The following is a 72089-nucleotide window of genomic DNA, read 5'->3' on the forward strand; positions in this document are numbered from 1 at the left end:
TCCTGGTAAAGATGCCATTTGGCTTGGCATTTCTATTTTGGATGGTTTGCATTTACCATTAAGCTTCATGATTCCTTCATGATTGAGCTGGCACATTTTATACGTCACGGCCAAACGCTAGCAATTTGGTATTGTAATCTAATTCTTTGAAACTTGAAGTTCACACCTCTATTAGACAATCATTTCTCAGTAGCCCAGGGTCTAGACCCGGTGTATGAAGCAAAGCGTAAATCAAGGAGCTGGGTTTTTCCAGGCTAGTGGGACACAACAGATAGAAAATTGATCTTAAGTATGTGTGCATAGATGCGTCTTTGTCAGTGACCCTCAGGACAACCTGTGAACAACAAAAACATTCAGCAACCATGGTAACTGCGGCCGTCAGACAGTAGAAACCGATGTCAGAGAACGCTGGTGTGGTTTGTTTTGAGTTTTAGCTGAAATTGTGATTTGTGGAATTTCTAACCGTATCAGAAAAACATTTGTTCTGCTTCTGGTGTGACGTATAAAAGAAAAAAAGACAAGCAACACAAAGCTTACTTCAAGATATTTATTGTTGTATCACTGTCATCACTGATTTACATAAAATGTAAATTAAGACAGAGATCATCTCAAAGCAGAAAGGGGAACAGTATACAACACGTCAAACAGGTCCTGTGCAAAAACAAGGCAACAGAAGTTTTCCTGACTACATGACTAATAAAATGTAAATTTTTCACACATATATATTTATGTTTATATATACTCATTTATTTGGTCTCATTAATCACAGCTTCATGGAAAACACCAATTAAAACTTGAATTTTGTAGCCCAATATCAGTTTTTGATGATAAAACAGTCAATAAATGATCAGCGTTTTGGAGATTTGCAGCGTATTTAGGATTTAATTAGGAAGTTTACTTAGTTTAAAGAATCATCTTATGAATATAACATTTGTCCTCAGATGTAATAAGATGCACCAACAGATGCAAAAAAACCCAGACAGTTTATGCAGGATCATTGGCTCAAAAGGCATCGTGTCACAGTGTGAATCTCTGTCCTCTAATCAAGCTCACTGTGTCCTGTCGGCTCTGGCTGAACGCAGAAGGAAGAGGAGACTGATACTTTCACAATATATCAGCTACTACAATGGACAGAGGAACTAACAAGTTCATATCATCATCTGGGAAGAGGGTACTGGTTTCTCAGTCACAAGCTGGTTGCAAACCTGAGGCCAGCAGGTGTCAGTCAGTTATGGTAGATCTGAAATTTGGTTTGATGACCTCAATATGAGAAGCTACAGACTGATAGGAGCAGTGGCGGAGCTAGACTTTTTTCAAGGGGTGGCCAAAGGGTGAGCAAGGCTTTATCAGAGGGGTCCATATACAAATGATGAACGAAAGGAAACAAATATTTTCTCACACACACTCAAATTAAAATGGTTTATTTAACAAAGATTTGCCATGACCAAACAAGACGTTAAACGGCACTATGGAACAGTGAACATGTAAATGTAAACTCAGAGCCCAGAATATGACCAAAAACAAATTCTCAAAAATAAATAAATAAAACTGGCTCCAAATAGTAAACTGCAAGACAATACCACCAGAGCTGACCAGCATTACCCTGGTGGTATTTATAAAGGTTTGAGAAACACTGCTATGGTCAAATAAGCTTTGAATGGGAACAACATACTGCAAACTCAAAGCCAGGATACACTCAGGAGAGCATAATTCTCCGATTTTGGTGGGAAGAAGCAAAATGTTTTACAAAGTCATCCATGTTGAGGGTATGTGCCCTCCTTGACTCAACACTGAGAATGCCAAGATGACTTAACCTGTCATCAGCCATAGTTGTTCTAAGGTGGTTTTTGATCAGTTTTAGAGCAGAAAAACTTCGCTCACAGGACGCAGTACTGACTGGGATAACAACTGAAATCTTACAAAGTCTAAACAGCTCATGAAAAACCTCTTTATAAGGTTCCAGGAACACAACAAAGTCAAGTAAAGTAGAGGGTCTCTCTAACCCACCTTTTTCTCTCCTCAGAAGAAGCCGTCTGGTTTGGTGAACCTCATGTTTAAGATCTTCTAGATCTGACTCAAATGTCTGTCCAAAAGCATACAGTGTTTCCTCTTTCAAGAATAATGGGCTTTTTGGGACTAGAGACTGAACCCCTAGCATTATCTCACAATTCTTCTGTGAAAAACGCCTCTCAAGCTCAGCTGTGAGACAGTCAAGTATCTGATAAAAGACACCTCTGTTAAAATCCTCATTACTTTGGTCACTGTGCCTCTGTCCTACAGTAGTCATTACCAGTGAGTCCAAAAACCTGGAACTGGCCTTAGGCTGTCTCTTGCTGAGTGGCAGGGTGCTAATTTTGCAGCGTTCTACTAGTTCTTGAGTGTCCCTCAGTAGTTCACCAAAGCAAGCTTTACTTCTGTAGCTTTTCAATGTGTCTGTCAGGGAGCCGACTAAATCTACGGCTTTTGATAAATCAAGATTGCTAGATTGAAGCATGTCAGACAGGATTTTGATATCCCTGAGCACTTTACAAAAAGTAACTAAAAGTGCTATAAACTGAAAATCAATCTGAGCCAAAAGACCCTTTGCTTCCACTTTTCTATCCCCACTGTTATTTTCAAGGGAAATATCTTGCAGAAGCCTCAAAACCGCTGGAAGCCTGTCTCTCACATTGCGACATGCCAGGTATCTACATGCCCACTGTGCTGGATGCTCCTCCCACCACCACATCGTGTTAGTATTTTTTCTTTATATTATATTACAGTTTATACGTTTAAGTTAGTTATTTCATTTAGACATATATTTTCTAATGGGTGCACACTTTATTTAATGTCTGTCTGAATGGTTTATTTACATTTGTCTTTTGTTTGAGGTGCTGCTGAGACAAACCAGCTGGAGGAGGAAACCTGGAGCATACCATTTGTTTTTGAAAGACTGAAGGGGGAAGACTTGTTTCAAGTTGTTTTTAATTAGTTAATTTTGTCACTTAAATATTCACCTATTGTTTCTGCTAAGTAAGAGTTAGTTTTGCTTTATTTCATATAATGCTTTAGTTAATTTTGTATTTATTTGTTCTTTTGTTATGTCGTGCCTCCCTCATGTGGTAGATTTAGGTTACTCCACCACTATTTAAGCAGCCTTTTGTTCTTTGTTGGGAGGTCAGTTTTGTTTGTGTTCAGTTAGAATTCAGTTGACCTCAGTTAAATTGGGCCCAAAATTGTTATTTATTCTTTGACTTATTTTTGCATTAAATTGTTGTTTTGTTTGCTATTTTGGAATAATTAAATTGAATTTTTGCTACTTTGAACATTTTTTGTCCTCGTTTGAGTCTGGTCCCTCACAGTTGGTGTCAGAAGTGTCTCTTTTTCCAAAATGCCTGGAAAGGGAAGAGGACGAACAAGAGGAGAACCCGGTTCTGAGCTGGATGAAAGAGTGCCTGTTGAGGAAGGTGGAGCTGTTGGTGGAGTGTTTGACATGGAAGAGGAGAGGAGTGAACCAACACTAGCAGACTTGGCCAACCTTCTTAGAGCCCACATGGGACATCAGAAGGCCAAAGAGGATCACTGGACCAGAGAAACTGCTAAGCAACAACAGAAATTTGAGGAACTACAACAACAGTTCAGATTGTTTAAAAGGGAGAGCCGACCTGAGACCACTCCCACTGCTCCACAGACATCACCAGTGCGGCCTACACAACCACCAGATCCTGGAGTGGCAGCTTCACCTCAACATAGTCAATCAGGTGACCTATATTCACAGGCGTATGTTTCTCATGCACCTAAATTACAAAAATTGAGTGAAGAAGATGACATTGAACATTTTCTCATTACTTTTGAAAGAATAGCTTCTGCCTGCAGGTGGCCAAGAACTGACTGGGCTTTCCATTTAATACCTCTGCTAATAGGCAAAGCTAGAAGTGCCTTTGTGCACATGGATGTTGATTTGTCTATGAACTATGATCAAGTTAAATTAGCTGTTTTGCAGAAGTATGACATTAACAGTGAAACCTACAGGCAAAGATTCTGCTCGCTTCAGGTGGAGCCAGAAGAAACTCCAAAGGAGCTCTACATAAGGCTGAAGGAGTTGTATATCAAATGGGTGCAACCTAACGGTAAGACAGTTGAACAGATCAATGAAATAATGATTCTTGAACAATATCTAAGAATGTTGTCACCAGAACTTCAGGTTTGGATAAAAGAACATAATCCAAAGACTGCAAAGGAGGCTGCTGAACTGGCTGATGTGTTTGTGGCTGTGAGGAGGAGGAACTCTTGGGCTTTTCAAAGCTGGAAAAAGGATGGCCGCCATCAATCTCCAGCCCAACCAGTTTCAGCGGTGGGTAAGCTACCTGAAAAAGAGAGATTTGGCTCAAAAGTTCAATGGAAAAAACCCACTTGTTACTTATGTGGACAGGCGGGTCATACTAAACCAATGTGTCCTCAAAATGCTGTCAAGTTGTCCCAGATGTGTTTTGTGCCCAGGAAAGAGACTCAGAATGTTGGAGCAATGAATCAATTAATGGAGACCTTTGTGGAGCTCAACGGTCAGGCACTGAGGGCCCTGATTGATACAGGGAGTACACGGACTTTGGTCCAGCGCAGGTACATCTCACCCAGGTTTGTTTGCACCAGTGAGACCGTTCCAATCTGCTGCGTCCATGGTGACAAAAAACAATATCCAACAGCAGATGTTTATGTGACTATAAAAAGACAAACTTACCTGCTTAATGTTGGGGTAGTAGATAACTTGCCATTTCCAGTAATTCTTGGCAATGACCTGCCAGTGCTGATTGACCTGTTGAATTCTCCTCAGTGTAATGTTGCTCTAACTCGAGCCCAAGCAAAGCAATCTGAGGAAATTGTTTTCGACCTCAGTACCTTACCATTTCACAATGTGGAGTTTTTCACAGAGGACACTAAAGACAGGAAATCCAAAAGACTACGGAGAAGGGAAAAGTTTCAAGGGACGGTGGTTGTTCCTTCTGATGCACCAGAGCCTGAGGTACAGCAAGACTTCAAAATCCCTGGTAATATATTGGAGCTGCAGCACAAGGATTCAAGTCTTGTGAGAGGCTTCAAAGAAGCCAAAGTCAATAAAAATTATTTTGTCATTCAAAATGACATTCTTTGTAGACAAAATGGCCAATTAAACAGCTTGTGGTTCCCAAAGCAGTTAGAGAAACTGTTTTGAAGTTGGGCCATTCAATTCCCTGGGCTGGCCACCTGGGGAAGCATAAGACCTTAGCCCGTATAAAGCGCTGTTTTTTTTGGCCTGGCTTGCGTAAAGATGTTGTGCAGTTTTGCAGGAGCTGTCCAGAATGCCAAATGACATCGGCTAGACTCCCTGGCAAAGCTCCTCTCCAACTGCTTCCAGTTCTGAGTACACCATTTCAACGCTTGGGTATGGACATAGTGGGCCCGGTTGAAAGGAGTAAAGCAGGTAACCGGTTTATGCTGGTCATTGTGGATTACACAACTAAATATCCAGAGGTTTTTCCCTTGAAAGTTGTCAAAGCAAAGAATGTTGCATTCTGTTTGGTGCAATTTTTTTCCAGAGTTGGCTTTCCTCAGGAAATACTGACTGACCAGGGCACCAATTTCATGTCTAAGCTGCTTAAAGATGTGTATCAGTTGCTGGGAATTAAAGGACTGAGAACAACACCTTATCATCCACAAACAGATGGCCTCACTGAACGGTTTAATCAAACACTTAAACAAATGCTACGGAAATTTGTGAGTGAAACAGGCTCTGACTGGGACCAATGGCTCCCATACATTCTGTTTGCATACAGAGAAGTTCCCCAGGCCTCCACTGGGTTTTCTCCCTTTGAGTTATTATTTGGCCATGAAGTGAGGGGACCCCTGACTGTTCTAAAGGAACTATGGGAGGGGGGACAAACTAACAAGGAACCTTTACATGTTGTATCTTATGTGCTCCAGATGAGGGAGAAGCTAGAGAGGATGACAATCCTGGCCCAGGAGCACATGAAGACTTCTCAACGCAAACAGAAGGCCTGGTATGACTCTTCAGCCCAGGAGAGAGGGTTCGAGCCAGGCCAGAAAGTGCTTGTTATGCTGCCTTCAGAGGACAGTAAGCTACTGGCCAAGTGGCAAGGACCTTATGAGGTACTGGAGAAACTGGGACCAACAACATACAAAGTCTCTGTTCCAGGTTAAAGTCGCTCTACTCGCATTCTCCATGTAAACCTGCTGAAACAGTGGGTGTCTCGGGGCCAAGAAAAACCTGCCTCCTTTTACATCCGAAGTGCAGATGATGAAGAACCGGAGGAGCAATATTTTCCTGTTCAATCAGCCTCCAAGCCCAGTTTGGATCATCTATCAGAAGATAAACAGTCAGAGGTGAGGGCTGTCTGGCCATTGAGTGTGTTCCAGGAGAATCCAGGTTACACTGATATGATAACACATGACATTACATTAAAAGAGGATGCTGCTCCAAAACGACTGAGCTATCGCATACCTGAGAGACTTCTTGAACCACTTAAAAGGGAAGTTGAGTTAATGCTTTCCCTTGGGATTATTGAGGCATCACAGAGCGAGTGGTGCAATCCAATTGTTCTTGTCCCTAAAAAGGATGGAACACTAAGGTTTTGCATTGACTTTCGCTATCTAAATTCAGTCTCAAAATTTGATTCTTATCCAACACCACGAATTGATGATCTTATTGAAAGACTAGGCAAAGCAAAATATCTCACCACCATTGACCTTTCCAAAGGATATTGGCAAGTGCCACTCTCCCCCAGGTCCAAAGAGCTGACGACTATCAGAACATCATGGGGCCTTTACCACTTCAGAGTGATGCCATTTGGACTGCATGGGGAGCCTGCCACATTCCAACGTCTAATGGATAAGGTACTCAATGGCCTCTCACATTTTGCCTCTGCATATCTGGATGACATCACTGTTTACAGCAGCTACTGGGATGAACACCTGCAACATCTACAAGTAATCTTTGAGCGTCTCCAGAAAGCAGGATTGACGGTAAATCCAGCCAAGTGTGCCATAGCAAAGAAGGAAACAGAGTACCTGGGCTTTGTCATCGGAGGAGGATTGGTGAAGCCACAAATTAAAAAGATTGAAACCATCCAGTCCTGCCCCCTTCCCCAGACAAGAAAACAACTTAAATCCTTCTTGGGTATGTCTGGTTGGTATCATAGATTTATCCCTAATTACTCTGCTAGAGCTGCTCTTCTTACAGACATGACCAGTCTTCGGGGCCCAAACATTCTACAGTGGTCTGAAAAAGCTAGGCAAGCATTCAGAGATATTCAGCAGGCCTTAAGTAGAGATCCTGTGCTTCATTGCCCTGACTTCCAGCAGGAGTTTATCTTACAAACTGATGCATCAGACAAAGGTCTTGGTGCTGTGCTCCTTCAGGGTTCTCCAAATGATCGTCATCCAATCGCCTTCATCAGCCGTAAACTTTTCCCTAGAGAAACCCATTATTCCACAATAGAGAAGGAATGTCTGGCTATAAAGTGGGCGTTGGACTCACTTCACTACTATCTCTTGGGGAAGACAGTTTGTATTGGAAATTGACCACAAAGCTTTGAAATGGCTGGAGAAAATGAAGGACACCAATAGTCGAATAACCCGCTGGTACCTTGCCATGCAGCCCTACAAGTTTGAGGTGCATCACATCCCTGGCAGACAAAACATTACTGCTGACTACTTGTCCCGCTGTGCCAGCGAGCATTCAGAGGAGGGGGAGTGTGTGGTGGATGCTCCTCCCACCACCACATCGTGTTAGTATTTTTTCTTTATATTATATTACAGTTTATACGTTTAAGTTAGTTATCTCATTTAGACATATATTTTCTAATGGGTGCACACTTTATTTAATGTCTGTCTGAATGGTTTATTTACACTTGTCTTTTGTTTGAGGTGCTGCTGAGACAAACCAGCTGGAGGAGGAAACCTGGAGCATACCATTTGTTTTTGAAAGACTGAAGGGGGAAGACTTGTTTCAAGTTGTTTTTATTTAGTTAATTTTGTCACTTAAATATTCACCTATTGTTTCTGCTAAGTAAGAGTTAGTTTTGCTTTATTTATTTCATAGAATGCTTTAGTTAATTTTGTATTTATTTGTTCTTTTGTTATGTCGTGCCTCCCTCATGTGGTAGATTTAGGTTACTCCACCCCTATTTAAGCAGCCTTTTGTTCTTTGTTGGGAGGTCAGTTTTGTTTGTGTTCAGTTAGAATTCAGTTGACCTCAGTTAAATTGGGCCCAAAATTGTTATTTATTCTTTGACTTATTTTTGCATTAAATTGTTGTTTTGTTTGCTATTTTGGAATAATTCAATTGAATTTTTGCTACTTTGAACATTTTTTTGTCCTAGTTCGAGTCTGGTCCCTCACAACAACATTGTACTTTATTAATTTTAATGAACGAAAGGACAATTTCCCATACTCCAGGGTATATTTGTTTCATTTCTCGTTGTAAGTTGGCATCTGCTTCTGCAAAGTTTTTACAGTTACTATTCCATCACAGACCATAATTGCAAATAACTAAGCAGGTATCTGTTGGGATACACTGAATAGAATTGTCACAGGGAAAGAGATTTATTTCTAATATAAATCTGATATAAAAACCATATATATACAATTTCAAATGGAATTGTATGATTAAAACAAGTCCAAAAAAACCCCCCTATTACATGGAAAGGGATACTGAATGAAGTCCTTCCAATAAGTGTATTTGAAAGTCATAGGTATAATCTTCTACTTAACACCACTAGAATGTATTAAGGAATACAAACCACCTTTACTATGAGAAAAAAAAAACACTGTGTGGATAAAGTTCAATCTGAAGACATACCATTTGCAGTTATCACCTCTCCAGTGTCAGATGTTACAACTGATTCTTCAACAGTCTTTTCATCTGAAGAGAAAATTGAAATTAGTAGTGTGAATGCTGCATGCATTTTGTTTGTATAAAAATAATTATTGCACTGTTAATACATTAATTATAATACATGTTCTTTGTTGTCAGAGGAACACAATAACGCCTTCGTCAGCTCAGAAGTTCGAAAGCAAAAAGAAAAAACAAAAAAAACGAGGATGGATGATCTTTCTGCTAAAGTATTACTTCCCATCATCCGTGTTCTTTCAGCAAACATTTGAGACAGAGATGGTTTTTGTTTGTTTTCCACTTTACCTGCCATAGAAAGTATTCGTAAGCGTTTGTCTGTTATCCTTCAACTCATGTGACCATACTAGCCGAGGAGATGAAACGTTAAAAACAATAAACATTGTCTTGTACAAAACAATGGAGCAACTATAAATAAAGACTTTTTTGTCCGTTTATTTCTAAAAGGACAAAAAGTGTGTCTGTAAGAAGCTATTACAGACACGCCATTATAGTACGCAAGTATAGTTATTTAGAAGTTTGACTACATTATACTAGATGAGTATGACAAAATGTTAAGGTGATTATGACAGTAGTGCTAAACAATAAACTTAAGTGAATAGCACAATTCATGGGGCGCAGCAGTTTGAGCGAGTGTATAAAGACAGACTACAGAACTCATGCTGTCATGATGGGTTCAATATTTCCAGCCCACATGCAGAACACAACACAGGAGACACGTATATAATGAAGTGAGTTTATTGAGAACACAAACTAGAAAAAAATAGTGAAGCGACGGGTCTCGTCCAGGGGAGAAGCGGGCTCACAGAAACGCTCGGCTCACTGGCAAAGGCAGAGTGGGGGGAGATGATGAGTTCAATGCCGTCGGAGACGGAAGTAACAACTGTTAATAGGAGCGGTCTTACTTGTTAGACGGAGGTTCGGAGTTTAGGAGGGGTTTGCTGAAGTGTCCGGGGACTTGGTCACTTTGTGGGTCCAGATAGTCCAGAGCTCAGCCACAGAAGTCCAGAAGGCAACGAGGAAGTGGAACAGAGGACGGACAGGTAGGCTCAGATGCAGTGGTGACGGAGGGACGGCGTGACTGCCAACCAGGAAATCCAGGAGGACCTGAAGATAGAGGAAGGCAACGAGGAAATTACTAGACGATCAAACTCACGAGGAACATAGAGAGAAGCTCTAGGGGGCTCAGAGGTACCGTTACTGGCTAACACTCAGGCATCGAAGTACTGGCAGTCAGCTCCTCTTGTACACCTCGCCTGACGAGCAGATTGATCTCAGGTGCGCAGGATGACGACACACCACTCCGGAGAGAGGTGAGTCTGGCGCTATCTGGTGGCTAGATGGTGAGAAGCAGCAAACAGACTCCCACAAGGAAAACAAAGAACCCCGGAACACAACACATGCGGCCTTCCAGACTTTGACTCTGATCCTTGGATCCTTTACCAAATGCTTTTCCCAAAACATATGCTACTTTTGGATTCTGCTCTTTAAATACTTCAAATTAAAGTCTAGCAGTGCAAAAGGAATGACTAAATATAAGAACATAAAATTATGAAAATGACCTCTCAACAACAGACCACCCCATTGCATGATTACAAAGTACGTTTTTACCGGATGACTAAATATAATCTATCAACATTTATGCGCAAACACTTACTAATTTTAAAGGAAATGTTCGCCGCATTATTTAAAATGACTTCTAACTGTTTACGTCCATAGTGGCATGGTTTTTTGAGAGTGATGCCATCAGGTAGACCAAAAGCGTTGATAATTATGCTTTCATTTTGAATGGAGATGTACGGGAGCCTTCCTCTGCCTCCCGCTTCATCTAAAAAAGATAAGAAATTTTTTTTAAAAGTTGTACATATTTGCAGTCAAGCTGAAGATAAAAAAGTGGATTAGTAATACAGAGCTCCAAATTGACTACTTAGAAAAGTGCAACGCACCAAAAAATTCTAATTTATACAGCCGTGCACATGCAAAGACCTGTGCACCTTGCCTTTATAAATCCCAATTACTGGGAAATATAATGCAGCTGCTGATCCGTTCTGTTGCCACCCATTAATACATATTGAAATTAGTGTGAAGCTTACAAAAACTGTCACACAAAGCTCATTTTTATACATATCAACTTGTGCATCAAATATGGCATATTTTGGTGCGTACGCACAATCATACATGTGGCCCGTGGTTAATTGACAAGGTGTTACAGACCATTATGTCGACATATACGCAGATACCAACTTTATTACTGCAATGAAGTTAAATTATGAATCCATTACATTGACCATGACTAGAAAATTACTAGAGTATGATAATGTATTCTTACTGTATTTCCTGTTGAAGAGCTCCTGCACTTTCTTAACCATTGGATCAACCGGTTCTTTTGCAGCAGAAGTAGATGATGATTTTCCTTAAAACACAGTGCAAACAAGAGAGAAAAGATCATGTAAATATTAAGTCCACTAAGCTGTTATTTGAGTTTGAGGTATCCCTGTCAGTTTGTGAAAACCTTTGAAATGCAGTGCAAAGTTGTCCAGTACGTCGGTACTGTCGAAGAACGAAGAAGCACCTTTGCTGCTCACTTCTAGGACTTCTAAGAAAGGCTTTTGATGGTCATACATCATTACACCAGTCTCTACACCAAGCTTCTCAAGACTGGCAACCTTCAACAAAGATCAAAAGAAGAGTCATTCAAAACAGCAGATATACATAACATTACAAAGGATAGGAATAAAGTTATTGAGCTAGAAAATTTTCATTATTTTAAGTCAGTAAGAAATAAAACAGTAAAAAATAAAACATAGAAATATGGCATGTAATATAAACATTCAATATTTCTATTACACATTTCAATCTGGAGAGACTCAGACGGAGATGAAAAGACAATTAGAAGAGTTTATTGACAAACAGAATTTAAAGTCTTTGGCGCTCGGGCCCCGGCTGGGGATAACGGTTATCGCAGCGTTAGCGATAGGCTTCAGATGAGCATCCCCGATGCTGTTAGGAACGTCATCCCCCGGGGCCCGGCACTGGTGGTGGAGGTTGAAGAAGGGTGCGGGCCTCAGGACCGGGCGAATGGAGGAGAAGGGGTGGTGGTGGGTTGAGCTCGGCTGGAGAGCGAAGGACACCATGGATGAAGGTCCTTATCAGCTGGGACTTGGTCGGTGATTGGACGTGACGTGGCTTGGTCCGGCGTTGATAGGTCGACGATTGTGGGCAGGTCGCTTCAATTAACGGGTCCCGGTGGGGATAAAAGAGTCTTCCAGTTTGAATTTGCGCCTAGGCTTCATTTCAATCTGGAGAGACTCAGACGGAGATGAAAAGACAATTAGAAGAGTTTATTGACAAACAGAATTTAAAGTCTTTGGCGCTCGGGCCCCGGCTGGGGATAACGGTTATCGCAGCGTTAGCGATAGGCTTCAGATGAGCATCCCCGATGCTGTTAGGAACGTCATCCCCCAAAAAGAGGCCGAGGCCGGGGCCGAGGCCGTGAATATAAGGCAGAAAGTAAAAGGGGGAAAGAAGTTGCGCTGACTTTGGCTACCGAGTTAATAACGTAAAGGACGTGACATGACAGTTAAAGGAGAGGGAGAGTAGGACGGGAAGTGAAGACCAGCTGGGAATGCTGCAGGGCAAGAGGCGGTAGAATACACAAAACACAGGGCATAGGGACGTGGAGTGAGAGCCGGCTGGGGATACGGCAGGACAAGGGAGGAAGGGATGTTGGGAGGTGACGGCCGGCTGAGGACACAACGGGGCATGGGGTAGCAGAACGCAGGGCATAGGGATGCTGGAGGATGAGCCGGCTGGAAATGCTGCGGGACTAGTGGGATGGACGTGGGCTGGCGATAGTTGGCAGAGGACACGGCAGGGCATGATGATAGGAAAGCCGGCGGGGAATGCGTGGGGTGAGAATGAAGGGATAGAAGAGGGGATGCTGGTTTAAAAAACGTCAGCATTAACTAAAGAGGGTTGTAGGATGAGGGGAGCAGGGCATAAGACAGGGGATGCTGGTTGAAAAACGCCAGCATTAACTAAAGAGGGGTGTAGGATGAGGGGAGCAGGGCATAAGACAGGGGATGCTGGTTGAAAAATGCCAGCATTAACTAAAGGAGGGTGTAGGATGAGGGGAGCAGGGCATAAGACAGGGGATGCTGGTTGAAAAACGCCAGCATTAACTAAAGAGGGGTGTAGGATGAGGGGAGCAGGGCGTAAGACAGGGGATGCTGGTTGAAAAACGCCAGCATTAACTAAAGAGGGGTGTAGGATAGAGGGAGCAGGGCATATGATGGGGGGATGCTGGTTAAAAAACGCCAGCATTAACTAAAGCAGGGTATAGGATAGAGGGAGCAGGGCTTAAGATAAAGGGACGCATTGAATAGAGGAGATGGAGCGGGGAAAAGGATACGGGGCAGCTGGCTAGAAAAGAAGCCAGCTGGTAGCGGCAGGGCTTAGGAGGTAACGAAGACATGGAAGGGACCAGCAGAGGAAGGAACAGGACAAGGGATGAGGGGCAGCTGGTTAGAAAAAGAAGCAAGCTGGAAGCGCAGCGAGGCATTAGAGGAGAGAGGCAGATGGCTGAAGGACAGCTGGGAATGGTTCGAGGCATAGGGAGAAGTGCCGCTGGGAGAAGAGTGATCACTATGGGTGAGCGGGGACACAGCGGGGCAAGAGAAGGTGGAATGCTGATGGGTGAAGGCCAGTAGAGGTGAAATAATGATACTATGGAGTGATATTACTGATAGAGAATGAGATCCCCCCAAAAGAGCTGAGGCCGGGGCCGAAGCTCAGAATTAGAGGCAGGAGGAGCTAGGCTAACTAGGGGCTTACGGGCTATGTCTCGAGGAGTAATTAGAAGATGATTGCAGAGATAGAGGTAAGAGACGAGAAGATGGCAGATGAAGGTGAACAAAGGTAAAGTGGATGCTATGAAAAGATATGTTAGCTGGTGGAAGGAAGCTAGCTGTGAGATAGCAAAAGAGGATGGGAGAATGAATAGACTAGAGTGAGAAAATAACTGCCTGCTACTGAAGGTGGGATGCTGATGCTAGGATCAGACTCAGAGGGTGACGTTAGAGGAAACGGGCGAAAGACAAGATCATTCTAGAATGAACCTGAAAATAAAAGTGTGAAGGACGATGAGGGGAAGGACATGCATCACGTTTGCTGCATAAGAGTGTGCACTTTTGCCTGAGGTTGACCAACCACCACCAGTGGATCGTGCAGTGCTCATCTGGCACTGAGGGAAGCTGCGAACACGGAGGAGAGATACTCATTACGTGAAAAGAATACTGAAGATGAACTGGGGATTTTTATATATATATGCCCATATATAAATTATGTAAAATTTTTTGCACTTATTGGAATAAAGAACAACGACTCGCCAGATCTAGATCATCATCCATGTGTTTATCTTCAGTTACATTGGTTACTGCCACGCGACTTCGCGGGTCTTTCCGACAAATCAATCGAACGCTGCAGCTGATCAGAAATGCTACTGATCGCGTTCTCACCAAAAACCAGGAAGATGGAGCACGAAACGCCAGTTTTAAGATCCCGACACTGGCTCCCTGTTGCCCAAAGAATTGACTTTGAAATACCGTTGTTAGTTTGCAAATCACTGAACGACTTGGCACCACGAAACAATGAGGATCTGCCGTAAAGCATCAACCTCCCAGGCTCATGAGGTCTTTCGGTTTGAGCCGCTCTACGACCCCGGGACCAGGCCAGAAAGAGAAGGAGCATTCAGCATCTAAACCCCGCGGATTGGAGCAACTCCCGGGAGACCTTAAAACAGCTGAAACACGACTTTGATTAATCTCGACTAAAACCCGCCTGTTTAGAATGTATTGGAAACATGCTCAATTACAAAGTTAATGATGGAACTTGACTTGATATAATATTTTGTTTGTTGCTTCCCTATGCATGACTTTGGTTCTTGAGCTGTTATGATATAAAAGCACTTGCGCTGAAGACACCTTGCTGCTAAAAGCTTTGTTGAGTGAGATCTTTAAATACTACAGCAGCCACAAGCATCCGGTAAGGGATGAGAGGAGAGATTTCTGGTTCGAAATTTATTAAATAGAGCTGAGAGTGGTCTACGAGAAATACAGAAGATGAGACAAATGAAGCTATTATTTTCACTCGCTATGGAGTTAATTTTTTTTTTTTTTTTTTTGTACCAGCAGATGGCAGCGAGACGACAAATAAACCGCAAAAAACGTTATCCTGATGATAACTCTTTAGATTGACATACCTGAATTTAAGTTGCTCGGATATACGAATCCTGCTTGAACGCGGAGAAAACTTACTTTTATTCGTTGACCCGCTCCCGGTCTCTTGAACAAACAGCTCTGAACGGCCTCTAACGATTACTTCATAACGCTGAACGTGAGCTCTTACAACAACGGCTGATGCAGCTTGAGAGTACAAGGAACCAATCAAGGTAAATGTGAATCGGACGGTTTCCTGAGCTCTTAAAGCGCAGTTATGTTAATCCATTTACGACATGCTATACGATAGGAATTTGATTGATTGATTTGGCTGGCTAGTTGAAAAGTGCCGTGCGACTACTTGACTTGGACCCAGGCGATGATGAGGGGGTTTGGTTCCTTTATAAAAAGCCGTGGCTTCAGGGCGGCTTGTAAGTGCTGATGGCCGTGTTAACGAATCCGTAAGGGAAACCGGAGGGTGCTTTATGATGATTAGTTCAGAAGCGAGATGGAACGAACGCATCTGAGCCTGGAACCTGAGTGAGCTAGAGAACAAGCTGAGTGAACCAGGAAGTGGCAGGATAATCTGAGAAAAAATGGTATGCAGATTTCAGATGAGAGATGAAGCGTAAAAGCACTGGACGGGACATGAGCTTGAAATATGAGAAAATGGGACAGCTTGCTTATTAGCGGAGAACCGCCCTGGCTCAGGATAAAATTTAACGGGTAGGGCGAAATGAATCTACGAGGCTGAACATGTACCACAACATCGGTAGCCTGCAGGCTACTTGTCAACGAGCTTAAGGTATTACTAGAGTCGACTTTCAGCTATCTGTATTACTAGAGTCGACTTTCAGCTATCTGTATTACTAGAGTCGACTTTCAGCTATCTGTATTACTAGAGTCACCTTTTAGCTAACTGAATTACTAGAGTCACCTTTTAGCTAACTGAATTACTAGAGTCACCTTTTAGCTAACTGAATTACTAGAGTCACCTTTTAGTTAACTGAATTACTAGAGTCACCTTTTAGCTAACTGAATTACTAGAGTCACCTTTTAGCTAACTGAATTACTAGAGTCACCTTTTAGCTAACTGAATTGCTAGTCACGTTTTGGCTAACTGAATTACTAGAGTCACCTTTTAGTTAACTGAATTACTAGAGTCACCTTTTAGTTAACTGAATTACTAGAGTCACCTTTTGGCTAACTGAATTACTAGAGTCACCTTTTAGTTAACTGAATTACTAGAGTCACCTTTTAGCTAACTGAATTACTAGAGTCACCTTTTAGCTAACTGAATTACTAGAGTCGCCTTTTAGCTAACTGAAGTGCTAGAGTCGCCTTTTAGCTATCTGTATTTATGAGAGTGAACTTTTAGCTATGATTGCCTGTATCAAACGGCCCTATTCGCCTCAGTCGGTTGGTTTGGGGAAACATTTGCACGGTTCTTTGCGTTTGCTGATTGTTGCCGAGGTTCTAACGCGCCTGCGCTCTCCTTCGCTGCCCTCTGGGTAACCCAGCGCGAGCGTCTCAGCACTCATGATGCGTTTAAAGGCGGCTTGGAGAAAAAGGCCACGACATGAAAACATCAGATAAGCAGTTTTAACTGCGAAAAAGAGCGAGAACACATGCATGGGAAGTACGGAAGCCCCCAATGTAACTAATTGATGTAAGAATGATGAAGTTTGGAACGCAACCTGAAAGGCGCATGCGAGTAGGGCCTGCGAGTTCAGGAAGGGGATAAACTAATAAAGTTCCTACGTTTTGTCGCGTTGTAAAGAGTGAATGAGGCACGTGAAGGCTACATCTTACCCCCGAAGCCCGAGGCGGGCGTGGCGTGGGAAGTCCGATGGGAGGTGCTGACGGGCGGGCTGACAGCGGCCATGCGGATTTGAGCCAAAGCGGGGAACCAGTGGGAAGGCGGTGCGATGAACGCTGGCGGTGGAAAGGAAGATGGTGGACGATGAGCTGGGAGGAAACGGCAGCGTAGATCGAAGCAGCGAGACGTTGCGGCCCGGCCGGGGCGGAGAAAGGCTGCCAGGGGATGTATGCAACGTAGACGGTGGGATTATGTGTCCACTTGCCAGAGACAGATCGTGAAGCGGGTGGCATAGGAGCGAGGGCCGGTAGATCCCAGATCGGCGAGAGCGCGGCGGGAGAAGCTGTCTGGAATGAATGAGGCCTGGACCGTAAGGAACTCTTCTTCCATCTGAGGAGCGTCTGAAGGAAAAGAAGGCGCCGAGCCCGCGGCTAAGCGGCTTTTGTGACTGACATTAGAGGTGGAAGGACGAGCAATGACGACGAAAAGGATCTGGTGAGATGGCTGACTGAGAGCTGAGGCGTGCAGCTGAACAAGTTGAGCTCGGCTGGAGAGCGAAGGACACCATGGATGAAGGTCCTTATCAGCTGGGACTTGGTCGGTGATTGGACGTGACGTGGCTTGGTCCGGCGTTGATAGGTCGACGATTGTGGGCAGGTCGCTTCAATTAACGGGTCCCGGTGGGGATAAAAGAGTCTTCCAGTTTGAATTTGCGCCTAGGCTTCATGTTAACAAAAGGTAGATGACATTAATACATTCAAGGTAGTCTTTGAATTTTTATTTTCAATTAGAACACTATGCTTTGCCTAAAAATTATGTGACCCTTATAAATTTATAAGCAAAATAATACAAAAACTTAGCAATACTAATTCCATTTTTAACAGTGAAAGTTATTGTGTCACCTTTTTTTTTTGGTTATCAAATTAAATCTTTATATGAAAATGTATTTTCTTTTTATTACCATTATCTTATATGATTAAACACTTTTTTATGATGTGAAACAGTTAAGTGGGGTAAACTGCAAGCACAGACTAAATATGTCATGCGCAAGCATCTTATCACAGATAAATAATAAATGGCATGTGGAGCAATGTATAGTGCTTCACTCAGTCTAGAGGAACTGAAAGGACTTTACACTACATTACGTAATTTACACACTGATGGTGGTGGGCATTAGCTCACCACCCAATAGGGTTATAGCCACAGCTGGTTTCAGGCAGTCTGACAGAAGTGAGGCTGTCATGCACTGGCACCACTAGCAGCCAAAGCATGTCGACTAAGACAGACGTAGTAGGCATTCAAACTGGAAACCCAATGATTACAGGGTTAACTCCTAACACTATTTCCAATATACAGTTAAATGGCTTGAAAACATTCTTAAGGTCTTAGCATATATGGAAAACCTCTATTTTCATCTGCTTTAGGTGCTTCTTCAATTTCAGGCATCGCATATCTGGGCTCATGTCATCTGAAGTGCGCTGAACCTTTAGAGCTGCTGCCTTCTCCGCATATTGCCTCTTCTGCTCTTCTGCCAAGGTGGACCATTTCTGCGTAATATCTTTCAGGCTTCCTAGCAGGAAAAACAAAACAAAGAAAAACAGCAAGCAATCCATTGACATTGTAAAATGTCAATGGATTTCGTATGGATCTCGTATGGCTCACCCCGACTCAATGGGTGTAGATTTTGATAAAGTTAAGGAAACTCTCTAACATTACATGGCAAATAGGAAAAGTTTCATCAAGTACTCAAGATCTCACAAATGTAATTTGACGAGATAAACTAAACAATACAAGTCAGATTTGTCTCGTAAGGATGGCTTATAAAAAATAACAGTCAAGGGCTCCTGTGAGCAGAGCAGAGCCAATTACAGGGGTGCCCAAACTGGGTCCTTGAGGACCGCTTGTTTTACTTCTCTGTCTGGTGGTTGTAACCTCCTCAACATGTCAATTTTCTTCTTTGGCCTTCTAATGAGCCATGATTGAATCCAGGTGTGTTAACCTAGATTCAATCATGGCTCAAGGGCATGAAGGTTCCAGCCCTTGAGAATCAACTTTGGAAACCACTGTTCTAGAAAGTAAATCGAACAGAACAATGCAAGTATTACACAACTACAAAATAACTAAGGCAAGATACTTTTTCCAAAAATTAAGTTTATGAATAGCCTGGTAAAAAAATGACCCATTGTACTACACATTGAAGCATCCAGAGGGTCTGGGCTATGGCTATTGAGACACTATTGCTCACTTAACACTCATTTAACACCTCTGCAGAGGTGTTAAATTTTACCCAATCACTAATGTTTGTCTGTGACGTATGTCATGTGCCAGTTCAATGCCAAAAATTCTACTTGAAATTGCATTCGCTGCAAAAAATAAATAAATAAAATAAAATAAATAAATACATAAAATCTGTCACTACAAAGACAGAAGACCTGAGCTCATCGAGGCAACTGTCCATGTTAATTCCATATTTGGAAGGCCAACAAAGACTGAATGGCTTCCTTTACTTTGCTACAACTACAGGCGGACTGCAATTCTAAAACAGCACAGAAAATTGGCAGTCTTAACAACTTCTCCTTCTGTTTACTGATTGGCACAATGAAACGTCTGCGGGAGATAATCTGAGTCAAGGGGAGAAAGCAAAGGCTGTGCTGTAAGTGAGAATTGCAATGATCAGGCTAGCTATACACACAACAATGCTTGTCAACATAACAGCTACAGTAAATCCTCTCTCACCCTTGTTCTTTAACTGATCCCTGCAGAACAGGTTGTAACCAGACAGGTCCTTGGTGTATAACTTCTTGTTTTTAGGTTGAGAAGAAGATGGTTTTTTTCTTCTATAGTTTCCAATCCAGTTCTAAAAAACATAAAAGTCTTGTTACAAAACAGGAAGCTTGAATTTATTTTTATATAAAATTAAATCTTGCCTTCTGAATTCTGAAATTGAACGGCTAGAAAGAACTTTGGTAAACATACATCAATGACAAACGGTGGCAAGCCAGTGGCCTGGGATGCTGCTCCAACCAGTGGAGATCCCACCCTGGTCATCCCTTCTTTATAGGCTTTCTGGAGGAAGACCTTCGCTTCCTCCGAGATATGTGTTCTCTCTTATCATGAAATGAAAAAAAGCAGAGCATATAAAAATATAATATTCAGGACAAACACATATTTTCTTAGATCTCGCTGTATAGCTCAATGTTTAAGAGATGCTACACATACCTCTTCTTGACATTGAACCTAAAACAAAGACAGAAAATACAACCATGACTATGAATAAACAGAAGGTAGCTGTTTTTTCTGCTTTGTGATAAATAAATATTAGCATGCATTGTGCTTGCAGGGTATCCCCCAGAAAACATGGTAAGCCTGGTGGTTGAGTTTTATGACAGTCAGTCATCCTGTAGCTGGTCATGTTTTTGAGATAAAAAATGTTAAAAGTTGACGGGAAATTTGAAATTACATTTTGAGAATTATGTGTTATTGAAAGATTGGAAGATTAATACTTGAACAATAACTATAAAGTCAAAGAAAATGCAAACGTTTTACAAAGACTTAAATAAATAAATAATGCTTAGCCTGGTGGGGCAACAAATAAAGAATGAAGGCCTCAGGGCTTATAATACACTGTGGGAAACGATGAAATGTAATGAACTGTATGATAGAATCCTAACATTAAATCAATATACTGATATAAACTAGTATACTGAAAACTATACGGTTTTTTAAGATATATGAAACAAAATTTTAGCACATTGTTGTTAAAGGTATGAAGGACAGCTACATTTGAACCTGACTGGCTTTTGAGAGGCTACTTTAGCGAGCTAAAGTAGCCTTTTTTCTACCAAATAGGGTTAAAAACGTGTCTAAATCTGTACAAACACATGCTGTGCCACATACTCGCTAACATTAACTCATAGAACTACCATCAGCAGATTTATAAATGTAGACTTTCGGTCTTTTGAGGTTTTTTACTACATTTTTATTTGACAGATTCAGGGGCTACTCACCAGCTCCGACCGTGGAAAGTGTCGCGTCGAATGACGTAAGCTTCTTCTTCTTCTCTAATGTTTTGTCGGGTGCAATCCGTAATTTATTATTATTACTACTAATACAAATATTAAACATTTTCATATGGTACAAACACAGATTTTCATATAATCATATGAGCAAATCCATCCGTATTTTTATTTTTAATTTTTTTAATTAAAAATAAGATTAGGGCCAACCCTAACTTCTTCTTATCATTATTAATGGATTGCAAGCAACTTCGGATGTACATACAGCCACCTAGTGGAAGGCTATGAGGTTGGACAACTCATAACACTACATAACTCTAGAATATACCTTTTAATTTCATTGTATGCTTATATATATATATATATATAAATAAAATTGCACGACCGGAAGATAAAAACACGGCATGTATTGAGAGAACACGTCTTGTAAAGATCCAATAAAATTAACCAAGTATGTTAAATTTTGGCATTTATTTTGAGTGAATTATTGGAAAAAATCCAAAGAAATAAAAGGCATATTGGAAATATAGGTCTTTAAAAAAGCGAACAAAAATAAACAAAACAGAAAAAAAAACCTCCGGTTTTAGACTTTAGTGAGTTGTTTTTAAATACTGTAACAATTATTACAATACCTAATTAAAATCTTATGACGGATACGTTTGGCTTTTGTATTTTTAGTAAATTCTTAATATCCTGTTCAAATTCGCAGATAAATTATAAATAAATGTTTTTAAAAAAAGGTTCTATTAGCGACAAGCGGCTGTTATCACCGATAGAATGGTTGATAACAGCCTGCTAGCAGGCAGAGCAGGGACCAACTGAGGCCATTCAATGGGGCTGATAACCACTGATAATCGCCATTCTATGGGATGATAACATCCGAAGTGGTATACATTTGGATACCTGTATCTGGGTTGTAGGCATTTCCAATATTGGCAAATACATTTCTGAATACCAGAATCACATCAGTGTTAAATGGGCCAATATGTCCTGTACCCGAGGCTGACAAAGAGGCTGAGAAAGCCACTCGTTTCACTGTAAGACAGAAACTTAAGTTACCTTCAGTTTTTGATGCCACATCTTTGATTCTCAACGTGAGGGTGTTACAAAATATTTCCATCTCCAAATATAAATAGTGATAGGGTCTCTATCTATTTACGTAGGACTGTAAGAATAGGGTCACACCATTTGGTTGCTTTAAAGGATAAAAAACTGTTTTTACGTTGAATTTTTGTAATCCAATCTTAAAGCCTTTGTTACCTAGACATACGGTCTCTCCCTCTCTTTCTCCCTCTCTCTCTCTCATTATTTCCAGCAGCGAGACCAATTCATAAAGTTTTTATTTCTTTACTTTTTCAATCTAGTAAATAGATAAATCTTCTTCTCCACCCTCTTGCAGCTCTATGTTTATTAAGTCCAACTCACCCTGAGAAATAAAGTAATATGGAATTAAGTAATTTTAACAGGATCTGAAAGGTAAAATTAGGACAATTTAAGTCAGTTTTAAGCATTAACACTCTCTTTCACTCACTTTAAAACATGTAAAGCACTTTTCACATGGCCAGTCTATAGCATAGCTGGCTGCAGCTGCAACATGAGAACATGCACAGGTGTCATGCCGTAAAACTCCCCACCACATTTAGTTACAGCATCCAATCTATTTCAGAATAAAACCTAGCTGCAACATTTTTTAAATAAATTACTTAAATCAGCATAGATGAGACATCTAAAGTGTATTTTTTTATGCTCCCTGAGTTTAAAACATAGTGAGTCATTTGTGTTGGCTGAAATATGAAAGCTAAAAATATAGAACGAGCTTGAACCTTCAGGCTTATCAGAGCAATTCGAAGGTAAATGATTGTGAATTTTGCTCAATTGCGAGGTAAATTATAAATTAACTTACCTGTTCCCTCCTTCCACAGAACCTTCACTTGGTGTTCAGTGCTGTTTGCCACGGCTTTGATTGTGGTCACCTCTTCTACCTGTGCTGGAGATTATGTAAAATAAATAAAAAGAGGAGTCAAAGGAAAAAAATAGTCTTCATTTTATTATTTGCATAAGGATTAGTATTTTAAGAAGTTTTTGTTTAGTACACACTACTAACTGTAATACAAGTTCATCTTGAGATCTTTTAATAATTAAATTAATTAATACACTAATTGCTCTGATTCTTGGAAATCAAATATGTGACCTCATTAGATTGTAACATGTTATTTCCTTTTTCATGTAATAGATACCTTGGTACTGTTGTTTAATCATATCTAACTCATTCTTTAGCAACTCCAGTGCGCTGGCCTTAGCTGTTGGTGTAAAAAGGAAAAAACAAAGATATAAGCCTCTTTTGACTCAGCCATGCTTCTTTCAGCAAATAAATCTATTAGGTGATTTTACCTAACCTTGTTTTGCAGTGGAAATAGTTTTATAACTTAAATTTTGTGTGAGACTTGGGCTTTTTTATTATCTTTACAATCAGTTAAAATGCTACCATGAGACATAAGCCATTATGCAACATTTAGAGACAAAGGTATAAAATGAATGTGGCAATGATTTGGCAAAAAGGTGAATTGACCGGGAGGAAAGGCATCTCACGAATAAATGCAATAACGGCTTAAAATGATAAATTTCAGTGGACAGCAATGTTAGTGCAAATGATGCTAGGTAAATGTGGTGTTAGCGAGCTCATAAACTCTCGAGCCTCAGAGGCTCCATTAGATTTTCATGTAATAGATACCTGTGATGTGATGTTTTCCACCAGAAAACAAAAACCATAGATACAAAGTTTTTACTTGTGAAAATATTCAGGAGTCAACTGATGCTCCAGGCAGGTTAAATTGTTCTGAACTGGTACCTCAATAAACTCTACAGTTTTTGGACTAAGAAATAAAAACTAAGAGTCTGAAGTAACTGAAAACTGCTCACAGTTTGAAACCTTTATATATCTATTTTAAAAGGACGTGCTCTCCTCCATACTACCTTGATTTAAACCTCAGCTGTTTCATAACGGATTTTATTTCTAGTGCACTGACTGAAAACCACTTAATTGCCGCCAGCCCTGCGCTGTCAGTGGTGTTTGCACAAGAGGTGCCAGCATCGTCGCACAGATCGCTTTCATTAGATATAATCTGTAACTGATCAGGGGCTCCGTGTTTATTCAAAGGTAATTTCCACAAAGTAAAAGGATTCCCAGGTCTAATCTTTGCGTAGAGGTGGCTGAGGGAATTTTGGGGAAAACTGAAGCAATAAAAGCGAGACTGAAGCACAGAGATTTCCTTATTAATTGTCTGTCTGAATATTTCTTTTCGTACCCATAGAGCAATACACTACATCGTCAGTTCTGTGAACTCACGAAACCCCTTGCAAAAGTATTCACAAACCCTATGGAAGCCCGTTTCTGCCATTTATTTATTTAAAAATAAATAAAAAATAATGAGATACTATCTCATTATAATGAGATTATTTATTTATGTTTTATAACAGAGTGGCGGAAACCTATGGAAGCCCGTTTCCACCACTCTGTTAAAAAAAATAAAATAAATTATCTCATTATTTTGAGATTGACGCTTAAAATAATGAGATATGTCAAAATATCTCATTATTTTCAGATGGTATCTCAAAATAAGATACTATTTTGTATCTTATACAAAATAGTATTATATAGTATTATATCTACAAAATAGTAAAATATCTTATATTTTGTATCTTATTACACATTATTATTTAGTATCTCATTATTTTGAGATACTATCTCATTATAATGAGATTATTTATTTATTCATTTTTTAACAGAGTGGCGGAAACGGGCTTCCATATTGTATTGACATTTTAATGCAATAAAAAAAAGTTTTTAAAATTAAAAAAAAGAAAAAAAGGGTGCAGACCCTGAATTCGGACACAGCTAATATCAGTGTGGTTGTTGGAGGACTGAGCTACTTCCTCATTGGGGCGTCATGTCAGTCCTGTGTGTTTCAGTTCAGTTAGAAAATAAAAAAAGCAACTTAAACAGCAACTCTGACAGATCATCAGTAGAGCGGTAGCTAATCTACCACATTGATCACTTATTAATAATCTTAAATAAACATCAAGCAATAAAAACATAAAACTGTAATGGACTGCATATTCTGTTTTTTTGTGTGGCGATATTAATATTACTCTTATTATTATTAAAAAACATCCATTTATTATCTAGTGTGAACAAAATCTTTTTGTACTGTGGGAGGAAGCCGGAGCACCCGGAGAGAACCCATTAATCAATCAATCAATCAAATTTTATTTGTATAGCACATTTCAGCAGCAAGGCATTTCAAAGTGCTTTACATCATATCAAACACAGAAACACAATGCAACATAGAATCAACAATCAAAATAGGACATTAAGTCAGGTTCCATCAATAAATTTGTAATTGATTACGTTTCAAATACAATCCTAAACAGGTGGGTTTTAGTCGAGTTTGCATCCATAAAAGGTTTACCTGTTACACTCCTACTGTGTTATATGGAACAAAATACCTATTGCTATTTTTATTCCCACTCACAATCACACAGTTTAAAACGATGTAGACAGCATTTTAATGGGCTTCTGGCACGAGGCTCCGTACTCCTCGTTCACAGAATTTCGAGCAGGGACTCCGCCGTCCCTCACGGATTTTTGTGCAATTCTTTTTGTTATTATTTTTTTATTTAGAGAGAGAGATTTCCATCACATTCGTTAATTACAGCTTTACCCATCTAAGATTGTACATGAGTATACAACCGGAGAATCCAAGTGATTTTGTCCATACTGCCTTTCTGGTATTTTCTTTTACAGACTATTACTAAATTTTGTTGTGAACAATAACAAAAATGAACAGAATTGAACAATAACGGGGATTGCACCATCTCGAGCAATAAAACAAACACAAGAACATACAAGGGCAGGGCACATAGTTCTCAAGAACAATCAAATGAAGTCAGATCTAATTGGTTTTACATACTCAGTCCAATTGGTCCAGATCTTATAAAACTTTCCTTTTTCAACTTGGAGGGAAAAAGAAATCTTTTCCATAACATAAATCTGATCAACAATTTCAATCCATTCGTCGATAGTGGGTGGGTCTGGTTTTAGCCATTTCCTTGTGATGGCTTTCTTACTGGCTGCCAGTAGTATAGCCAGAAGTTTTTTGTCTTGGTTGGTCCATGTGTCCAACTGTAGGTTGCCCAAGTACAACGTTTCACATTTGAATGAAATTTTTACATTGAATATATTTTCAATATGTTTGTGGAACTCTTCCCAATATGGTTTTATTACTTGGCAGTCTCAAAAAACATGGAAGTGGTTGGCTCCTTTAGACTGGCAAAGTCTCCAGCAGGCGTCCCCGTTGTTTTGATATCGTCTCTGAATGGGTGTAACAAAAAATCGTGCAATGTTTTTCCAACAAAACTCCCGCCATGTGTTTGATCCGGTCGAGACCCACTGCAGTTGACATATTTCTTCCCATCATCTTGTGAGATTATTACCTTAATTTCCTTTCCCCATTTCCTCTTTATGTATTCTGTATTCTCATGTTTAGATAGCTGTATGGCATTGTATAACTTGGAGATAATTCTGCTGTCTGATCTGGGTTTAATTAGTGTTAGAAATACCTCCATGAAACTGGAATCATTTTTTCTCAACACCTCTTTAAAATTTCTATTAAAATAATGTCTCACCTGCAGGTACCTAAAAAATCCTCTTTTTCCAGTCCATGATCCTTCTGTAAGGTTTCAAAACTCTGAAATATCCCTTTGTGGACAAATGAATAATAGGTAGTTAAGCCTTTTGAGATCCATAACTTGAATCTGTTATCATTTCTATTTGGTGTAAAATCCGAATCATAGGCTCACCACCTCATAATTTTAGATGCGTCTCCTGTTCTGCAAATTTTAGCCAATTCCTGCCAGGACTTGAGAAAGATATCTGTTATGGAGTCTTCTGGGATCTGCTGTTCTTCTTGTAACTTATAATCACTAAGTAGGGCTGTTATTGGGATTCCTTTTATCGTCGTGCCTTCTAGAGGCATTCAAACTGCGTTACAACAAGGTTTATCTTTTCCACACCTGAGCAATCGTCTCCTCCTTTCTTCACGATCTCTTCGTTCTTCTTCAATGGGGTCGAAGTCGAATGAGATGAGTGAGATGGTTGGGTAGGGTTTTCGCATATAGGGAGCATATGAAGGTTTGTCCCCTATGACAGGTTTCTTTTCCTGGGTCTCTTTGTTTGTCGCTGACTTTTCTGAAGATCTTTTTTCTTGCCCGAAAGTGTTAAACAGGTAGTCGGAGTAATCCATGTTCTCGTCTTGAGAGCTGCTGCAATCAACGGTGACACCAGGAAATAGTGTGGTCACAAGTTTTCTCACACCAGTTGTTATTAAATACCCAGCACCAAAAGACACTGGAAAAAAGACGGCAGCTGTTAAAAGTTTCTCCATATTAAAATCCTAGTAAATGAAATCGAGGGGTTGAAATGCTGTCAAAGTGCTATTTGTAAAATACCTGATGTTTTGAGATGGACGCATTCATAACCTCAGATATTCTTTGATCTATGACATAGATCTATGTCATAGATGTCGTCATAGCTACAATGAGCTCACTGTAGTTCTGGGGGAATGTCTTGCTTCTGAACGTTGCTATGGAAACGGTCAGATCAGTTCTGCATGACTCAAACTATTAACCCTTTGCAAGTGTATATTTCAGGAGGCTGGGGATTAAAACAGGGATTTTAATAGTTAAATATTAAGTTTAGTTTGACAATAATATATTAAAACCATTAATTGAAGTACCGGTAATTAAAATATGGTATTTTGAAAACATTTCATTTGATTCAACAGTGTTTCAAACTTAGCGAAATGGACTGAAATTGATTAGCATTGAAGTTTTACCAATTTGAATCTCAAGTTTTGGACAATTAGAAGTAACACTGTAGTTAGAATGAAAACTTTATCTGTTGAACATGATAAACTTTGTTCAGTTTACTGAACTTTTTCTCACTAAACATTTAGTGACAAAATAACCAGATTACTGACATCAATGAAATGTGGGCCCAACACAAAGTTCAAGATCAGCTGTCAACAAAGATTGACAGTTTTTATTTGCATCTGCGGGGTAATTTCATTCTCACTAAAAGAAGACATAGATCCAAGTTTATTGCTGAGAAAGAAAAGCTGTTAATGATTTATTATACAAAAGAACAAATAAAAATGTTATTACTATCATCACTGAAATGTGGGTCAACTCATAAAGTTCAAGAAAGAGAATATAGAGATAGATCCAGGTTTATTATCACTGCTGACAAAGTAAAGCTGTTAATGATTGATCACACAAACAAAAGAACAAACAGAAATGTTGGCAAATTTTTAATCTTCATTTGTGTTTTATTTCCATAAGCAAAGAGGGAGTTGAAGTATGTCTATAATACACCTAAGTAAATTTGTTAAACAATCCAAATACATATACATATTAAGTAATCCCAAAATTTTGATATTAATGCAAGTCCAAAATTCAGAGACTGGTCAGAGGGACAAAGCCAATAAAGTCCCTCCCGATCTATGGACAGCGTCTCGTTTTATACACATATTTTCCAACGTAAACATATGGTGACATTCACATGGTCCACGTTGACGTGTTGTTTGGGTCATGGCCGTATTGTCTCTTCTTTCCTCTGGGATCCATAGATGAACTTCTTCTTTAAACTGAATGTGTTTTGTACGTTCAGACACTACATTGATCATGGCACACAAAAGTCTCAGCGTGTGTGTGTTACTGAGACGTAAATATTTAACTAATATGACAATCTTTTTTTATTAAAATGTTAAAAATGTAAGTTCAGATCATTGAGTGATGATTTAATCCAAGAAACTTTATTTATATAGAACATTTTTATTCAATTATTCATCCAAATGCTCATAGAATATTCAGTGAAACTGTCAAAACAATAAGACCTGCAAAGACAAAATAGCCAATAACTCACTCTTGAATTGATTTAAAGCTACAGAAATAAGATTTTTGCTCAGTCTAATAATTACTTTGTGTTGACGTCCGTCATGTAGGGGCCAATTGGGTTCACACATTTAAAGAAAATTATTTTAATGTCTTGTTAAAACATATACAGTATATATGTTTTAAATGTGGGTCATTATATCATCATATATATTTATCTTTCTTATTTTCTTGTCTTAGTCAGATTTAAGTAAAATAAATACACAGTTTAATGGCATTTTGCTTGACCTGCTTAGTTTTTACATGCAAGGAAATTAAACTTCTGAAAGTTTCTGAAATGAAATAAAGAAATGTGTATTTATGTGATAATATAACTGATACTAATCTGGACTGTTTCTTGCTCTCAGGGCGATCACTGATGGTATCATGATGATTTTGGTTATCATAAATCCTTGAGCTTTGTAACCATTTCCAGGCTGACAGATCTCAGTAAGTTTTTTTTCTAATTTTTTCCTGAATTTTGTTGGATCTCAGCATGATGTCCACTTTTTGAGGAACCATTGGTGTACTTTGCTTTTCCAGGCAGCTCTTATGTGATGTTTTAATTGAGAACAGGTGTGGCAGTAATCAGGCCAAAAGCTTTGTCACACAGGACTAGGTGGGCTTGGATTATTTTCTGCCTTAAGAATAAACATCCTCATTTCAAAACTGCATTTTGTGTTTAGTTCATTTGATTTGATGTTATGAATCACTGAAGTATAAAAACGTGCAAAATAATAGGACATCAAGAAGAGAGCAAATACTTTTTCACACCACTGTAGCTCCGTGTCAGTTCTGATATGTTGTAGAGTTGATGGTGAAAGTCAGCACTGCTTGCTGCTCACATGGTGAAAAGCAGATGACCACTGAAGGTATTGTGACGATTTTGGTTATCAAAAATCCATGAGTTTCGCCACTGACGCAAAAATATAACATCTCCAACCTCTAACAGCAATGTGACACCATTAGCAGCATATAGTAGCAAGAGAAGACTGATGTTCATATGCAATAAAAATATGCTCTTCGTTCCTGGTCAACACAGCAGCTGCTGGATATGAAGCATGTCCAGCTCCATAGATATAGAACTCAAAGTGGTAGGCTCCTTTGACTGGAGCTGTGAAAAAACCTGAAATCCAAAATAATAATAATAATAATAACAACAACAACAATAATAATAATGATAATAATAATAATTATTATTAATAATAATAATTAATATAATGTACAATTAGGTACCTGTATTTGAGTTGTAGGCATTTCCGATGTTTGAAACAACATGTCTGAAGACCAAAGGTGTGTTGAATGGACCAAATGTTCCTGAACCAGAGGTCAACAAGGAAGCTGAGAAAGCCACTTGTTTCACTGTGAGACAGAAAGTAAGACTTAGGATCCATTATGAATTTATTCAGTGCACACTGATTCTTTTTGAATAAAAAAGACAAATCCAAAATGTTATATTTTGCCAGATTTTTTACAACAGCAATGCAGTCTTTATTTCTAACAAATGTAAAATTTTTAATAAATGTGATTGTTGCAGTGGGGAGTTTATTTCTGAATTCACAAACCTTCTCCTTCTCTCCTCAGAGCCTCCACCTGCTTTTCAGTGCTGTTTGCCCTGGTTTGAACTCTGAGCAGTCCCTCTGCATGAGCTGAAATCATACAAAGCAAAAGAATAGCTATCAATGTATGATTATTAGATTAATTATATAATTCCTTTTACATTTATCCAAAATCAGCATGAAAGACAGTAGAATTTTTTCTGGTTTGTGAAGTCAGGAAGTACCTTGGTGCTGTTGTTTCAGTTTGTACAACTCTTTCTTCTGCACCTCCAGTTCTTTCGTTTTAGCTGTGTGGAAAAAATGATCTATTTTTTTAAATGTCAATGCAATGAAAGATTTACATTCAAATATTTACATTGCTATATTTCTAAAATGTGTATTTTTCCCCACTATATAATTCATCAAAATTGAAAACTTGTAGATAAGGAAAGGTGCTTCATTTATACAGGGTGTGTCTTTATAATATTATGCAGGTTTTGTATCTCGTGACAAGGATTACCCTCAAAAGTCAAATATGAAACATCTGGAGCCTCATGCATAAAGTGTGCGGCGCCATATTTTACACACAAGTCGGCATGTATAAAAATTTACTTTGCGTCAAAGTTTGCGTAAATATACGCGCACTCTTTCACTGGCGTGAAAATGTGCGGCAGTTACGCGAACTTTTTATGTTTATATCAAACTACAAGGCGTCAAAACTCACCTAAATAATCTGACTACATTCTGTGTTATTTAGACCAAGAAGCACCAAACCCGATGGTTTTCATGATTTTAATATTTTATTGTTTAACAGTAAACGATGAAACTGAACCGCATTTATCCTTAGACAATAAGCTAACACGCACACACATGGAATGCATCTGCGGGGTCATTTTATTCTCCCTAGAAGAAGAAAACAGGGTTGGATCAGCAGATTAACTCAAACCTGCTGATTAAAAATAATCAACAGGTTTGACTAATCAACAGGTGAGCCGCGTAATTGTGGAGCGCCTTGGCTCTGATGGAGAACATCGCCAATGGAAGGATTCAGAAGGAGCGATTGATCAGAGATCATATTGATCTGCTGGGAAATGTTGATGATGGTTTATGAGCATTTAGATTGCTCAGACTGATCACCCTGGATCTCTGAACAAAACTTAAAGAAGGAGCCGTGCGGTACCGACACCGGTCCAGCTGCAGTCATCTTTCAGTATTTTCAAGTGAATGCGCCTTATGAACATAAAGCCTCTTTATTCTGTAAATGTACAACTCATGCACATGATTCTACTATTTAGAATAAACGTCCACTTTCCCCACTCAAAGGACTCTCTGACACGCTGTCTGTCTTTAAATCCCGGCTGAACGCGCTGCTGTTCAAATAGGCATTTGCACGATCTTAATTTGAATTTTTTAAATTTTTTCATGTAGGTTTTTATTTTTGTGAGGTGACATTATGTGCCCTCACAGCATCTTTTAAATAAAATATATAATTATTATTATTATAAATACTTATACTGCTTAAAACAAGGACGTTGCCAAGGACGTCGTCACGTGGTGGCAGACTTCCGGGTATTTATACTAATTTACATATTTATTTATGGGTGCCGACAGGGCTGACCAGCAGCTGCGCTGTTTGCGCGGCCACGTGCGTGCGCACGGCTTTTTGCATCCGATTTTTTTCTTTTTTTGTGCTCCGCACTTTTCTAAATTTTTCCGTACGCCAAGTTTTAGTGTGAAAACTGCGCGCTCTTTTATGCATGAGGCCCCAGAGCTCTCTCGGATTATTAGCTAATTGCACCATGACCGGCGAAATATAAAAACATCCTGAAAGCTGGCCAATGACCACATTCAAAAAATTGGTTGGCTTTTTAAAAAATAAGTTCAGACATATTAGTCTGTTCTTTGTCCACAGGAATCCCCATCTTCCTGATTTTTGTTTCTGAGTCACTGATATGTTAAAAAGGGAATTTTAATACATTTGAGAATGCAAGCCTTGGCAATTGTAGCATGAGGGTGCCCTATAATATCATGATATGTTCAATAACAATTTTTAACATTCTCCTTCATTCTTCAGAGCTTTCATTTGAGCTGCAGTGATGTTTGCCAGGGCTTTAACACTGCTCTGCTCTCCTGCCTGAGCTGGAAATATAATAATAAAAACAAGCATTTTACCATCACTAATATTTATCATCTGTCCATCTCCAGATCTCCCTCTATAATTTAATATGTTCCTTGGCACTACTGCTATGGTTGTTTAAACTTAGTTACTTGGACAATGAATAGATGCAGATCAGTTAGTATATTATTATTAATAATTATAGTTTAATACAAACCTTGGTACAGTTGTTTCAGCAGCTCCAGTTCTCTCGCTTTTACTGTTGTGACAATAAAGAGAAAACAGTGAAATATAATCTTATTTCTATGTTAACACTAACATATTAGCACAGTCTTTCATAGAAATTATTCCAAATGCTGTACTTGTGTTACCTTCATAATCTCTCTGTAGGTACCTCATCTCCACCTTCAGTTCAGCCAGTGAGCAAAACACAAGTGAATCATGTTTATGATAATAACTTGTGGAGATGTTTTTAAAAACACTTAGCTTGTTTTTTTGGTATGTAAGCATATTTTCAGTCATTCCAGCTGATGCACAAGTCATATTTTGATTTGGATTGGAGAAAAAACACAATGATTTTTTTTTTTTTTTTTTGGAAAGAAACATTAACATTCAAATATTTCCATTGCTTGAATTCTCTGTTATGCCAATGTTAATATGTATTTCTTAGGGTTGTAATAGGATGACATATTTCACATTTCCTCATGCTAACATAATTACATCCCCAGTTAAATCCCCAAGAAGATTTAGCTACTGTATTTCAATTTGTAATTAAAACTTTCATTAGGGTTTGGGATACTCTAATGCCTTTGTGCTGTTTTTGCAGTTTATGTAATTCATTCTTTTACTGTCCCAGTTCTTTGGACTTTGCTGATTTATTAGGAGTGAAAATAATTAATTTATATTTATTTAAAACATACTTTGTTTAATGCAACATTTAATTATTATTTTTTTCTTCTCCAGATAAATATACCTTCTCAATCTTCCAGTAAGTAATTCACATCCTTCTTCAGTCTCAGGTTTTCTTTTTGTTTTTCTGTGTATTCCGTACTACGGAGCCCTGCAAGGGACATGGGAAATTCTTTGGGGGTTTTTTGGGTGGGGGGTTCATTACCACGCAAAACTTTGCATTCACTTGCAACATGTTTACTGCAATATTTGCTGGTCTATTTTGTATACAGTCACAAATGTCAATTTAAAATTTCAAATATATACACATTTAAAGAGCCTCAGTGAAAACATTTTATTATTAACTGTTTGATTGAAAATCAATTTATTCACTGCATGTTCATGTCTGTATATGGAACTGTATATGAAAACGGCCCTTTAAACCATTTAGACAACCAACACAAAAGAGACACAATCAAAACTGTCAGATGACTCATTACCCCAGGATAATAACTCAGAAATAGTCCAAATAGTTTAGATGTATTTTTTATTCCATTCCTACTTACAGAAAGTTTCTGTTTATATCATAAGTTTGTGGTGCATTTCTATACTAAAGAAAAAGATATAAAACTTGAGATATTTCACAACAATAAATTAACATAGACGGAAAAACCTCATGAAAGCCTAATATTTCAGCAGAAAGTACAATGGCCACCATAAGAAAGGCTTACAGTATTCAATTATGCCCCATGAACTAATTATGCCACATTATTGCGTGGTAACACAAAAGTTTTATGAGAGAACTCAAAAGAAAAAGAATCCCCATGTTTCCTAGGGCTCTATAACATGCTAACCTTTAGTTCAGCTAAAGAGGCACATATCTCTCCCAGAATACCATTGATGTCTTCTGGAAATCAGATTCTATGTACATTAATACAACATGAAAATAACTTTCACAATTTTCTTATTGTATTTATGTTGCTGTAGGAGCCATTTATGTTTTCCTGTGTTTATCGCCACTGGTGGAGCATATTTCATTTAGTGTTCTGAGTATGTCTGAAGGGGGATGGAGTTACTTAAGGTCAAGTGTGATTCTGTTCAGGTGTTGCTAATGGGAAGGAACAAACAGTTTTCTATTCAGGTTGATTTGGATTTATGTCTGATTTATCTTGTTCTAAAGGAAAATGGCAAGACAAAGGACACTGTACAGAAAATAAATGACTTTATGATTATAAATCAAAATGAAGGTCGGCCTAACGAATCTTGATTGAGTAAAACCAACCCCTATCAGGAACAACAGCAACCAGTAGCCTAAAATACAGGATTTTAGCTGCTACAATTGCCTTAGGTTCATATAAAATAACCCAAGATATTGATCCTAAACCTTTCTACTGTCAACTCTTCTAATATGAAATCAACCTCTGAATAACATCTTTATAGAATATTTTGGTACTGTACTAAAGGCATGACAGTTTTTTAACCTATCACACTAAAGTCACAAGAGTCACACTGATTGTTTAAGAGTTCCACACACACATTAACGACTGAAGTGCAGGGGCTAGGTACCCTGGTTAAACCATGAACTTAGTTAGCATAACTTTAAAATCTGGGTAACTTTATTTGAAGTATTTTACCACATTAAAAACACACACAAACTGAAAAAACAGTTGTTCCTGGTTCAATGATTTTATATTTCTGTGGTCACTCAAAAACATATGCATTTATTTTTATTTTTCAAAAAGAAGTTTTATTAAAGACTGCAAATAACACTTTCAGGTTTAGTCCATTTAAAAGTGAACAAATTTTGTTTTTTTTACCCCTCCAGGGGGTCTTTTGTGGGCTCTAGTGTCCCTTATATGATAGTAGGCTGACAGGAAACGGGGAAGGAGAGGGAGGAAGACATGAGGCAAAGGTCGTCGTGTCCGGGAGTCGAACCCGCGACAGCCGCATCGAGGACTCAAGGCCTCCAAATACGGATTGCGCTAACCGCTACGCCACCATGGCACGCCCAAAAGTGAACAATTTTGATCTGAAACAAACAGGCACAGTACAATAAATGTTTCAATAAAACTAGATTGAAGTTCTATGTTGCATTTTGTGTGTTTTCTATTAAGAAAAAACAATTGAAAGAGAATCGTTAGAACCATTGTGGCTGGTAAATTATTGTGGAAATTTAAGGCAAAATGAAAGACAATAAAAAAATTTAATGCAGTTATAAAAAATCATGCATATATTATTATACACTTCTGAGGCAGAAATAAAATTTGGTCTGCTTTCTGCTCACACAGTGAAAAGCAAGTGACCACTGAAGGTGGTATGATGATTTTGGTTATCATAAATCCTTGAGTTTTGCCTCTGAAGCAAAAACACAACATCTCCAGTTTCTAACAACAATGTGGCTCCATTAGATGGGCTAACAGAGTAGGAAGCCTGATGTTCATATGCAATGAAAATATGATTCCCGTTCTTGACCAGCACAGCACCTGTAGGAAGCAACGCATGTCCCAATCTATGTAAGTGTAACTCAAAGTGATAGGCTCCTCTCACCGGGGCAATAAAAAAACTTGAGGAACATATAAAAATAATGTTTCTATTGAACTTTTTCGTCCGTATACCCACATAAAGAATCAATCAACCAACTGCATGTCAGGATTATAAAGACAATCAAGTTCTGCATAAAATCGGGTACCTGTGTTTGGGTTGTAGGCATTTCCAATATTTGCAACAACACGTCTGAAGACTAGAGGTGTCTGTGTGTTAAATGGTCCAGTATGTCCACCACCTGATGCCAGCAAGGAAGCTGAGAAAGCCACTTGTTTCACTACGAGACAATAACTTAGTTTTATTAGGATCAAGCCGTTACTTGTTCTTAAAAATCTATCTGGTGTTTGTAAAATTAAACAATCAAAACTAACAAATTATTGTGTTAATTAATAAAAACTAAACATATTAAACAATAAATATACATCAAACAAAAGTACACAACTTGATTTTTGTTGCATGACATGTTTAGATAATGTTTTTAGGTGAATATTATTGAGTTTCCCAAACCTTTTCTTTCTCTCTTCAGAACCTCCACTTGGTTTTCAGTGTTGTTTGTCCTGGCTTTAACGCTGATCAGTTCTCCTAGCTGAGCTGAAAATTGATTAAAACAAACATGAAATGTAAAATAAAACTATATATTATCTGTCATTTTTCACAGCAATAGTTTGACATCACAAATTCACAGCAGTTTCTGGTCTCTTGACGTTGCTGTGCTGTGTGGAAAGGAATACAGTAGCAACAACATCTCAGCATTTTATGCCACCGATTATTCAGGGAAAGCAGATTGAGCAGGTAGAGAGCTTTAAGTATCTGGGGACACAGATGGACACCTGGCTGTCTTTCCAAGTACATTCAGGTTCATAATAAAGCCCTATAGCGCCTCGATCTTCTTAGGAAGCTGAGATATTTTAGGATTAGTAAAAAGATTTTAATAATGGTTTACCCGTCACTTTCAATGTCGCTTAGTACAACTTTACCACTAGCAAATAGAAAACCAAACTCTGACACATCACAAATCAAGGCAGCAAAATAATTGGTTCATTACAAACACAAACTGTCTCCTCTGTATGAGCGCTCTCACTCATTCACTCTCCATCCATCAATCCTGCTGCCCAGGAAAGGAATATACAAAAATAAAACATTCATCCCCACTGAAATTACAGCCCTCAACAGAGGAAGCTTTTCTAAAGCTTGATTATGATTTTTTTCTTTTTAAATCTTGTGTACATGTCTCTTGTGAAGTTATTGTATGTGTATGGAGCTCTGTCTAAGATCGGTTTCCGATAGCTTTGGTGTCAGACAACTTTTCAACTCTTTTGTTGAAATAAATCAGTTTTGTTTGGTTCTAAACATTTGAGAAAAAAATAGTCTTAGTGTGTCATTTATCACATAAAATAATTTATTGTTAGAGGAAAGTTATAAATACCTTGGTACTGCTGCTCAAGATATCCTACTTTTGTCACTTGCTCTAAAATAGTAAAAATAAACAGATAATTCATATTAGTTAATATAATGTCCTTCTTATGCTAAACATTCTCCTTTTTCTTAATAACTTAAGCGTTTTACTTGTCTTATAAATACCTTGGTATTGTTGTTTTATCAAGTCCAGTTCTTTTGTCTTGGCTGTTGCAGGAGTAAAATAAAAAAAAACATTGAACTGTGATTATTTTAATATAAAGACTTTAGTTTCATACAGCAGTAATTTCTGGTTAACATACCTTCATTATCTTTCTGCAGATACTCCATACCAACCTTCAGTCCAGCCAATGAGGCGCTCATCTCTCTCAGTACTGCATGGATGTCCTGTGTAAAGGTTTGTTGATTGTCTGAGAGATTCCCTGCATCTGCTGCCTGTGATCCAGTTTGTCTTAAATGTGAAATAATTTCATTGTCGGCCACAGCTTGGAGCTGAGCTGTGGAGAGAAAGCAGATCAGAATCAATGCATGAAAAAATGTTGTCATCTCCATTTTTAGTTTCAGCCTCCCTGGGTCAGTCTGTGGGTTGTGTGGCAAGCCAAGCCTTAAATATTGCATTTATTATCAGTGAGTAATGATTAACTTTTGTTTTTTTTTAGAAAAACGTGCAGGTGATAAGACTTGAAAATATTTGATACTGGTTATTCTTTGATCTGAAATTTGTATCAAGGGAAAAATGAGACATCATTGTAAGCGATCACCATGAGTGTTATCAGCATGCTGAGGTCATGAGACATGGGGGGGGGAGGGCATGTGACCGGATGGGGGGAGGGGCATCATGTGACCGGAAATTAAAATCAATTAGTCACGGGTCATTAATCACTCATCAATCAAACTCCGATTAAATTTTGACAGAAGGGTGCCTATAAGGTCTCTCTGGTCTCTCTAAATTCTCCTAGGTGTGAGTGTGCGTGTGCATGGTTGTTTGTCCTGTCTGTCTCTGTGTTGTCCTGTGACAGACTGGTGACCTGTCCAGGGTGAACCCCGCCTCTTGTCCTCTCGTCTCGCTGGAGACAGGCACCAGCATCCCTCCTGACCCGCTAGGGACAATTGATAGATGGATAAATTTCAGATAAAAGAGTAACCAGTATAAAATATATAAATTACATCATTACTACAACCAAGTATTTTGATTATTGCTTTTAACACTACATGGCAAATTTTCAAGTCTTTTTTGTACAAAGAAATGTAGAAAGTTTGGATAACACTCATGGTGATCGCTTACAATGATGTCTCATTTTTCCCTTGATACAAATTTCAGATCAAAGAATAACCAGTATCAAATATTTTCAAGTCTTATCACCTGCACGTTTTTCTAAAAAAAAAAAAATGTTAATCATTACTCACTGATAATAAATGCAATATTTAAGGCTTGGCTTGCCACACAACCCACAGACTGACCCAGGGAGGCTGAAACTAAAAATGGAGATGACAACATTTTTTCCTGCATTGATTCTGATCTGCTTTCTCTCCACAGCTCAGCTCCAAGCTGTGGCCGACAATGAAATTATTTCCCATTTAAGACAAACTGGATCACAGGCAGCAGATGCAGGGAATCTCTCAGACAATCAACTAACTTTTGCACAGGACATCCATGCAGTGCTGAGAGAGATGAGCGCCTCATTGGCTGGACTGAAGGTTGGTATGGAGTATCTGCAGAAAGATAATGAAGGTATGTTAACCAGAAATTACTGCTGTATGAAACTAAAGTCTTTATATTAAAATAATCACAGTTCAATGTTTTTTTTAATTTTACTCCTGCAACAGCCAAGACAAAAGAACTGGACTTGATAAAACAACAATACCAAGGTATTTATAAGACAAGTAAAACGCTTAAGTTATTAAGAAAAAGGAGAATGTTTAGCATAAGAAGGACATTATATTAACTAATATGAATTATCTGTTTATTTTTACTATTTTAGAGCAAGTGACAAAAGTAAGAAATCTTGAGCAGCAGTACCAAGGTATTTATAACTTTCCTCTAACAATAAATTATTTTATGTGATAAATGACACACTAAGACTATTTTTTTCTCAAATGTTTAGAACCAAACAAAACTGATTTATTTCAACAAAAGAGTTGAAAAGTTGTCTGACACCAAAGCTATCGGAAACCGATCTTAGACAGAGCTCCATACACATACAATAACTTCACAAGAGACATGTCCGGATCCAACACAGAGAGAGCACTCAAGTCCGGTTACAGAAGTGTGGAAAGAGAAGAAGACGGAGAATTGTAAGGTGGGGGCTTAACTCCCTTTGTTTTAGAAGCAGTCACAGAAGCAGAAACATTTTCAGATTTAATCATAGAAATAGAAGCATTGTCATGTCGCCCCGCTATTTTCCCAGAATCATCCTCACATCCAGCCATTTGTTTAGCATTTTTCCTCCTTTCCCTACAGTCTTGTTCTTTCATCCAGCATTCCAAACTCTCTTTATGTTTTTCAAGATCAACAAGACTCCTAGTCTCTATCTGTTTTTTGTCTCTTAAAGTACGTTCTCTATTTTCTATTTCTCTTTGTACTTTTTTCTAAACAGAGAGTTTCAATGAACCACCCGCAGGGAAAACACCACATTTTATCCATTCATGCACTCCATACACACTTTTTTCTCCATATTTTGTTATCATATAGTCAAACAATTCACCCTGAGGAGGAGATTGCGTTCTGGAACCACGTAGACCCATTCTTCTTGAATTGGGTGGGATATCCTCTTTAGACTGCAAACGTCTTCGCGGAATCCAACAAATCAGCTTTGTGGTCGCTCTGCCTCTTACTCCTTTAAGAGGGGCCTTTATTTCCGATAAAGGTCTTTAGGATTCTCTAAAGGTTTAGTTCCCCCAATTTAGAAAACCAAAACTCAAGAAAATACCTGCCTTATTTACCGATAAGGTCTTTCACTAGGACCCTCAGCCTAGAAACCTGTGGTTCCCTTTTTTTTTTTTTTCCCGTTTGAGACTGAAACTCAAACAATTCCAGAGGGACTCTTTCCCATCCGTTGTTTTCTCATTTTTTACATTTTTATTTTCCCCGTGGGACTTTAACCCAACGTTTCCTGTTAACACCGTCAATCTCTATTCCCCAGGGTGAAAAGGTTTATCGGATCCTTCACTATTTTAGATTTAATTATTTAGAATTTGCAAAATTTAATTTATTAGCCTGAGTGAGTATCCCACCTGACAACAGTGGTTTTGAGTTCATTGATCCCAGCGCTGGAGCCGTGGAGCAGACCAACAGCCCTCCTCTCTTAAATCGAGCTTTGAGGCTGGAATTTAGTCCAGGTTGGCCAAACGCTGTTTGTCGACGTCCTCGGATGTCCAGTTGAGGGATCCGGGTCACGGCACCAAACTGTCGTGGAAAAAAACTATTTCCAAGCACTGTTCAGGTGAAATCACTCAATCAGGTTTATTCATGAATTGTGCACAACTCAGAGAGCTTGTAGGACAATCAATAATGAAGCAAGTCTGAAACGGAAAGCTCCCCCAGGCAGAGACGGCACATGAGTTTTGTACAAAGGGATAAGGGATCCAAAGCATGGGAATCAGACTGGTTCCCATGCAGCTGGGAAAAATAACGTCCAACCTTGTGCATGTAGCCCAAACAGCTTTAACTTGGTGGGGATATACAGAACTTAGAATAAACATATAGCAATACAACTGGCAGGTGTGACCTTACTTTAATTTTTCCACATCACTTTCCAAAAAAAAAAAAAAAAATCATTGTGTTTTTTCTCCAATCCAAATCAAAATATGACTTGTGCATCAGCCGGAAAGACTGAAAATATGCTTACATACCAAAAAAACAAGCTAAGTGTTTTTAAAAACATCTCCACAAGTTATTATCATAAACGTGACTCACTTGTGTTTTGCTCAGTGGCTGAACTGAAGGTGGAGATGAGGTACCTACAGAGAGATTATGAAGGTAACACAAGTACAGCATTTGGAATAATTTCTATGAAAGACTGTGCTAATATGTTAGTGTTAACATAGAAATAAGATTATATTTCACTGTTTTCTTTTTATTGCCACAACAGTAAAAGCGAGAGAACTGGAGCTGCTGAAACAACTGTACCAAGGTTTGTATTAAACTATAATTAATAATAATAATATACTAACTGATCTGCATCTATTCATGTCCAAGTAACTAAGTTTAAACAACCATAGCAGTAGTGCCAAGGAACATATTGTAATGAGTTTGTGTTTTAGTTCTGCTGGGGTTCATATGGTTATTTGTATTTGTTATAAGTTGCATTGTAATCCTTTCTGTTAGAGTGTTATGGGCTTTCCCTGTCTGACTCTGCTGGTTTCGAATTTCAAGTTCAAAATCTAAATTTGTTAACTTTACTAATAGGAAGGTAGGAACCAAGATAAAATTAAAAATGTATGATAAAGAAGTAGAAAGGGTAGATAAATTCAAATATTTAGGTTTATGGTTTGATAAAAAGCTTACATGGAAAATACATATTAGTAAAATAATAGAGAGAAGTAAAAAAATATTAAATATCATGAGATGTTTAAGAGGTAAAGAATGGGGAGCAGGTAGGAAAACTTTGAAGATATTATATATTGGACTTATTAGATCGGTAATAGATTATGGATGTGTGGTATATAATTCTGCCTCCAGTACCTTATTAAAAGAAATAGATAAAATACAGTATCAAGCGTTAAGAATTTGCTGTGGGGCAATGAAGACAACACCAGTGTCAGCACTACAGGTAGAAATGGGGGAAATGCCATTGGAGTTAAGAAGGAAACAATTAGGAGTAGGGTTTTGGGCAAATGTAAAAGGGCATAAAAAAATTATCCTATAAATAATATATTACAACCATGTCAAGAAAATGTTAAGAATGTAAATGTAAATAGTTTTGGATGGATAATAACTAAAGAAATAAAGGAAATAGGATTAGATCAATGTTTAATTAGCCCGGTGGTGGATTTTTCATGTAATCCGCCATGGATACAAAAAGAGATGAAAGTTGATTTAACATTGTTGGAAGAAGGAAGACAAACAGTAGAAGGAGAGGTGGAAAGATACATAAGAAGGGAATATGGAGAATACTTACAAATATATACAGATGCATCAAAAATGGTAAATGATAGAGTAGGGATAGCATTTATAATTCCAGATTTAAACATCATGGAAAATAAAAGATTAACGGATAGTTTGAATGTATACACAGGAGAGTTACTGGCTATTTCAATGGCGTTAAAATGGAGTGAAGAATTAAGTGACAAGAAAGTGTTAATTTGTTCTGATTCAAGTAGTGCATTAATAAGTATTATGGAACAAGAGTCGGAAGCAAGACAAGACATATTGATAGATATAAATAAATCAATACATAAAATGGGGATACATAGATCTACTGTCAAATTTATTTGGATTCCGGCGCATATTGGAATAATTGGAAATGAATTAGCAGATACATTTGCAAAGAGTGCGAGTAAGAGAAGTGAAATTGAATTGAAAGTTAAGTATAGTAAAAGTGAGATAAAGAGTATAAGTAAAATATATTACAAGAAGAAGTGGCAGGAACAATGGGAGGGTGAAAAGAAGGCAAGGTTTTATTATAGTATTCAAAAAAAAGTGGGGGAGTGTAGAAAGGAAAATAGGAATAAACAAGAGGAAGATATTATATCTAGGTTAAGATTTGGACATGTAGGGCTAAATAGTACTTTGAAAATAATAAATAAACATAGTACGGGGTTATGTAATTTTTGTGGAAAGTTGGAAACAGTTGTACATATTTTTATGGAATGTAATAAATATAATCTAGAAAGAGAGGAATTAGTAGAAGAGTTAAATAGGAATAAAGTTAAATTAAATATTAGAGATCTGCTACAAAAATCTTCTGGAGATGTGGTTTTTAATTCCGTATTTAGGTTTCTTAGAAAAACAGGTCTAATAGGGAGATTATAGGGTTTAGGCATCTGGTTCATACTCCAGTCCAGAAGGTGGCGGTAATGCACCTGAAAGTTGTTTGCCAACCGCCATAAAACAAAAAAGAAGAAGAAGAAGAAGACTCTGCTGGCTCCCACTCTCATGCAAGTACACCCAAGTACACCTCGCTGCAGCAAACAGAATGGGGCGGGGTCGGACAACTGTCAGTCTCATACCTTATATGGAAATGGTGGGGACGGACCACTGTCCCTCTCATACCTTATATGGAAATGGGACTATTTCATTCCGGAAATGAAGGGGGCGCTAGTGACACTATTTCCTGTACCGATCGTGTTATAATAATTATACTAATAATAACGTATTTTATTTGACAACGCCTTTTAAAACACCCAAGAACACTTTCAACATTAAAAATACAAATTAAATAGTAAAAAAATGGCTACAAAACGTGATATGTCACGTGGTATGTCTGTCACGTGGTAAGTCACTTTTTTATTTCCAAATCTTTATTAAACCTTTATTTAAAATTATATTAGTAACAAACAATCTAGAATAAGCAATAAGGAAACATTATGGAGATGTATTTATCTATCCTTACACCCAATCTATCTCAAACAAAAGTAATAAAACATAAATCAAATCAATATTTTGGAGACAAATGTACATTACATTAAGAGCACATTTATCCATCCATTAATTATCATGAATTATCCCTATAGTGGGTCATGAGGGCTGCTGACCCTGGACAGATGGCCTGTCCGTCGCAGATTAAGAAAACAGATATAAACAAATGAAGTTCAAATAATATATTTTGATGTTGTGAATGGTACTCTTAAAATAAATAAGTTACAATCTAAAATATAATAGCCTCTGGCTTATTAAATAAGAACTAGATGGAAAAGAGGTTTGGTCGGTAAAACATTTAGTCAACAATTTTGGCCAACTTAGTATGTCCATTCACAGAGCACTTTTGTTGTTTATTTGCCAAATATTTTTCTTATTATTCACATTGTGAATATAATTTACAAACAAACCAAAGGACTTCTGAACTTCTAACAAGTGAAGTTCAGAAAACTAGAATATTTTTGGTTGCAGGTGACCTGGCTCAGCTATTATCATTGTTTATCATAATGTCTCATTGGAAACTTTTGCTATAAGGACTCCAGTTCAACCAGTAAACTGATTGGTGTCCCACTATTCCATTTATAAATTCCATATCAATTCTATCAATTGCAATCGATTCATAAAATAAAGACCTTAAATATCCAATTGTTGCAAAACCCAAAGAGATTAATTAAAACTTTAAATGTAGCTTCAACCTGGAAAGACTCACACAGAGAGAAAGTAGGTTTTAGAAAGTTTATTTGACAAGAAATAATCTTTGGGGCTCGGACCCCGGCAGTAGACACTGCGCTGGTAACTGCCAGAGAGAATGATCTTTTTTCTATATGAAAACCTTTTTGAATAAAGTCACTGGTTACATAAATTAAACCAGTGTGTAATTTCTAACTATAACTGTCTTCATCTCAGCTGCTCAGCCAATCACCTGATCATGTGTCTCCATCCCAGCCTAACGGCGCCGGGCTCATCTCCTCCACCCTTCATAAAGTCCGGCTTGATGTGTGCAACTGCTCCTCATCTGAGCTATCATCACCTCCACCCCGACTACACCTTCGCTCTGCTCGTTTAATCTTGTTTGTAACCGAACAATATGTTTCTGTATGTGCTTGCTTTATTACAAAAAAAACCCAAGTTGATTCTGTTAAAACATAAACAACTTGGCTGTATGTCAGGTTTGTAAAAAAATTTGTATTGATTCCAGTCATTGTTCAAAAAGTATAGGAAACATTGTATTTACACATAAAATATATTGCAAGTTATTAGCTTTGTTATTAGCTTTGCTTGCATTTAAAATGTTTAAAACAAGGTTATCCTATTGTTAAATAACGCTGTTACAATATATTTACAACTACTTTATTGGTTCTACTCTCTCCAACAAATTACAGCCACAATGTAATTTTGTGTGGAAACGGCACCATTTCTGTGAAAACTAAATAATGTAAATCAACTGAGCTAAAACAAAAGGAACATTCAAAAATGTAAATAATATTGAAAGAACACATTATTAAAAAGGATGACTGCACAAGTCAAAAGGCAAATATTATTTAGCAGAAATGATTTAAAATGGCATGTCACAAAAAAAACGAACAATGTGTGACAACTGAAATGTGTGAAAGACTGAGGAAAGCAACTAATATTCTCCTTGCATTCAGTATTGACAGTCAGTGCAGTGTCCAGGTCGGCCATCACAGTAGTAACCAGGGTACTCTCCTCGTCTTCCGTTGCCGGTGAAGCCCACAGTCTTTATATCACCGGTGGCAGGAAGAACACGTTACAACCGCAAAAGGAATCCGGTTTTCTGCCTTGAATGACTCTGAAAATTTTCCCCAGTTGATCTCACCTGTTAATGAAAAATCGATTTCATGTAGTTGAAATCTAATTTCACATGTTTTAGGTGAAAAAAGTCAAAGGTCCTTACCATCCAGCCAAGCAAAGTGAGTCTTCTTCCTGAAAACTGGCTCAGACTCAACGGCTTCAAAGCACTTGCAGGTCAATGCCAAGGTGAGGTAAGCTGAGTCTCCCTGTGCTGGTATCACCTCCTGGAGAACAGCTTCAAGAACATTCAGAGGCATCTGAAAAAAACAAAAAAACAAACAAAATAAAAAATCACATTGCACATTATGATCAGTAAAACAGTAGTTAATAATAGCCATTTCACCAAATACGTTGTTACTCTTACTAGTGTAGTTTATTGCAGTTACTTACTAAAACTATATTGAAGTAGTGCTACTCATCATTAGAGTATCACATCTGGGTACTACACCCAAATATAATGGCAGCTGTTAGTTTATAAAATATATTAGACTTTCCAGAAATTTAACATTGGTGTACAAAACATATTTAAAAAAGATCAACCTTTAAAAATAAAAGAGAAACACTAGAAAACTGGTATGTAAAAAATATTTTATATTTTTCAAGTGTAGTTTATACATACCGTTATGTTGAACCATAGCAGTTTGTGCTAAATGGTTCTGTAGCTTGTATGAGCAAAGGGGACAGCAATATTTATGTTCATGTTGCAAATAGATACGTGGATCTGTATAATGAAAATAAAAAACAGTTTGAGCATAAAATACATTTCTCAATTATACATGTTATCTACTTTTCTATTTTTATCTAATGGTGCCCAGCGGGATAATAATTAGCTATGCTACATGCTAAAATTAGCCTTCCCCTGTATGAATTACGAATTTCACTAGTTCTTAATTATATTTTCAACCTAATCTAGAAAAGCGTATTGATTTACTATGTGAAAAAATTTAAGAAGGTAAAAATACCTTTTGTTGACTTTGTGAGTTTTGCATTGTTGATCGTGTGCCGAACACCAGTGGAAGAACCTCTCAAACTTCTTTCTTTCTTCTTCTGTTCCTCTTAACTCCGCGTCTTGAGGTATTTATACTAGTGATTATGAAAATAGCACCCCCTTCATTTCCGGAATGCAATAGTCCCATTTCCAAATAAGGTATGGGACTGACGGAAAGGTCCGTCCCCGCCCCATTCTGTTTGCTGCAGCGAGGTCCTTCTCCTCTCATGTGATAGGCCTGTCATGTGGGCGGGGTATCGGTGGGGCGGGAGTACCAGGACCGGAAGTGGGGGAGAGTTCAGAGGGGAGTTAGCAATGAAGCTAACAGTTGAGTGTGCCCGTTTGTTAGAGGCGTGAGCTGCAGCCTCAGGAATAGCAGCTTGTACCTATTTCTAATAAACCCTGTTTGGCGGGACTACATCTCCGGTGTTGGCGTCATTACATTGGTGTCAGAAGTAAACCATTACGAGCGGAGCCGAGTGGGTCTTGTTAGCTCGTTATCTCCGCCGGCTGCACTAGCATCATGGACGGCACGTTTCCCCACGTGAGAGTTAAGTCGGAAAGAGAGGAGGACAGTGAGGCGTGGGGTGCAGAGCTTAATAAATGGCTCGGGCAAAAGCTTCCCTGCGCGGCTCCGCAGCGAGGATGGCTGCCGAAGCAGGTCTGGGTGCCGGTGCGAAGTTACGCCCGTCGACGCCATTGTCCCAGGAAGCGCCGAACGATCTTGTCAACAATTGTGGTGGCGGGCAGGACTATTGCAATGATGGTGGCGTCCATAGCATCGCTGTTCCGTTGAAGACGCCCAAGTACTCCGGTAGGTCAAGCTGGGAGGCGTTCCATGCACAGTTTGAGCTGCTGGCACAGGCTGGACATTGGACAGTGGAGCATAAAGCCCTGCAGCTAGTTCTCTGCCTACAAGATGATGCATTGGACTGCTTATTGCTGCTCGGTTCAGAGGACAGAAAAGACTATGATGCCTTAGTCGGAGCTCTAAAGAGGCGGTTTGGACAATGTGTACAGCCCGACATCTTTAAAAATAAACTCAGTGGCAGGAGCAGGTTGCCGGGTGAACCCTTGCGTGTTTTAGCTAATGACATTGAGAGCCTCACACGCAGAGCGTATGCACACATGCAGTCAGGTGTACAGAACGAATTGGCGAAAGATCAGTTCATCAGAGCTCTGTCACCTCTGGAGCTGCGTGTGCAGGTCCAGCTGATGCACCCCCAAACCCTGCAGGATGCTTTGGATTTAGCTGTGGAGAGGGAGTGCTTGGTTGGAGTAGCAGCTGGAGAGGACCAGAGAGGACAACCACCAGCATGCAGATCTGCGGAGGGAGCAGAGTGGAACCTGGAGAAGCCTGCTTGGGCCTCAGAGTTGGCGGAAATGGTTCGAGCGGTGTCGCTGCAGTCGACGAGGGACTCCTCCGCAGCCCCTGTCCTTTGTTGGGGCTGTGGTCAACCAGGGCATCTCCTCAGACGGTGTCCTAAAGCAGTCAAGAAGCAGGGAAACGATACGGGGTCTGCATGGGGGAGGCATCGCAGACCCTTGCCGTAGCCTCCACACCTTCATTGCCAGCAGGCGGGGCCCGACAGCGTCATCAGGGGGGTCCTGGCCCAGACGTCCTGGCCCAGACTCCCCCAGACATGCACTCTAGCCAAAGCCAACCGACCATGGTTGCAGTGGTTGGCCGCACCTGTGTTGGGGATTTTGTTATGTCCCAGTCACAGTGGAAGGAATTCCCTGCACAGCCCTGATTGACACTGGTTCCACAGTAACGCTAGTGAGGCCTGATGTGGTGCCAGACTGGACTTGGATTCAGCCCACCACAGTGCAGCTGCGCACAGTCACAGGGGACATGGCACCTATGAAGGGGAGGGGGACAATGACTGTTAATGTAGGTGGCCGATCTATCACCCACCCCGTGTGGGTAGCAGAGGTGCAGGACATGTGCATATTAGGATTGGACTTTTTAAGGGCTGTGGGGTGCCAGTTGGATTTGGGTGGGGGGACATGGAGCTTTAAAGAAGGCCCCCTCATTCCGCTGATGCCCGCAGTTTCTGACCCAGTTCTGCTGGGGCCTGTGGTCTGTCACACAGAACCTCAGATTGCAGCTGTTGAGCACATCTCACCTCAGATCAACCAGATTGCTGCCGCAACAGTCCCCACACCTACATACCCTATACCCCCAGTTTGGATGCCTCATGAGACAGAAGATGCATCGGTGACCATGATGCAGAAGATCTGGGCAGAGAACTGTAGGGGTTTGGACACCCAGCAGCAAGAAACACTGTGGCAGCTGCTCGTGGACTTTAAGGACAGTTTTGCTCTGAGTGAAGACCAGGTGGGGCGGACTCGGTTGGTTGAGCATGACATTCTGACAGGAGATGCACCCCCGATAAAATGTCGGCCCCGCCGGCTCCCCCTGGCCCGGCAGGAAGCATGTGACAAGGCAGTGTTGGACATGTTGCAGGCTGGCATTATTGAGCCTTCGTACAGTCCCTGGGCGGCTGCTGTTGTCATGGTGCCCAAAAAGAATGGAGAGTGGCGCCTGTGTGCTGATTACAGGCCGCTGAATGGGGTGACAGAAAAAGATTCATATCCACTACCTAGGGTCGATGAGTCACTGGACCTAGTGTCAGGCTCCAACTGGTTCTCGTCTCTGGATCTTCGCAGCGGTTATTACCAGGTCCCCCTATCAATGAGTGCCAGACCAAAGACTGCTTTTTGCACGGGACGGGGACTTTGGCAGTTTAAAGTGCTCTCATTTGGGCTGTGCAATGCACCTGCCACCTTTTCCAGACTGATGGACCGGGTGCTGGCTGACATCCCTCGCCAAGAGTGCCTGGTGTATCTGGATGACATACTGGTCCATGGCACCTCTTTTGCAACGGCCCTGGGTTCACTCCGTCAGGTGCTGGAGAGAATTAGAGCAGCAGGGCTGAGGCTCCACCCAGATAAATGTCATTTCATGCAACAAGAAGTGACATTTCTGGGTCACCAGGTTGGAAGGGAGGGAATCAGCACGATGGAGGACAAAGTAAAGATGGTGGCAGAGTGGCCAATCCCCTCAACCCAGAGAGATCTTAAAAGTTTCCTGGGCCTGGCTTCTTATTACAGGAGGTTTGTGCGGGGGTTTGCAAGTATAGCGGCTACCCTGTTCCAACTCCTCCAGAAGAACCGAGACTACGTGTGGACTGAACAGTGCCAGGGAGCATTTGACTGTCTGCGGCAAAGTCTGACTGAGGCCCCAGTGCTCGCTCCTGCTGACCCCTCTCTCCCTTTCATTCTTGACACGGATGCAAGTAACGTGGGAGTCGGGGGTGTCCTTTCCCAGTTGGGGGAAGAAGGCGAGAGAGTGGTGGGGTATTTTAGCAGGGCCTTTAACAAAGCAGAGAGGCGTTACTGCGTGACAAGGCGGGAGCTGCTGGCGGTGGTGCTTTCTCTGCATCATTTTAAGTACTACCTGTGTGGCCTGCCTTTCACTATAAGGACTGATCACTCTGCTCTCCAATGGCTGGTGTCTTTTAAGGAACCTGAGGGTCAGGTGGCCCGGTGGCTGGAAGAGCTGCAGTCCTACAACTTCTCAGTTGTCCATCGGGCTGGAGCTAAGCACGCTAATGCCGATGCCCTCTCCCGTCGCCCTTGTGCTGCAGGGGGATGCAGTTACTGTGACCGGAGGGAGAGGTTGGAGGAGGAACAGCTGCAACGGAGCAGTAATCTGCAGGGAGCTGCAGGCGGTTGGCACAGACAGCTGGAGGCATCAACAGGAACAGGATCCTGACATCCAGCCTGTGTTACAGTGGGTGGAGAGACAACTGAAACCACCATGGGAGGAGGTGGCTGGCCTCTCGCTGGCAACTAAAGGATTGTGGTCCAAGTTTGAGGCTCTGCGTCTGGAAGACGGGGTGCTGCAGAGGGCATGGAAAGACCCTGTCACGGGTGAGGAGCGGTGGCAAATTGTAGTCCCCAAAGGCCTGAAAGACATAGTCCTGCAGGCCATGCATGGAGCATCTGGGTCCGGACATTTTGGCGTCACAAAAACACTCCGCCGCCTCCGGCAGTGGTTTTATTGGGGCCGGTGCAGGAGGGACGTGGAGGACTTCTGCCGCCGCTGTGACCCCTGCACAGCACGGAAGGGGCCGACAGGTCAGTCGCATGCCCTCCTGCAACAGTTTGTTGTAGGGGCCCCTATGGAAAGAGTGGCGGTGGACGTTATGGGTCCACTGCCACGCTCAGACAAGGGAAACTGTTATGTTCTGTCAGCTATTGACTATTTTACAAAATGGCCAGAGGCCTACGCCATCCCTGATCAGGAGGCAGAGACAGTGGCAGATGCCTTGTTGGGGGGATTTATTAGCAGGTTTGGGGTGCCAGACATTATTCATAGTGACCAGGGCAGAAATTTTGAGTCACGGGTTTTTTCTGTCATGTGCAGCCGTCTTGGCATCCAGAAAACAAGAACGACACCACTACATACCCAGAGCGACAGACTGGTGGAAAGACTCCACCGCACCTTGGGACAGCAGCTGGCCATTCTCACAGCGGAGCATCAGCGGGACTGGGACGAGCACCTTCCACTGGTGCTAATGGCATGCCGCTCAGCTGTACAGGACTCCACAGCGTGCACTCCATCACTCCTCATGTTGGGGAGAGAGTAGCGCACACCAGCTGAACTGTCTTTCGGACGCCCTCCGGATGCACCTGCTGTTTCAGCTGGTCCTGAGTATGCCAGAAAGCTTCAGGATAGATTGGAGACAGCACATGCATTTGCTCGGAGACAACAGGAACAAGGTGAGCGTCAAAAACGGAACTATGATGTAAGAGCTAAGGGCCGACACTTTACACCAGGAGAGTTGGTCTGGGTTTACAACCCTCGGAGAAAGAAGGGTCGTTGCCCGAAGCTGGACAGTCAGTGGGTGGGCCCCTGCAGAGTGTTGGAGCGCATGGGGGAGGTTGTTTACAGAGTGCAGATGCTCCAGAACAGGAGAAAACTAGCACTGCACAGGGACAAGTTGGCCCCCTACCAAGGCAGGGCTGCACCACAGGCCCCAGAAGATCATCAGTCGGGGTCGTCGGTATCGCTACCAGCTTCTCCAGAAGCCATACCGCTGTTGCCGAATGATGTCCCAGCGGTGCCGTCTGAAGCGCCGCAGGGAGCCCAGAGCGGACGAGGAGGGCCCCAAGACGGTTTGATGACTTTGTTTGTTCCCTCGTGGGCGAGGAACTCTGTAGTGGGGGGGTAGTGTAACAATTCTGTGTTTTAGTTCTGCTGGGGTTCATATGGTTATTTGTATTTGTTATAAGTTGCATTGTGATCCTTTCTGTTAGAGTGTTATGGGCTTTCCCTGTCTGACTCTGCTGGCTCCCACTCTCATGTGATAGGCCTGTCATGTGGGCAGGGGATCGGTGGAGCGGGAGTACCAGGACCGGAAGTGGGGGAGAGTTCAGGGGGAGTTAGCAATGAAGCTAACAGTTGAGTGTGCCCGTTTGTTAGAGGCGTGAGCTGCAGCCTCAGGAGTAGCAGCTTGTACCTATTTCTAATAAACCCTGTTTGGCGGGACTACATCTCCGGTGTTGGCGTCATTGCAATATTAAATTATAGAGAGAGATCTGGAGATGGACAGATGATAAATATTAGTGATGGTAAAATGCTTGTTTTTATTATTATATTTCCAGCTCAGGCAAGAGAGCAGAGCAGTGTTAAAGCCCTGGCAAACATCACTGCAGCTCAAATGAAAGCTCTGAAGAATGAAAGAGAATGTTAAAAATTGTTATTGAACACATCATGATATTACAGGGCACCCTCATGCTACAATTGCCAAGGCTTGCATTCTCAATTGTATTAAAATGTCCCTTTCAACATATCAGTGACTCAGAAACAAAAATCAGGAAGATGGGGATTCCTGTGGACAAAGAACAGACTAATATGTCTGAACTTATTTTTTAAAAGCCAACCAATTTTTTGAATGTGGTCATTGGCCAGCTTTCAGGATGTTTTTATATTTCGCCGGTCATGGTGCAATTAGCTAATAATCCGAGAGAGCTCTGGGGCCTCATGCATAAAAGAGCGCGCAGTTTTCACACTAAAACTTGGCGTACGGAAAAATTTAGAAAAGTGCGGAGCACAAAAAAAGAAAAAAATCGGATGCAAAAAGCCGTGCGCACGCACGTGGACGCGCAAACAGCGCAGCTGCTGGTCAGCCCTGTCGGCACCCATAAATAAATATGTAAATTAGTATAAATACCCGGAAGTCTGCCACCACGTGACGACGTCCTTGGCAACGTCCTTGTTTTAAGCAGTATAAGTATTTATAATAATAATAATTATTATATATTTTATTTAAAAGATGTTGTGAGGGCACATAATGTCACCTCACAAAAATAAAAACCTACATGAAAAAATTTAAAAAATTCCAAATTAAGATCGTGCAAATGCCTATTTGAACAGCAGCGCGTTCAGCCGGGATTTAAAGACAGACAGCGTGTCAGAGAGTCCTTTGAGTGGGGAAAGTGGACGTTTATTCTAAATAGTAGAATCATGTGCATGAGTTGTACATTTACAGAATAAACAGGCTTTATGTTCATAAGGCGCATTCACTTGAAAATACTGAAAGATGACTGCAGCTGGACCGGTGTCGGTACCGCACGGCTCCTTCTTTAAGTTTTGTTCAGAGATCCAGGATGATCAGTCTGAGCAATCTAAACGCTCATAAACCATCATCAACATTTCCCAGCAGATCAATATGATCTCTGATCAATCGCTCCTTCTGAATCCTTCCATTGGCGATGTTCTCCATCAGAGCCAAAGCGCTCCACAATTACGCGACTCACCTGTTGATTAGTCAAACCATCCATCCATCCATCCATCCATCCATCCATCCATCCATCTTCTTCCGCTTATCCGAGGTCGGGTCGCGGGGGTAGCAGCTTCAGAAGGGAGGCCCAGACTTCCCTCTCCCCAGCCACTTCTTCTAGCTCCTCCGGGGGAATCCCGAGGCGTTCCCAGGCCAGCCGAGAGACATAGTCCCTCCAGCGTGTCCTGGGTCTTCCCCGGGGCCTCCTCCCGGTGGGACGTGCCCGGAACACCTCACCAGGGAGGCGTCCAGGAGGCATCCTGACCAGATGCCCGAGCCACCTCAACTGGCTCCTCTCGATGTGAAGGAGCAGCGGCTCTACTCTGAGTCCCTCCCGGATGACTGAGCTTCTCACCCTATCTCTAAGGGAGAGCCCAGCCACCCTACGGAGAAAACCCATTTCGGCCGCTTGTATCCGCGATCTCGTTCTTTCGGTCATGACCCAAAGCTCATGACCATAGATGAGGGTGGGAACGTAGATCGACCGGTAAATCGAGAGCTTCGCTTTTTGGCTCAGCTCTCTCTTCACCACGACGGACCGGTACAGCGCCCGCTTGACAGCAGACGCTGCGCCAATCCGCCTGTCGATCTCCCGCTCCCTTCTTCCCCCATTCGTGAACAAGATCCCGAGATACTTAAACTCCTCCACTTGGGGCAGGACATCCCCCCTGACCCGGAGAAGGCACTCTACCCTTTTCCGGCTCAAGACCATGGCCTCGGATTTGGAGGCCATGGTTAGTCATGATTAGTCAAACCTGTTGATTATTTTTAATCAGCAGGTTTGAGTTAATCTGCTGATCCAACCCTGTTTTTCTTCTTCTAGGGAGAATAAAATGACCCCGCAGATGCATTCCATGTGTGTGCGTGTTAGCTTATTGTCTAAGGATAAATGCGGTTCAGTTTCATCGTTTACTGTTAAACAATAAAATATTAAAATCATGAAAACCATCGGGTTTGGTGCTTCTTGGTCTAAATAACACAGAATGTAGTCAGATTATTTAGGTGAGTTTTGACGCTTTGTAGTTTGATATAAACATAAACATAAAAAGTTCGCGTGACTGCCGCACATTTTCAGGCCAGCGAAAGAGTGCGCGTATATTTACGCAAACTTTGACTCAAAGTAAATTTTTATACATGCCGACTTGTGTGTAAAATATGGCGCCGCACACTTTATGCATGAGGCTCCAGATGTTTCATATTTGACTTTTGAGGGTAATCCTTGTCACGAGATACAAAACCTGCATAATATTATAAAGACACACCCTGTATAAATGAAGCACCTTTCCTTATCTACAAGTTTTCAATTTTGATGAATTATATAGTGGGGAAAAATACACATTTTAGAAATATAGCAATGTAAATATTTGAATGTAAATCTTTCATTGCATTGACATTTAAAAAAATAGATCATTTTTTCCACACAGCTAAAACGAAAGAACTGGAGGTGCAGAAGAAAGAGTTGTACAAACTGAAACAACAGCACCAAGGTACTTCCTGACTTCACAAACCAGAAAAAATTCTACTGTCTTTCATGCTGATTTTGGATAAATGTAAAAGGAATTATATAATTAATCTAATAATCATACATTGATAGCTATTCTTTTGCTTTGTATGATTTCAGCTCATGCAGAGGGACTGCTCAGAGTTCAAACCAGGGCAAACAGCACTGAAAAGCAGGTGGAGGCTCTGAGGAGAGAAGGAGAAGGTTTGTGAATTCAGAAATAAACTCCCCACTGCAACAATCACATTTATTAAAAAGTTTACATTTGTTAGAAATAAAGACTGCATTGCTGTTGTAAAAAATCTGGCAAAATATAACATTTTGGATTTGTCTTTTTTATTCAAAAAGAATCAGTGTGCACTGAATAAATTCATAATGGATCCTAAGTCTTACTTTCTGTCTCACAGTGAAACAAGTGGCTTTCTCAGCTTCCTTGTTGACCTCTGGTTCAGGAACATTTGGTCCATTCAACACACCTTCGGTCTTCAGACATGTTGTTTCAAACATCGGAAATGCCTACAACTCAAATACAGGTACCTAATTTTACATTATATTAATTATTATTATTAATAATAATTATTATTATTATCATTATTATTATTGTTGTTGTTATTATTATTATTATTTTGGATTTCAGGTTTTTTCACAGCTCCAGTCAAAGGAGCCTACCACTTTGAGTTCTATACCTATGGAGCTGGACATGCTTCATATCCTGCAGCTGCTGTGTTGACCAGGAACGAAGAGCATATTTTTATTGCATATGAACATCAGTCTTCTCTTGCTACTATATGCTGCTAATGGTGTCACATTGCTGTTAGAGGTTGGAGATGTTATATTTTTGCGTCAGTGGCGAAACTCATGGATTTTTGATAACCAAAATCGTCACAATATCTTCAGTGGTCATCTGCTTTTCACCATGTGAGCAGCAAGCAGTGCTGACTTTCACCATCAACTCTACAACATATCAGAACTGACACGGAGCTACAGTGGTGTGAAAAAGTATTTGCTCTCTTCTTGATGTCCTATTATTTTGCACGTTTTTATACTTCAGTGATTCATAACATCAAATCAAATGAACTAAACACAAAATGCAGTTTTGAAATGAGGATGTTTATTCTTAAGGCAGAAAATAATCCAAGCCCACCTAGTCCTGTGTGACAAAGCGATTGGCCTGATTACTGCCACACCTGTTCTCAATTAAAACATCACATAAGAGCTGCCTGGAAAAGCAAAGTACACCAATGGTTCCTCAAAAAGTGGACATCATGCTGAGATCCAACAAAATTCAGGAAAAAATTAGAAAGAAAACTTACTGAGATCTGTCAGCCTGGAAATGGTTACAAAGCTCAAGGATTTATGATAACCAAAATCATCATGATACCATCAGTGATCGCCCTGAGAGCAAGAAACAGTCCAGATTAGTATCAGTTATATTATCACATAAATACACATTTCTTTATTTCATTTCAGAAACTTTCAGAAGTTTAATTTCCTTGCATGTAAAAACTAAGCAGGTCAAGCAAAATGCAGTGAGCTCATTGTAGCTATGACGACATCTATGACATAGCTCTATGTTATAGATCTATGTCATAGATCTATGTCATAGATCAAAGAATATCTGAGGTTATGAATGCTTCCATCTCATAACATCAGGTATTTTACAAGCAACACTTTGACAGATAGGATTTCAACCCCTCGCTCTATTTTGCAAAGATTTTAATATGGAGAGACTTTTAACAGCCGCAGTCTTTTTTCCTTTGTCTTTTGGCGCCGGGTATTTAATAACGACTGGCGTGAGAAAACTTGTGACCACACTATTTCCTGGTGTCACAGTTGATAGTAGCAGCTCTCAAGACGACAACATGGATTACTCCGACTACCTGTTCAATACTTTCGGGCCTCGGGAAGAAAAAAGATCTTCAGAAACGTCAGATCTGTCAGCGACAAACAAAGAGACCCAGGAAAAGAAATCTGTCGTAGGGGACAAAAACCCCAAACCTCCCAAAGCTCCCTGGATGCGAAAACCCTTCCCACCCATCTCACTCATCTCATTCGACTTCGACCCCATCGAAGAAGAACGAAGAGATCGTGAAGAAAGGAGGAGACGATTGCTCAGGTGTGGAAAAGATAAACCTTGTTGCAACGCAGTTTGAATGCCTCTAGAAGGTACGACGATAAAAGGAATCCCAATAACAGCCCTACTTAGTGATTATAAGTTACAAGAAGAACAGCAGATCCCAGAAGACTCCATAAGGACATAAAGGACAAAAAGGACATAAAAAGAAAAAGAAAAAAATCAGAAAGAATAAAAGAAAAATATAGAATATCTATAACATTTTATACGAAATCCCTGTCAGCCAGACCTCACTGTACGAATATTTTACAGGTTGCGTTGTTTTTCGGTCTTCCTCCTCCAGAGGTGGTGGAGGTAACCACCACCTCTGGTAGCTATGACGACATCTATGACATAGCTCTATGTTATAGATCTATGTCATAGATCTATGTCATAGATCAAAGAATATCTGAGGTTATGAATGCTTCCATCTCATAACATCAGGTATTTTACAAGCAACACAAGAAGAACGAAGAGATCGTGAAGAAAGGAGGAGACGATTGCTCAGGTGTGGAAAAGATAAACCTTGTTGCAACGCAGTTTGAATGCCTCTAGAAGGTACGACGATAAAAGGAATCCCAATAACAGCCCTACTTAGTGATTATAAGTTACAAGAAGAACAGCAGATCCCAGAAGACTCCATAAGGACATAAAGGACAAAAAGGACATAAAAAGAAAAAGAAAAAAATCAGAAAGAATAAAAGAAAAATATAGAATATCTATAACATTTTATACGAAATCCCTGTCAGCCAGACCTCACTGTACGAATATTTTACAGGTTGCGTTGTTTTTCGGTCTTCCTCCTCCAGAGGTGGTGGAGGTAACCACCACCTCTGGTAGCTATGACGACATCTATGACATAGCTCTATGTTATAGATCTATGTCATAGATCTATGTCATAGATCAAAGAATATCTGAGGTTATGAATGCTTCCATCTCATAACATCAGGTATTTTACAAGCAACACAAGAAGAACGAAGAGATCGTGAAGAAAGGAGGAGACGATTGCTCAGGTGTGGAAAAGATAAACCTTGTTGCAACGCAGTTTGAATGCCTCTAGAAGGTACGACGATAAAAGGAATCCCAATAACAGCCCTACTTAGTGATTATAAGTTACAAGAAGAACAGCAGATCCCAGAAGACTCCATAAGGACATAAAGGACAAAAAGGACATAAAAAGAAAAAGAAAAAAATCAGAAAGAATAAAAGAAAAATATAGAATATCTATAACATTTTATACGAAATCCCTGTCAGCCAGACCTCACTGTACGAATATTTTACAGGTTGCGTTGTTTTTCGGTCTTCCTCCTCCAGAGGTGGTGGAGGTAACCACCACCTCTGGTAGCTATGACGACATCTATGACATAGCTCTATGTTATAGATCTATGTCATAGATCTATGTCATAGATCAAAGAATATCTGAGGTTATGAATGCTTCCATCTCATAACATCAGGTATTTTACAAGCAACACAAGAAGAACGAAGAGATCGTGAAGAAAGGAGGAGACGATTGCTCAGGTGTGAAACAGATAAACCTTGTTGCAACGCAGTTTGAATGCCTCTAGAAGGTACGACGATAAAAGGAATCCCAATAACAGCCCTACTTAGTGATTATAAGTTACAAGAAGAACAGCAGATCCCAGAAGACTCCATAAGGACATAAAGGACAAAAAGGACATAAAAAGAAAAAGAAAAAAATCAGAAAGAATAAAAGAAAAATATAGAATATCTATAACATTTTATACGAAATCCCTGTCAGCCAGACCTCACTGTACGAATATTTTACAGGTTGCGTTGTTTTTCGGTCTTCCTCCTCCAGAGGTGGTGGAGGTAACCACCACCTCTGGTAGCTATGACGACATCTATGACATAGCTCTATGTTATAGATCTATGTCATAGATCTATGTCATAGATCAAAGAATATCTGAGGTTATGAATGCTTCCATCTCATAACATCAGGTATTTTACAAGCAACACAAGAAGAACGAAGAGATCGTGAAGAAAGGAGGAGACGATTGCTCAGGTGTGGAAAAGATAAACCTTGTTGCAACGCAGTTTGAATGCCTCTAGAAGGTACGACGATAAAAGGAATCCCAATAACAGCCCTACTTAGTGATTATAAGTTACAAGAAGAACAGCAGATCCCAGAAGACTCCATAAGGACATAAAGGACAAAAAGGACATAAAAAGAAAAAGAAAAAAATCAGAAAGAATAAAAGAAAAATATAGAATATCTATAACATTTTATACGAAATCCCTGTCAGCCAGACCTCACTGTACGAATATTTTACAGGTTGCGTTGTTTTTCGGTCTTCCTCCTCCAGAGGTGGTGGAGGTAACCACCACCTCTGGTAGCTATGACGACATCTATGACATAGCTCTATGTTATAGATCTATGTCATAGATCTATGTCATAGATCAAAGAATATCTGAGGTTATGAATGCTTCCATCTCATAACATCAGGTATTTTACAAGCAACACAAGAAGAACGAAGAGATCGTGAAGAAAGGAGGAGACGATTGCTCAGGTGTGGAAAAGATAAACCTTGTTGCAACGCAGTTTGAATGCCTCTAGAAGGTACGACGATAAAAGGAATCCCAATAACAGCCCTACTTAGTGATTATAAGTTACAAGAAGAACAGCAGATCCCAGAAGACTCCATAAGGACATAAAGGACAAAAAGGACATAAAAAGAAAAAGAAAAAAATCAGAAAGAATAAAAGAAAAATATAGAATATCTATAACATTTTATACGAAATCCCTGTCAGCCAGACCTCACTGTACGAATATTTTACAGGTTGCGTTGTTTTTCGGTCTTCCTCCTCCAGAGGTGGTGGAGGTAACCACCACCTCTGGTAGCTATGACGACATCTATGACATAGCTCTATGTTATAGATCTATGTCATAGATCTATGTCATAGATCAAAGAATATCTGAGGTTATGAATGCTTCCATCTCATAACATCAGGTATTTTACAAGCAACACAAGAAGAACGAAGAGATCGTGAAGAAAGGAGGAGACGATTGCTCAGGTGTGAAACAGATAAACCTTGTTGCAACGCAGTTTTGAATGCCTCTAGAAGGTACGACGATAAAAGGAATCCCAATAACAGCCCTACTTAGTGATTATAAGTTACAAGAAGAACAGCAGATCCCAGAAGACTCCATAAGGACATAAAGGACAAAAAGGACATAAAAAGAAAAAGAAAAAAATCAGAAAGAATAAAAGAAAAATATAGAATATCTATAACATTTTATACGAAATCCCTGTCAGCCAGACCTCACTGTACGAATATTTTACAGGTTGCGTTGTTTTTCGGTCTTCCTCCTCCAGAGGTGGTGGAGGTAACCACCACCTCTGGTAGCTATGACGACATCTATGACATAGCTCTATGTTATAGATCTATGTCATAGATCTATGTCATAGATCAAAGAATATCTGAGGTTATGAATGCTTCCATCTCATAACATCAGGTATTTTACAAGCAACACAAGAAGAACGAAGAGATCGTGAAGAAAGGAGGAGACGATTGCTCAGGTGTGAAACAGATAAACCTTGTTGCAACGCAGTTTGAATGCCTCTAGAAGGTACGACGATAAAAGGAATCCCAATAACAGCCCTACTTAGTGATTATAAGTTACAAGAAGAACAGCAGATCCCAGAAGACTCCATAAGGACATAAAGGACAAAAAGGACATAAAAAGAAAAAGAAAAAAATCAGAAAGAATAAAAGAAAAATATAGAATATCTATAACATTTTATACGAAATCCCTGTCAGCCAGACCTCACTGTACGAATATTTTACAGGTTGCGTTGTTTTTCGGTCTTCCTCCTCCAGAGGTGGTGGAGGTAACCACCACCTCTGGTAGCTATGACGACATCTATGACATAGCTCTATGTTATAGATCTATGTCATAGATCTATGTCATAGATCAAAGAATATCTGAGGTTATGAATGCTTCCATCTCATAACATCAGGTATTTTACAAGCAACACAAGAAGAACGAAGAGATCGTGAAGAAAGGAGGAGACGATTGCTCAGGTGTGGAAAAGATAAACCTTGTTGCAACGCAGTTTGAATGCCTCTAGAAGGTACGACGATAAAAGGAATCCCAATAACAGCCCTACTTAGTGATTATAAGTTACAAGAAGAACAGCAGATCCCAGAAGACTCCATAAGGACATAAAGGACAAAAAGGACATAAAAAGAAAAAGAAAAAAATCAGAAAGAATAAAAGAAAAATATAGAATATCTATAACATTTTATACGAAATCCCTGTCAGCCAGACCTCACTGTACGAATATTTTACAGGTTGCGTTGTTTTTCGGTCTTCCTCCTCCAGAGGTGGTGGAGGTAACCACCACCTCTGGTAGCTATGACGACATCTATGACATAGCTCTATGTTATAGATCTATGTCATAGATCTATGTCATAGATCAAAGAATATCTGAGGTTATGAATGCTTCCATCTCATAACATCAGGTATTTTACAAGCAACACAAGAAGAACGAAGAGATCGTGAAGAAAGGAGGAGACGATTGCTCAGGTGTGGAAAAGATAAACCTTGTTGCAACGCAGTTTGAATGCCTCTAGAAGGTACGACGATAAAAGGAATCCCAATAACAGCCCTACTTAGTGATTATAAGTTACAAGAAGAACAGCAGATCCCAGAAGACTCCATAAGGACATAAAGGACAAAAAGGACATAAAAAGAAAAAGAAAAAAATCAGAAAGAATAAAAGAAAAATATAGAATATCTATAACATTTTATACGAAATCCCTGTCAGCCAGACCTCACTGTACGAATATTTTACAGGTTGCGTTGTTTTTCGGTCTTCCTCCTCCAGAGGTGGTGGAGGTAACCACCACCTCTGGTAGCTATGACGACATCTATGACATAGCTCTATGTTATAGATCTATGTCATAGATCTATGTCATAGATCAAAGAATATCTGAGGTTATGAATGCTTCCATCTCATAACATCAGGTATTTTACAAGCAACACAAGAAGAACGAAGAGATCGTGAAGAAAGGAGGAGACGATTGCTCAGGTGTGGAAAAGATAAACCTTGTTGCAACGCAGTTTGAATGCCTCTAGAAGGTACGACGATAAAAGGAATCCCAATAACAGCCCTACTTAGTGATTATAAGTTACAAGAAGAACAGCAGATCCCAGAAGACTCCATAAGGACATAAAGGACAAAAAGGACATAAAAAGAAAAAGAAAAAAATCAGAAAGAATAAAAGAAAAATATAGAATATCTATAACATTTTATACGAAATCCCTGTCAGCCAGACCTCACTGTACGAATATTTTACAGGTTGCGTTGTTTTTCGGTCTTCCTCCTCCAGAGGTGGTGGAGGTAACCACCACCTCTGGTAGCTATGACGACATCTATGACATAGCTCTATGTTATAGATCTATGTCATAGATCTATGTCATAGATCAAAGAATATCTGAGGTTATGAATGCTTCCATCTCATAACATCAGGTATTTTACAAGCAACACAAGAAGAACGAAGAGATCGTGAAGAAAGGAGGAGACGATTGCTCAGGTGTGAAACAGATAAACCTTGTTGCAACGCAGTTTGAATGCCTCTAGAAGGTACGACGATAAAAGGAATCCCAATAACAGCCCTACTTAGTGATTATAAGTTACAAGAAGAACAGCAGATCCCAGAAGACTCCATAAGGACATAAAGGACAAAAAGGACATAAAAAGAAAAAGAAAAAAATCAGAAAGAATAAAAGAAAAATATAGAATATCTATAACATTTTATACGAAATCCCTGTCAGCCAGACCTCACTGTACGAATATTTTACAGGTTGCGTTGTTTTTCGGTCTTCCTCCTCCAGAGGTGGTGGAGGTAACCACCACCTCTGGTAGCTATGACGACATCTATGACATAGCTCTATGTTATAGATCTATGTCATAGATCTATGTCATAGATCAAAGAATATCTGAGGTTATGAATGCTTCCATCTCATAACATCAGGTATTTTACAAGCAACACAAGAAGAACGAAGAGATCGTGAAGAAAGGAGGAGACGATTGCTCAGGTGTGGAAAAGATAAACCTTGTTGCAACGCAGTTTGAATGCCTCTAGAAGGTACGACGATAAAAGGAATCCCAATAACAGCCCTACTTAGTGATTATAAGTTACAAGAAGAACAGCAGATCCCAGAAGACTCCATAAGGACATAAAGGACAAAAAGGACATAAAAAGAAAAAGAAAAAAATCAGAAAGAATAAAAGAAAAATATAGAATATCTATAACATTTTATACGAAATCCCTGTCAGCCAGACCTCACTGTACGAATATTTTACAGGTTGCGTTGTTTTTCGGTCTTCCTCCTCCAGAGGTGGTGGAGGTAACCACCACCTCTGGTAGCTATGACGACATCTATGACATAGCTCTATGTTATAGATCTATGTCATAGATCTATGTCATAGATCAAAGAATATCTGAGGTTATGAATGCTTCCATCTCATAACATCAGGTATTTTACAAGCAACACAAGAAGAACGAAGAGATCGTGAAGAAAGGAGGAGACGATTGCTCAGGTGTGGAAAAGATAAACCTTGTTGCAACGCAGTTTGAATGCCTCTAGAAGGTACGACGATAAAAGGAATCCCGATAACAGCCCTACTTAGCGATTATAAGTTACAAGAACAGCAGATCCCAGAAGACTCCATAACAGATAGCTTTCTCAAGTCCTGGCAGGAATTGGCTAAAATTTGCAGAACAGGAGACGCATCTAAAATTATGAGGTGGTGAGCCTATGATTCGGATTTTACACCAAATAGAAATGATAACAGATTCAAGTTATGGATCTCAAAAGGCTTAACTACCTATTATTCATTTGTCCACAAAGGGATATTTCAGAGTTTTGAAACCTTACAGAAGGATCATGGACTGGAAAAAGATGGTTTTTTAGGTACCTGCAGGTGAGACATTATTTTAATAGAAATTTTAAAGAAGTGTTGAGAAAAAATGATTCCAGTTTCATGGAGGTATTTCTAACACTAATTAAACCCAGATCAGACAGCAGAATTATCTCTAAGTTATACAATGCCATACAGCTATCTAAACATGAGAATACAGAATACATAAAGAGGAAATGGGGAAAGGAAATTAAGGTAATAATCTCACAAGATGATGGGAAGAAATATGTCAACTGCAGTGGGTCTCGACCGGATCAAACACATGGCGGGAGTTTTGTTGGAAAAACATTGCACGATTTTTTGTTACACCCATTCAGAGACGATATCAAAACAACGGGGACGCCTGCTGGAGACTTTGCCAGTCTAAAGGAGCCAACCACTTCCATGTTTTTTGAGACTGCCAAGTAATAAAACCATATTGGGAAGAGTTCCACAAACATATTGAAAATATATTCAATGTAAAAATTTCATTCAAATGTGAAACGTTGTACTTGGGCAACCTACAGTTGGACACATGGACCAACCAAGACAAAAAACTTCTGGCTATACTACTGGCAGCCAGTAAGAAAGCCATCACAAGGAAATGGCTAAAACCAGACCCACCCACTATCGACGAATGGATTGAAATTGTTGATCAGATTTATGTTATGGAAAAGATTTCTTTTTCCCTCCAAGTTGAAAAAGGAAAGTTTTATAAGATCTGGACCAATTGGACTGAGTATGTAAAACCAATTAGATCTGACTTCATTTGATTGTTCTTGAGAACTATGTGCCCTGCCCTTGTATGTTCTTGTGTTTGTTTTATTGCTCGAGATGGTGCAATCCCCGTTATTGTTCAATTCTGTTCATTTTTGTTATTGTTCACAACAAAATTTAGTAATAGTCTGTAAAAGAAAATACCAGAAAGGCAGTATGGACAAAATCACTTGGATTCTCCGGTTGTATACTCATGTACAATCTTAGATAGGTAAAGCTGTAATTAACGAATGTGATGGAAATCTCTCTTTCTAAATAAAATAAGAATAACAAAAAGAATTGCACAAAAATCCGTGAGGGACGGCGGAGTCCCTGCTCGAAATTCTGTGAACGAGGAGTACGAAGCCTCGTGCCAGAAGCCCATTAAAATGCTGTCTACATCGTTTTAAACTGTGTGATTGTGAGTGGGAATAAAAATAGCAATAGGTATTTTGTTCCATATAACACAGTAGGAGTGTAACAGGTAAACCTTTTATGGATGCAAACTCGACTAAAAACCCACCTGTTTAGGATTGTATTTGAAACGTAATCAATTACAAATTTATTGATGGAACCTGACTTAATGTCCTATTTTGATTGTTGATTCTATGTTGCATTGTGTTTCTGTGTTTGATATGATGTAAAGCACTTTGAAATGCCTTGCTGCTGAAATGTGCTATACAAATAAAATTTGATTGATTGACTGATTGATTAATGGGTTCTCTCCGGGTACTCTGGCTTCCTCCCACAGTACAAAAAGATTTTGTTCACACTAGATAATAAATGGATGTTTTTTAATAATAATAAGAGTAATATTAATATCGCCACACAAAAAAACAGAATATGCAGTCCATTACAGTTTTATGTTTTTATTGCTTGATGTTTATTTAAGATTATTAATAAGTGATCAATGTGGTAGATTAGCTACCGCTCTACTGATGATCTGTCAGAGTTGCTGTGTAAGTCGCTTTTTTTATTTTCTAACTGAACTGAAACACACAGGACTGACATGACGCCCCAATGCGGAAGTAGCTCAGTCCTCCAACAACCACACTGATATTAGCTGTGTCCGAATTCAGGGTCTGCACCCTTTTTTATTTTTAAAACTTTTTTTTATTGCATTAAAATGTCAATACAATATGGAAGCCCGTTTCCGCCACTCTGTTAAAAAATGAATAAATCCATAAATTATCTCATTATAATGAGATAGTATCTCAAAATAATGATACTAAATAATAATGTATAATAAGATACAAAATATAAGGTATTTTACTATTTTGTAGATATAATACTATATAATACTATTTTGTATAAAATAAAAAATAGTATCTTATTTTGAAATACCATCTCAAAATAATGAGATATTTTGACATATCTCATTATTTTAAGCGTCAATCTCAAAATAATGAGATAATTTATTTTATTTTTTTTAACAGAGTGGTGGAAACGGGCTTCCATACGTTTCCGCCACTCTGTTATAAAACATAAATAAATAATCTCATTATAATGAGATAGTATCTCAAAATAATGAGATACTATCTCATTATTTTGAGATAGTATCTTAGTGATACTAAGATACTAAGAGGCGCCCGCTAACACTCGGGCGCCGAAGGACTGGCAGAAGCCTCCTTTAGTACACGCTGCTGATAAGAGATACTAGGTCTAATCCTTTTAATTTGTGGAAATTACCTTTGAATAAACACGGAGCCCCTGATCAGTTACAGATTATATTTAATGAAAGCGATCTGTGCGACGATGCTGGCACCTCTTGTGCAAACACCACTGACAGCGCAGGGCTTGCGGCAATTAAGCGGTTTTCAGTCAGTGCACTAGAAATAAAATCCGCTACGAAACAGCTGAGGTTTAAATCAAGGTAATATGGAGGAGAGGACGTCCTTTTAAAATAGATATATAAAGGTTTCAAACTGTGAGCAGTTTTCAGTTACTTCAACCGTTACCTTAACCGTTACTGGCTAGTTTTTATTTCTTAGTCCAAAAACCGTAGAGTTTATTGAGGTACCAGTTCAGAACAGTTTAACCTACCTGGAGCATCAGTTGACTCCTGAATATTTTCACAAGTAAAAACTTTGTATCTATGGTTTTTGTTTTCTGGTGGAAATCTTCCACCAGAAGCGATTATTAACGCTTCGTGGAGGGACTTTCTTGGTCCAAGAAGCGATTATTAACGCTTCGTCGAGGGACTTTCTTGGTCCAAGAAAGTCCCTCGACGAAGCGTTAATAATCTCGGTGGAACCTCCAATATTTTGTTGCACACTCGAACAAAAATGATGTAGAGACATGCGGTTGTTGTAAATTTTCTTTACTTTCCTTTTTTTCTCGAAACACGAACAACATCCATAGTCCAACGTGCGTCACACTCAGGCTGCTATCTACTACTCGGCTTCTTCAACACAGCATACACTTAGGACCCAAGGCTGCCCTACGCGCCTGTTCAAAAGTGATACTTTTCTAAACTCCTTTCACTCTCAGCCAGAATAGTTATCTACATATATATGAATGCACAGCTTCACATGGACAATGAATCACAGTGTTTTTCAATAACAAAACAAAGCAAAATATTCATAGGAACAAGAATAGAATCATTTTAATGGAAGGGGGGGTCCTTGATCTAAAGTCCCCAGCAACTGGTCCCCCACACTAACACGAGTAACAGTTTAGTCCAAAGCCTTTTCTGCTAAAATAAAATCTTCAGTGTATGTCAGATACAGTACACATTGCATATTGATCTGTTTAGCTAACGTAAGACTGTGTAGCAGACAGGCTTCAAGGTGTAGAAGTTGCTTGACGGCTGGTGTCCAGGAGGAAAACAGAGGATTGCGTCGGAGGGCGGACAGGTAGGCTCGGGCTAGGCGGGGACAAAGGAGCGGTGCAACTGCCAGTCGTGGAATCCGGGGGGGCAAGAGGGGGAGGAGACTTGTAGTCAGACTGAGGAGGTGAGTCTGGGAACTCGGGCAACCAGTGGGTAGGACCCACGGCGTCACGAGGGGAATCTCGATCAGAGAAACAGACAGGATATGTAAGGGCTTCTCCGGGGAAAAACCTGAAGGCAAAAAACAACAGGAAAAGTCACTAGAGGATTCAGATCAACGAGGAAAGATCAGAGGCTAGCTCTAGGAGGCTCAGAGATACCGTTACTGGCTAACACTCGGGCGCCGAAGGACTGGCAGAAGCCTCCTTTAGTACACGCTGCTGATAAGTTGATTAGGTTCAGGTGTGCTTGATAACGGTCCACACACACACTCCAGTCGGGTGAGTATGGCGCCATCTGTCGTAAAAGGTGAGTGTATGCACAGAAAACCCCACAAAGAAGAACCAAAGGACCCCGAACCATAACAAACCATTGATTAAGTCTTTTTTTAGTCTTTTGAATTAGCGGGTCGAAGTTTAGGGAGCTTCTTTCTATTTGATCCTTCGTGATGTTTATACCTAAATAAATAACCTAATTCTTAACTGGTATAGCTTCAATTGAGGCTATAGAACAGTCCTTAATGGCCATTATCTCACATTTTTTAAGGTTAAGAGAAAGACCTGAAGCTTTGGAGAAAGTACCAATTTCCTTAATAGCTAAAGAGATTTGGCTCTGATCTTTTAAAAATAAAGTAGTGTCATCTGCCAGTTGTGTTAAAGTAAGCACTTCATCAGCAACAGTGATCCCTTTTAAAGGACCAGTCTTAATATGATCGGCCAGAAGTTGAGCCACTAAAAGGAACAAATATGGGGAGACGGGACAGCCTTGTCTGATTCCTCTGCAGAGGCTGAATCTAGGAGAGGAGCCGTTTCTTAATTTGATGGAGCTGTTGCTGTTTTGATATGAGCTTTTAACGACAGAAGTAAAGAATTTCCCAAACCCAAATTTATTTAGACTCTGAAAAATAAACTCATGTTCGACCATATCAAAAGCTTTATAAAAGTCTAGAAATAAAATAAAACCATTATCACACACAAGATCAGGATAATCTAAAATATCCAAAACAAACCTTGTTTCATAAAACCGGATTGAGTTTCATCAATAATTGAATGAAGGACAGATTTTAATCTTTTAGCTATAACTAAAGCAAAAATTTTGTAATCATTGTTAAGAAGACAAATGGGACGCCAATTATCTAGAAGTAAAGGGTCTTCTTTTGGTTTTGGTATCAGAGTGGTTAAACCCCGAGTGAGGGTTGTAGGGAGCGAACCGTTTTCTATACTTTCATTAAAAACTTGCAAAAGAAAGGGAGCGAGGTCGAACAAAAAGTGTTTGTAAAATTCAGGCCATCAATTCCAGGGGATTTGTTCATTTTGAGATGTGAGATGGCGTCCACAATCTCTTGCAAAGAGATTGACTCTTCACAGCATTCTCGTTTACTATTAGAAATTTGATTAACTGATAAATTGGTCAACAGGGCATCAGCTGAGGCCTGACAGAAGTTGGAGAGGTAAAGAGTTTCATAAAAGGAACTGCAATATCTAGCTATATCATCAAGGTTATCTGTAACAGCATTGTTAATCTTTAGACTCGTAATAGAATTATTGGTCGAATTATGTTTTTCTAGATTAAAAAAATAATGAGTGTTTTGTTCTCCCTCTTCTAACCATTTTCTCCTTGATCTAATAAACGCACCTTTACTCTTATTAATGTAAAAATGATCCAATTTAAGTTGTAATTCAGTTAACTCTTGTAGTTCAAAGTCATTTAAATTAGAAGGATTCGACTGAGTGAGTTCAAATATTCTCGTTACAATTTTGGTTTCTTCATTTCTATTTGTCTTAGCCTTGTTACTACCAAATTTTCTGAGAAATTTTCCAGATTTGAATTTAAAAAGTTCCCAATTAATACCATAAAGATTATTTGTTTGAGCTTTATGCCAGAAGAATTTTAATAATTTTGTTATCTTTATAGTGACCTCTTTATAGTTTAATAAAGAATTACTCAATTTCCAGTATGAAGGAGAATAACTAGAATATTTACCATCTGAGAGTGTTATAATTATTTCAACAACTTTATGGTCCGTAAGGGGAGTAGGTAAAGTATTAACAGTCACAGATTCTTTCTTTACTGTATCTGAGATCAGCCAAAAATCTATCCTAGATTGTTGAGATAATGACTTATTACTCCAGGTAAATAAATAATCATGTGGATGTTCAGTTCTCCAAATGTCAATTAGATTAAATTTTTCCATAAAAGCTTTAATAGTCGGGCTTGAGGCATTTGGTCGACCAGGAGGCCATTTATCAAGGTTACCATCCAGGACAGTGTTGAAATCACCTCCCATAAGAATTATAGCATTTTTTTTAACCATTCTATAAGGATCTTTCCAGCTGTGATAAACAGCTTATCGTTATCTCTTTTATTATTGTAACCATAAATATTGGCACAAATGAAATGATGATTTTCATAGAAAAAGAGTTGAAAAATAAAGTGACCCAGCGAATCACATTCAGTAGAAATAATATTCCCATTAAATCTATGTTTTAAAGTCATAACTCCTGCGGAGCGCTCAGCCCCATGAGAAAGCCAAACAGAATTACCCCACTGGGATTTCCAAAAAGTAACATCATCAACTGTAGAGTGACATTCCTGAAAAAAAACAGAAATCAGATTTAAAATTTTTGGCAAACAAGAATAATGCTTTCCTTTTTAACATATTGCGCAACCCCCTGGCATTAAGAGAAATAAGCGAAAGAGATAACATATAAACAACAGAAAAAGTAACTTGATGAATTAAGGTATTTATAGACGACATGAACACTGTGAGTCAGTACCTTATTAAAGTTCCAGATCTCAGTTTGTAACCTAGGGTAAAGTTTCAAAATAGTGGACCCATCAATGAGAATAGACTTGCAATTATTCTAGCATTGGAGTAAACACTGCGGGTATCTCCACCCCGTTGATAAAACCACGACCTCCTACGAAGTAGGCAGATTTTCTGGCCCGCCAAAGCTTCTGGCGGGACTCACGGTCTTCTTTACAAAGGTCTTCGGTAAAACGGAGACCATTTCTCTTCAGGAAGTCATTTCCCTTAGCTGCTTTCCATATGGAATCACGATATCTCCTCGCAATCAAGCGACTGATGATAGAACGAGGGCGGGAGTTACCAGCGACCTTTCTACCAACTCGATGAGCGACATCAATGAAGATCTGAAGCCTTTCTTTATCCTTCAGAAGAATCTCCTGGCACACCCGCAACACCTCCTCCCGCAACACCTCCTCCCGCACATCCTCCTTCTCTGTCTCAGCGACTCCATGAAGTCTGAGGTTATGTTTAGTTTTATGCTATTCTTGATACATTCACTGGTTATTTTTAATGGAACCACAGGCAGATGTCAAATGTGATCAATAGTGAAGATTTCCACCAGACAACAAAAACCATAGATACAAAGTTTTTACTTGTGAAAATATTCAGGAGTCAACTGATGCTCCAGGCAGGTTAAATTGTTCTGAACTGGTACCTCAATAAACTCTACGGTTTTTGGACTAAGAAATAAAAACTAAGAGTCTGAAGTAACTGAAAACTGCTCACAGTTTGAAACCTTTATATATCTATTTTAAAAGGACGTGCTCTCCTCCATACTACCTTGATTTAAACCTCAGCTGTTTCGTAGCGGATTTTATTTCTAGTGCATTGACTGAAAACCACTTAATTGCCGCCAGCCCTGCGCTGTCAGTGGTGTTTGCACAAGAGGTGCCAGCGTCGTCGCACAGATCGCTTTCATTAAATATAATCTGCGACTGATCAGGGGCTCCGTGTTTATTCAAAGGTAATTTCCACAAAGTAAAAATCCAATAGAATTGATTGGTGTCGGTGTCAGTATACAGCCCAGCTGGCAGTAGGCCACTAGATTAGTTTTAAAACGACTCAGCTACTGAATGTATTCCCGTATTTGTTTAGGCAAATGTTGGGCATTTATTGAATTACTGTTTTATTTTGTTCTGGAAAGCAATATTTTCTAGCGACTTCAAAAAAATCTCAATCGTGAATTTGTCAAAAGTGAAAAAGCTTCTCATCACTGGTGCCATTTACTGCAATTGCTTGGTATCATTTTGTTTCACCTGAAAACCTACTAAAGTTTCTACACTAGACCTTTAAAAACATTCAGGTTAGCCAGCACATTACTCTCTTTTGTAGC

General features: G+C 39.6%; 1 protein-coding gene and 2 long non-coding RNA genes across 3 annotated transcripts; all 3 read right to left on the reverse strand.

Moving 5' to 3' along the window:
• Positions 1–9552: 9552 nt before the first annotated feature.
• LOC116734487 (uncharacterized) lies at positions 9553–10277 on the reverse strand. The gene is made up of 3 exons (XR_004342229.1): positions 10080–10277; positions 9790–9991; positions 9553–9706 (listed from the first exon to the last, which is right to left on the reverse strand). It is a non-coding gene; the product is annotated as an uncharacterized LOC116734487 (long non-coding RNA).
• Positions 10278–10491: 214 nt separating this feature from the next.
• Positions 10492–20210, reverse strand: LOC116734574 (uncharacterized). Its single transcript, XM_032586053.1, has 7 exons — positions 20138–20210; positions 19895–20025; positions 19655–19775; positions 18322–18488; positions 11397–11550; positions 11214–11297; positions 10492–10712 (listed from the first exon to the last, which is right to left on the reverse strand). Exons 1-7 carry the CDS (start codon positions 20181–20183, stop codon positions 10492–10494), a joined length of 924 nt encoding a protein of 307 aa, XP_032441944.1. The 5' UTR covers positions 20184–20210.
• A 17225-nt stretch (positions 20211–37435) lies between these two features.
• Positions 37436–37797, reverse strand: LOC116733656 (uncharacterized). The gene is made up of 3 exons (XR_004342073.1): positions 37728–37797; positions 37591–37632; positions 37436–37477 (listed from the first exon to the last, which is right to left on the reverse strand). It is a non-coding gene; the product is annotated as an uncharacterized LOC116733656 (long non-coding RNA).
• Between the last annotated feature and the right edge of the window lie 34292 nt (positions 37798–72089).

The sequence above is a fragment of the Xiphophorus hellerii genome, chromosome 15 (genome assembly GCF_003331165.1).
Source record: "Xiphophorus hellerii strain 12219 chromosome 15, Xiphophorus_hellerii-4.1, whole genome shotgun sequence".
NCBI lineage: Eukaryota > Metazoa > Chordata > Actinopteri > Cyprinodontiformes > Poeciliidae > Xiphophorus > Xiphophorus hellerii.

What these genes read in the sequence shown, in the direction of transcription:
- LOC116734574 (XM_032586053.1), bottom strand. Translation starts at nt 20,183, where the DNA reads ATGGTTGTATTTTCTGTCTTTGTTTTAGGTTCAATGTCAAGAAGAG. An exon ending in AGGTTCAATGTCAAGAAGAG is followed by an intron (nt 20,026 to 20,137) that starts GTATGTGTAGCA and finishes TTTCATGATAAG; the next exon opens with AGAGAACACATATCTCGGAG. An exon ending in TGCCACCGTTTGTCATTGAT is followed by an intron (nt 19,776 to 19,894) that starts GTATGTTTACCA and finishes TATGTTTTTTAG; the next exon opens with AACTGGATTGGAAACTATAG.